The 72,089-nt window shown below is 41.9% G+C and overlaps 1 protein-coding gene, 1 long non-coding RNA gene, 1 other non-coding gene and 1 pseudogene across 3 annotated transcripts; 2 read left to right on the top strand and 2 right to left on the bottom strand.

Annotated features, from left to right (window-relative positions):
- Positions 1-6,900: 6,900 nt before the first annotated feature.
- Positions 6,901-7,504, top strand: LOC110565806 (transaldolase-like; annotated as a pseudogene).
- Positions 7,505-28,367: 20,863 nt separating this feature from the next.
- Positions 28,368-64,439, bottom strand: LOC110565805 (uncharacterized). Its single transcript, XR_009589647.1, has 4 exons — positions 64,098-64,439; positions 63,152-63,273; positions 62,872-62,939; positions 28,368-28,480 (listed from the first exon to the last, which is right to left on the bottom strand). It is a non-coding gene; the product is annotated as an uncharacterized LOC110565805 (long non-coding RNA).
- On the bottom strand, positions 32,225-32,331 carry LOC132652699 (U6 spliceosomal RNA). The gene has a single exon (XR_009590276.1). It is a non-coding gene; the product is annotated as a U6 spliceosomal RNA (small nuclear RNA).
- Positions 64,440-64,839: 400 nt separating the features above from the next.
- LOC110565807 (small ribosomal subunit protein eS6) lies at positions 64,840-65,672 on the top strand. Its single transcript, XM_060377951.1, has one exon. It carries the CDS (start codon positions 64,880-64,882, stop codon positions 65,627-65,629), a length of 750 nt encoding a protein of 249 aa, XP_060233934.1. The 5' UTR covers positions 64,840-64,879; the 3' UTR covers positions 65,630-65,672.
- The last annotated feature ends 6,417 nt before the right edge of the window (positions 65,673-72,089 follow it).

Below are 72,089 nucleotides of genomic sequence, written 5' to 3'. Positions count from 1 at the left end.
AATCAAAACAGTAAGTATACAGAACAACAACAACAAAAAAAAATACTGCAAGGGAAAAAGGCCAAGTAACATATAATAGCAAACCCATTAGAATCACACCCGACTTTTCAACAGAGACTATGAAAGCCAGAAGGGCCTGGATGGATATCATGCAGACCCTAAGAGAACACAGATGTCAGCAAAGATATGAAAGCAAGATATTCAACAACAACAACAACAACAAAAAAAAAAAAAAACAAAAAACAAATTTAAACAATGCCTACCCACAAAAGGATCATTACAGAATACACTAGTAGTCAGGAAAACACAGGAAACAAATAACCCCACTACAGCAAAACTAAAAGTAGCCAAGCACGGACACTACCACAGCCAACAGCAAAATCAAAGCATCTAAAAGCTGCTGGTCATTAATCTCCCTTAACATCAATGGACCGAACTCTCCAATAAAAAGACACAGACTAACAGAATGGATACATAAACAGTATTAAGTGATCCATTGCATACAAGAAACACACCTAAGTCATAAAGACAGACATTACCTGAGAGTAAGGTCTGGAAGAGGGTTTTCCAAGCAAATGGACCCAAAAAGCAAGTAGGAGTAGCCATTCTAATATCTAATAAAATAGATTTTTAACCAAAATTAATCAAAAAAAATGGGGAAGGTCATTTCACACTCATCAAAGGAAAACTCCACCAAGAAGACATCACAATTCTGAACACCTATTCGACAAATACAGGAGTACCCACATTTGTAAAAGAAACATTAATAAAACTTAAACCACACATAGATCCCCTCATATTAATAGTGAGAGACTTCAACACCCCACTATCAAAAGAAGACAGGTCAACAAAACAGAAATTAAACAAAGAAACAATAACTCTGACAGAGGTCATGAATCACATGAACCTAACAGACATCTACAGAACTTTTCACCCAAACACAAAAGAATTTACCTTCTTCTCAGCACTTCATGGAGCCTTCTCCAAAATAGACCATATAGTTGGTCACAAAGCAAGCCTCAACAGATACAAAAAGATTAAAATAATCCCTTGTATCCTATCTGACCACCATGGACTAAAGCTGCATCTCAACAACACAGAAATAGCAAAAAGCCTACACACACATGGAAACTGAACAACTTGCTACTCAATGACAGCTGGGTCAGGGAAGAAATAAAGAAAGAAATTAAAGTCTTCCTAGAAATCAATGAAAATAAAAGCACAACATACCCAAACTTATGGGACACAATGAAAGCAGTTCTAAGAGGAAAGTTCATAGTACTAAGTGCCTTCAAGAAGAATTCGAAACATCTCATTCAAGAAACTTAATGGCTCACCTAAAATCCCTAGGATAAAAAGAAGCAGACTTACCACAGAGGAGTAAATGGCTGGAAATAATCAAACTCAGGGATGAAATCAATAAATTAGAAACAAATAAAACAATTCAAAGAATCCAGGAGCAGGTTTCTTGAGAAAATCAAGATAGAAAAACCCTTAGCCAAACTAACTAAAAGGCAGAGAGACACTATCCAAATCAACAAAATCAGAAATGAAAAGGAGGACATAATGACAGGCACTGAGGAAATCCAAACAACCATTAGTTCTTACTTCAAAAACCTATATGGCACAAAATTTGAAAATATAAATGAAATGGACAATTTTCTTGATTAATTCCACTTACCAAAGCTGAATCAAGAACAAGTAAATCAATTAAACAGTCCTATATCCCCTAAGGGAATAGAAGCGGTCATCAAACCCAAAGCAATGATTACCTACCTTTCTAAACCCCCACTCTTAAGGAATTCTTTCCAATTCTTAATTAGCCTTTCTATACTTTTATTAAAGTGTTCCATATTTTATATTACTTCATTTCAGTTGCTTTCAGCCTTCCCTTACTAAATATAGTCTAAATGCATTGAAATGCATCCTTTCCAGGGGTGTGGGTATATGTAGGTTTGCTTGTATATGGAGGTGAAGTACTGAAATCAGAAGACAATGAGGGGTGGCTTTGCCTCGGTGCTTTTTTTTTTTTTTTTTTTTTTCTCAGTAGCCTGCAGTTTGCCTAGTAGGCTGGTCTGACTGAACACAAAACTCCAAGGATTCACTTGTCTCTATCTCTCTTGCTCCAGAACTACAAATCAGACCATCAGAGAGCTTCAGACAACAAAAATAGCCAAGGAACTCCAACACTAGAATTCTGACTTTTAACTATTACATTTCTGGAGGTAGCGATATGGGACATTGACTACATATCGGTTTCTACTCATCAGACCATTTATTGCTTGTAAGGAACTTATGAAATGAGTTTTAATACAATAATCTTGGGTACCACTGTGGTCTTCATAGGATGAGGAACTGAGGCATACAAAGGCCACAGCTTGCATGTAGCTGCACTGTATTCAAGTAATACAGCCTGTATCAACTAAGCTTAGTAGTTATGACCTTCTTCATGACAACTGTCTCTGAGTAAAGTACCTAGAAATGTATAACATATTAAGCTAAATTAACCACGCACATAGGTAGGGCTGGAAAGATGGCTCCATGGGAAAGGACACTTGCAACAAGCATGAAGACATGAATTCAGATCTCAGCAACCATATAAGCTGGTGTGGGTTACCGCACAACTATAACACTAGCATTGTGGGTAATGAACACAGGAAGACTTGGGGGGCTTACTGGCCATGAGTCCAGGTTCAGTGAAGAAAATATGGTGGAGAGTAATAGAACACCCAATAACCTTCTCTGGCCAGTGTAAGCATGTTCACACAAGTATGCACCCATAAACACACATGTATACATACAATATGAACAAATACACATGTGTGTACACAAACACACAAGCACACACACAGGATTACTATGACTATGCTGGAAGTAATAAGGATGAAATCCATGGACAGAAACTAGACTAGCCTCATGGAGGACTTCAGATCTGTGTTAATTCCTCAAGTCTAGACATAAAGAACAGAGCAAAGATCATGTCTGGTCGAGCAGGGTCAGAATTTTCATCAAGACTATGTGAAGTAAATAATGTTTTTAACATTATTATCTGATCAACACTGCAAATACTGTGGAGCTAAAAAATGGCTTACTCATGGAACATGGAGCATGACCCATCGGCATTATGTTGGCATATAAAGAATGAAATTTGTACAATCTTAACTTCTGCCTCTCAAGATGCTCCTGAAAAATAATTAAGTAGAAAATGTTCATAATATTCACACAGTCCTTTCCTAATCTAAATGATAATACTCAATATCAGAAGCTGTGTCATGTCTAATTGATGACTCCACAGAACACCCTGAAGAGCCAATGAAATGTTCTGATCCTTACCAGGAGCTATCATGGTAATTTTACCACTTGATGAGAAAGAGGATGGTTAATTGTTCAGTGAAAAAATTGGTAATGACCTCTAAGATCCTTTCCACTGACTAGACTCTCTAGCTCCAGATAAAGTATAGTCTGGCCTCATTCATTCGGCTTCCTTCCTTCAAAGCAGCTTACTGCCTTCTGCTGATTTGAGGACCCCCCATTCTGGCTGTTAATGAAAACTTAATGGGGCTGACATAAACAAGATGATCTGAGCCAGCCTCACTCTCTAAATTACTTTTTCTGTTGCCTTCCTGACTGTTGTTGGGTCATTGAACACTGATATCATGCTGGGGTATGAAAAGAAAACTGACAAAGAACAGGAAAGAGAAGTATGTCCCAACTAAAGTCAAACAAACAGGTCTCAGCTTAAGATGAGTCATTGGCTCCACTCTAGGGGTAGGGGTTGGTTCAAGATGAGGAGAGCCAAGCTTAACTATAAAGGAGCACGGAAGGCTGTTTGGAGTTGTGGAAGCATCTTTTACTTCCATTGAATCTTTTACAGAATATTTTACATGCTGGTAGTGCTAGTTGCTAAACATTACAGAGCTTGATAAAACCAAATACGTTACACTCAAGTATATTTTATTATGCGTAAATGATATCTAACTACTAGGATTTTAAAGGAGGGGGGCATCTCATAGGAGAATTTATCCTTCTCAGGGTCTGAGTTACAATGCAAAGCTAAGATGTTCATTAATTAGCTAGCTGGGTAAATGAGGGAAACTAGCAAGTACCTAGTCTTCACTAAGATGCATTTTTGTCCTGAATCCAGTGCAATACTTTGCTCTTTCTGCTTTTTCTAGGTGGAATGGTACAATTCTCAGTGGTGGGCTTTGCAAGAATGTTGATTCATAGTATGTCTCAGGTGGTAAGGTAATTTTGGCTTTGGCCAGTGTGTGAGATAGTTTTTACTCTCTCTTAACTGGGGGTGGCTCCGGTTAAAGGATTTTTATAGAGAAGATATAACATACTATTTTCAAAGGGACCATAGAGTATAGACAGTCAACCAAGCAAGGGGGCACACACCTTTAATCCCAGAAGTCTGGGAGGCAGAGGCAAGAAGACCTCTGTGAGTTCGAGGCCAGTGAGATCCACAAAGTGAGTTCAGGACAGCCAAGGCTACATACACAAAGAAACCTGTCTCAAAAACAAACAAGCAAACACAAACAAAACAAAAAAATCTAGACTGTCAATAAATTGTACCTGCAGGTATTACTTTCCTGACTTAATGTGTCAGGCCTGGAATTATACCATAGACACCCTCATTTTGCAACGAATCAATAAGCTAATGCATATGTAATATGCCAGATGGGTATCCATTGGAGAGGATGCCCAGGAATGATGGAAGATGCCCTTTTATAGGCTGGCTTAGAAGCAGCTGATCTACAAATATATGGCAGAAAAGAAGGAGTGGGATTATACGAGAAGTCACACAGCAGGAAAGGTTCCAGTAGAGGTAGAGCATGGCAAGATCTGATGCAGGGACCACTATGTGTGTCTGGGTATTAACCAGACCTGAGGAGCTGTGTGCATTGCTTTTTGCTTGTTTGTTTGTGAAACAGGGTCTTTCTATGGAACCCAGGCTGTCCTGGAACACTATTTAGACCAGGCTATCCTCGAACTCACAGAACTTTTTAATGGACTTTTTAATCATCTGGGATGATGGCGTTCCCTCCAAGAATCAAAGACCACCTAACAAAAACTCCAATACCTGACATGAAAAAAAGCCCTCTCTTTAGAGTTGTAGGCCAGGGCTGTCTAACACAGTCTGAAACATATAGCCTATTGCTGCTGCCTTCGGTTTCCACCCAGGTGAAATGGAAGGCCCTAGTGCTGAAGACACCACATACTTCAGAAACAGGGCCCAGAAGTTCCTGAGCTAAAACTGACCCAAATGCCCTCTTTCTGACTGTCTTCATGGTGACAGAAGTCTCCCTGCAATCTTGCAAAGGAGTACAACAACTGTCTGACACAGCTCTGATACCCAGGAACCTCATCAATGACCAGCATGGATGTGGCAGCGACACACATATCTTAGGGGTAACCAACAGCTCTCTAATCGGATTTAAAACCCACTCAACAAAAAGAATACCATGCCTGATGCTGAAAAGCTAGCTAACTAATCAGTGCTAACTAAGCTATGATTATTGGAGGAGAATCTATAACCACTAATTTGCTAAACTAGCATAATTCCTAATAATCTAGAAGCATTGTCTTCATACACACACATAGCTATAGCCTTCTTCCCCTCATCAAGGAAACTTCTTTTTGCCAAAGACAGAAAACAACAACCAATCAATATGCAGAGTTGTCAAGCCCAGTCCCAGTGGACACATCTACAAAACACTTCCCTGTCTAAGGCTCGGGGAACTTTGGGAAAGACAGGGAAGAACAATTATAAGAGCCAGAGAATCAGGAAGTTTGCTATGAGATTGTGTCCTCTTCTAACATCAAAAGCTAAAGCCATAAAACATGACCACCCACATGTGATCTGAACAAGGACATCATGAACATGCCAAACTTCACAAGGCAGGAGGTGAGGAACCCACAAGGAGTCAACCCTACACAAACTCCAGGTAAGTGAGTGAAACTGGGAGTGGGAGTGGTGGCCCTCCCTAGAAAGGAGCACACCAATGGTCATCCAGTGCCAAATGTTCAGCCCTAAAACATATGCAAGTAACTATGGAACATACACATGGACTCAACAGGTTATATTTGGGAACATATATGTATATACAATGCAGTAACAGCTGATGAAGAGAGGTCATGAACTTTAAAAACAGGGTATGTGGGAGGGTTTGAGAGAGGAAAGGAAAAGAGAAAGTGCAATTAAAATGCAATCTAAAATAAACAAAAAATTACAGGGAGGGCTGGAGAGATGGCTCAAAGGATAAGAGCATTGATTGCTCTTCCCAAAGGTCCTGAGTTCAATTCCCAGCAACCACACGGTGGCTCACAACCATCTAAACATGAAATCTGGTTCCCTCTTCTGGCGTGCAGGTGTACATGCTAACACACATTGCATAAGTAATAAATAAATAAACCTTTAAAAAAATTACAGGGAAATATATTATAATTTAGGAAAGTTTATTTAGCTCCTTATTAAACTCTTTAACTTAAGAAAAAAAAATCTTATTGTAATTATAATGCTTAGGTCATACCTGTGGAGCCAGAGAGTTGTTCCTCAGTTACATATATCTTATAAATTATAAGCTTTTATTAAAGTAAAAATACCAATACTTGTCAGATCAGTATAAATTCACACACCTAGTGTGATAAAAAGTAACAAAATTCTAAGGTGCCATCTTCCATTGGCTCAGGAAATAATATTTTCTACTGCCATCATATACTAGGAAGGAGAAAAGATCATGGAGACCGAAGTGTGTCCTGTCTCGTGTCGCCCCCCTCTCCCACTCCCGTCCCACTGTGTCTCAATCCATCTGACTTTCTCTCGTGTCTTAAGAATGAAATGTTTGGCATTGTGGGTCACTGCACTCCTGCTCCTGCCTCAGCTGCATATGCCTCACCATGTCAGTACCAGAGGATGTGAACTACCAGAAGATGGAGTCTTCCCTGAACCAACTCAAGCAGTTCATCACCTTGGAGACTAACACAGATGACTTCAGCTTGATGAGTACAAGCCCCAGGATGCAACCTGACTGAAGCACAGATGCTGCCTACCAAGAGCTGCCGGAGGAAGCCATTGCTTACGTCAAGAAGCTTAATGGACCACAAGAGGCTCAGATTTAAAAATGTTATTCATAAACTTTTTGTGCTGTTTGAAGCAAAAATACTAAAAAAAAAAATATTCTAGGCCGTGTATCCACAGAAGTGGACACGAGGCTTTCCTTTGATAAGGATGCAATGGCTGCCCAAGCCAGACGCATCACTGAGCTTTCCAAAAAAGCTGAGATCAACAAAGAAAAGAATGTTAGTTATCCTTGGCCTGGAAGAGAATTCAGGCTGGAATGGAACTGGAGGAGCTCCCTTGCATTGTATCCACTGCAACATGATGCTGTTTTTTTCCTTCGTCCAGGCTGTGGCCTGGGCTGAAACAGATGTGACTCTCATCTCTCCCTTTGTCCAATGTATCCTTGACAGGCATGTAGCAAACACAGACAAGAAATCCTAAGAGCCCCAGGATTTCTCTCTCTGGGCATCTCTCACTCTGGGCATTCTAGTCAACCAAGGTTTAGTTGCAGAGAAGTCTTTATAAGACAAAGACTAAAAAGACTTCCTTAACTTCTGGAACCAGGACAATCCCGCTGAACATTGGAGTACCCCAGTCACAGTCCCTGCCACAGAAGATGATCCCACAAAGCCTCAGGAGTTTTGCCTGGGGACTGTCCAGTCACAGAACATGGTTGAGATGTACAGGCAGATTATTAACTGATATGACTCCTCTACCCCTTTAAAAAAAAATCACAAGAATAGTGTCAGTGAGAAACATGATGGGGTAAGGCAAGTCTGTGAGGCTTCACGCAGAGATCCCTTCAAGAAGTCTTCCTTATTTCATGGGAGGAGTCTTTGGTAAAATTCTTCTTAAAGAGCTGAGAGAGCTCTAATTTAATGGCCACATGCCTTCCAGAGGCTCCTCATGGTTCATCTCATTCACACTGGGTAAGCTTCAATGTTACAACAGCGAACATCAGTTGGGTTACTAAATACTCTGAAGAAAACAGAACTGAGAAAGAATTCAGGGAGGGATATAATTCTTCCGTGGAAGGGTCACTGAGTATTTCGTCAACTCAGCCCACTAGCCTAGACTAAACATTAAATAAACAGCTTGAAGTTTATTTGGCAATTGCTGAACCACACAAACACCAAGCTGAAGTTGAAACTTAATTTTAGGGGACTGAAGATAGGGGACTGCTTTGTTTTTCTGAGGGTCACAGGATGTCACCTACATGTATCCCACATATGGGCCAATCCGTGGTGACTACACACGTTTCATAAGAGATGGCCACCACAGACTGCTGCTGAATCTGTGTCAAGAGGAGAAAAGAATAACCTCAAACCAGAAACTCAGACAGAATAGAACTATCATAGGCTGTTTCCTACCGTCAGTGCTGTTGCCTCTGCATGACACAGATATAAAATATAGAAGGCCTTGAATTTTGAAATTTCAACTTGAAATTTAAAACAGATGTTCATAACAATAACGATTTATAGCAGTAGGTAGTATGGATGGACGTTTATAGGCATTTCACTCATCTCTTACTTAAGATTGCCTGTGTCTGTCAGTGTCTTGGAGTTTTCAACTATTGCCAGAGACAGTCACTCATTGACTCTTCACAAAAATCTTGAAACGTAAATGTCATTACCCTTGGTTACTACCAGCCATTCTCCAGGGCAAATCAAGACTCTCAGACACTGAATTATTCCCCCTAATTTCTACAAGCAAGCATCACTGGGGTTTGAAAAAAGGCCTCTAGCTTCAAAATCCCTTTCAGTTGTCCCCATTCTGACTTTTGTAGAAAAACCTCAAAGGATAATTTAATGTAAATAAAACCAATGAATGAAGACTCTTCCCATGTGCAAAGCAAACTTCAAGATCTTCAAATGCTAAATACAAAGTTACAACTGTTTTGAGAGAGAAAGAACTAAGTGACTTCACTACCCCTACTTTTCAAAACTGCTTTTATATCTTAGACCCTCCTATTGCCATTGTCAACCCCTGCCCCACCCCCAGGAGACCAGGGGACCCTTCAACATTACAAAGTTTTGTGATAAAATATGTTGTAAAATGGGGTGTTTTTGGTCTAACTAGCACATTTCAAGACTGATTTTACTGAAGCAAAGGATACACGGTCGGCATTTTTTAATTAACTTCAAATATACTACTTTTAAATACGTCGTATGTGTAACAAGCTGCCAGCTTCCTGCCATCACATGCATAATAAGTTAAAAGGAACACTGCACTGCCACCGGTACAGAGAAGAACAACCACAATCTGCTCTTACCAGTTGGCAGTTGCCAGCTTAAAAGACCATATAGTAAAGCACTCTGAGACCAAGACCAAAGCAAAGACACGAAGGGGAAAACGAACACTGTCTGCCATGGCTCCGTGAGGAGGGGGAGGGACCTACTTCCCATCTTGAAGTTATTACTTCTTGCCAGACTAAGAAATAAAATATTAAAATGCCTTTCATTAAAAGTCAAATTCATAATTTACATGTCCGTCTATAAAAAAGAATTCCATACTTATTTCTAACTCTCTGGACTTTTTGGATGGGCTCCCACGGATGGTTTTAATCAATGGCCTATTGGATGGGTAATTTTAGAGTCTGAGACAGCCCTGTCTGGTATCGGACTAGGGGGGTTTCAGTGTTTCAGTATGCCAGCGGCAGAGCTGAGATGCTGAGGAGGAGGAAAGGGAAGAGGAAGGGATGGACTTGGAGACTGATAGTTAGAAGTGTGCTAACTGCGGGCATCGTCTCCTGCGGCACTCTGAAGGCTCACTGCATCCAGGGAAAACAAGCATGGAGAGCCGCCTTCTTCTCCCATCTCTGACTGCACCTGTGCTCTCTCCAGCTCACTCATGGGCCTGTGTGAACGGCAGGGGTCCATCACGAAGTTCTGACAATAATATTAGCGTGTAAAACTGTTCAATAAGTGAAAATTACAAATATCGCTCTTTTCTCTCTGCCCTCTTTTTTTCATTAGCTCCGTCTGTTTGGGATTACTTTTGTGTTTGCATATGTACAGGCAGCCTTCAGTTTCATTATTGGTTTGGACAGGCAATTGGTTATTGGTTCATAATGTAACAATTGGATCAACAGAATAACTACAATTTGAACAAATATGTAAGTGCCCCTTTTTATTTACCAAGAAACTACAAAAGCCTCTGCTTCCCCTCATTTATGATTCACCAGTAGAAAATGAATCCTCTTCAGGAATTAGTGTAAAATGGAGTCACTGGACTGTATCTACCCTCAGCACTGTCTCAGAACTCTGTCCTCCTTCGAGCACGCTGGCCATCAAGATCTGCTGCAGACAGTTAAGGAATATTCATCACACAGATACCATCATTCCTGTTCGGGAAGCTTCGGGAGGGAAAACAAGCAACTAAGTCTCCCTGCTATGAATCAAGACTTGAAATATTTGGTCCTTGTGGAGCTCCTGTCCTCTCCAGGTCATACTAACTCCTTCTTCTTTCATATGATTTCCTGCACTCTGCCAAAGGTTTCGTTATGAGTCTCAGTATCTGCTTTGATACACTGCTAGGTAGAGATTTTCAGATATATCTGGGCACAGGGGTCTTTTGTGAGACTATTTCTCCAACCAAGGACAACGTATGGATATAACCTAGAACCCCTGTTCGGATGTAGCACATGGCAGCTCAGTATCCAAGTAGGTAACCTAGTAAGGGGAACAGGGACTATTTCTGACATGAACTCAATCGCTGGCTCTTTGACCTCCCCCCACACACACACCCGAGGGAGGAGCAACCCCACTAGGCCACAGAGGAGGACTTTGCAACCAGGCCTGAAGATACCTGATAAACCAGGGTTAGATGAAAGGGGAAGAGGTCCCCTACCAGTGGACTTGGAAAGGGGTAGGGAGAAGATGAGTGAGAGAGGGTGACATTGGGAGGGAATGAGGGAGTGGGATACAGCTGGGATACAAAGTTAATAAACTGTAACTATTAAAAAAATAAAAATTTAATTAAAAAAAAGACTTGAAATATATTTAACCAATGAAAACATGAGCCACAGAAAACATAGTGGCCAGAGGATGTGTGTCTATCTTGGCTGGAAAGACACTGGGACATTAAATGCCTGGAGTTAAGAGGAAATTTCAGAGCTGTCACCTCTGATTAAATTCCAGCCAAACATTGTCTTTCCTCCTTCCCTCAGCCAGACAAGACTTGGCAGTGATTATTTGGTATTCACAGCCTTCTTCTCTTCTTCATCATACAATCACCTTCAAGAGAGCAGAACTCTGGAGTCTCACCAGAAGGTATAAATAAAACTAAATCTTTCCTTCACAAAGAGATCCCTTCTTGATTCAGAAAATAGTGTTATTCCGTCCCCTCTCAATCCATGTGAGCAGCTTCCCATCATTCTCGGATGATAATCCCTTACCCCCTACTTTCTCGTTCTACTCATCAGCCTCCTCCAATAGAATGTAAACTCCATGGGGACTAAGATGGTATCTGTTCTGTCCAATGTTACCACCCCATCCCCCACCCAAGAGTGGTTCCTTCCATTCAGGAAGCCCTGAGTGAGCATTTACAGGGTAGATGGATGAACAGATGCAGGAGCTGCAGGCAATTTACAAAGGATGGCTGACTCTTGGGTTCTGACTGATTTTTAAGAGGGGAATGAATCCATTTAGCTAGCCAGGAGTAAAGCAAAGATTTGAAACCAGTCCACCCAGAAAACATTTGGACTGTAACATTCTGCCCCGGAATTTCCGTGAGTGAGTGGACTGTTTTTGTCCAATGTGTAGTTTGATTAAAAGTTGGGCTAGTTCTATGCAGGGGTCCTGCTCTTTGATCACCTCCCCCTGAGGGGGGAGCAGCCTTACCAGGCCACAAAGGAAGACAATGCAGCCACTCCTGATGAGACCTAACAGACTAGGATCAGAAGGAAGAAAAAGAAACCCTCCCCTACCAGTGGACTTGGGCAGGGGAGTGTGTGGAGAAGGGAGGGTTTGGGAGGGGAGGAGGGTGAAAACTAGAGGGGGGATACAAAGCAAATAAAGTATAATTAAAAATAAAAAAGTAAAAACAGTTAGGCCAGAAGCTGAGGCCAAGTCCTGGATGTTACTTGATGCTGCAACTTCAAAGAAAGGAAAAACCTTGTCTGAGAAAAAAAAGAAAAAACAGGACAAATTGAAATATTGATGTCTGGGGGATTACACCAAGGTAAAGGAGATGAAGTGATGGAATGAACAACAAGGTAAAGGACTGTGGAAGTAGCTCCTGCCTTAAAATGTCTGCAGCACAAAATTGTGGATCTGAGCTCAGTCACCAGCCTATTTTTTAGTCCATGACCTGGGGAAGCAGAGACAACAACAACAAAAAAACCCTGTCCGGGAAAAGAGAGAAAGACTGCCCCTGATGTGGAGTGAGACCCTAGGTTGACCCTTATCTTCCAAATGTGTACACACACACACACACACACACACACACACACACACGAATATACACGTCTGCCTATCTATACAATGAAAACAAGAAAGGAAAGTATGGATAGAGAGAAGGAGGGATGGCGGGAGGGAGTGAAGGAGGGAGAATTTAACTGGATGATACTGTGATTTGTGTGATGTGTCCCCTTCCTGTGGTATGCCTCCTTTGCTCTCCCATCCCCCACCCCCAGTTATTCTCAGAAAAGTCTACCCAACTTGGGAAATCTTTGGCACTATGTTTAACTTGGGAAAACTTTGGCACTGTGTTCATTTGATAGTGAAACACTAACAAAGTATCTATATAGAAACTTAATGCTAGTTTTAGAGGCTATCAACTCAAGATCAAGGTATTAGAAAGATGGCTCCTCCTGAGTTTGCTGAAGGGAGCATCTATTTGATACCTTCTCTTCTGACTTTTGGTAGTTTTCTGGCAATTTCTGGCATTCTTTGGTGTATAAAAAGCCACTGTCCTCTCTCCTCATCTTCATCTCTCCCTTTGACTGTAACCAAATTTCTCTCTTTTTTGTTAAAGCCAAAGTTGTATTGTATTAGGTGTGATCTCATCTTAACTATTCATCTGAACCAGCCTTATTTCCAAACAAGCGCCTTCTGGGGAACTAGAGGTTAGAGTTTCGCAAATATATTTTTGTGGTACACAATTCAGTCCCCTAAATAGTACGCTTTGGATTTCTGTATAATTCTGTGTAAAGACCACGGTCTTCACCTGAATTGACATGGAAACAGCTATCATGTGGATAACAGGCTGTGTGGAGAAAGTCTGGAGTAGCCTAGAGCTTTTTGACCTTGAAAACCTAGAGTCAAGAGAGGTCAGAAGCAAACCTACACCTGTCTCAAGGGGTGGGAGACTCACGTGATATGATGATAAGAGTGTCCTGAAATGATGTGAATTCAAGGACTCTTGTCAGTCGCTTCCCCTCTACTGTGACCTGAAGACTATCTTGGAATGACTCTCTCGCCCTGTCCTCTCAAAAAAAAAGAAAATATCATCACCTCCTATAAATCTTCAAGTGCATTATAAGAGACAGTATTTTGTCTACATTTTTCATGTTCTTTAATGTCTACACAGGGAAATATCTTACTGAACACTGAGAATCCACAAGGCAATTCAGAATTCCACAAGGCTTGTTAAAAAAAAATGCAATTTAAGGCTACGGCACTGCCATGGATAGGTGACATTTCTCGTGATATCAGAATTAGAGAAAGATAGACACAGGCTGGGAAGATGCCTCAGTAATTCAGAGCATACCCTACTCTTCCAGAGGACCCAAGTTCAATTCCCAGCACCCACATCAGATATTATAAACACCTCTAACTCTAGTTCCAAAGAAAGCTGATAGCTCTGGCCTCTGTGGACACCTGCACTCATATGGACATAGTGACACATACATAGGCATAATTAAACATAATAAAAATAAAAAAAAGAAAGTCAGACAATAACCAAGTTATAATGTCATATAGTTAGTTTTTTTTTTGTTTGTTTGTTTTGTTTTGTTTTGTTTTGTTTTAAGTCCAACTCAGTTACTTTGTAGTTTCATTGACTCTGGACAACCCATTTAATCTTTCTCTGCCTCAGTTCTCACATCTATAAAACTGTATAATAATAGATAATAATAGATTTCATCTTAATGGAGCCTTGTGAAGCATAAATGAGCTGAAGCAAGTGAAACGCCTAGATGTCAGTGCCCGTGCAATGTGTTCTCAATAAATAGCAGCAGGGACAGCTACCGCGGCAACTTCCTTTCACACGGTCAAGGTCTGATGCAATTCGGAACAGTTAGAAGAAATGATCAAATTAGCTGCAGCACTTAAAAGTGAGGAAGGCAGAGGAAATGGCCTGTTTACAAGACTCAGGCTAACCGCTGAGTGAAACTTAATTCAGTCAGGGGCCAAACAATGTTTACCACATACTTCGCTCACCAAATGTCCTTCAGGTAGAAACCTACTGCACCCAGTATCTGTGTCATCAGAGGCTTCATAATCGTCAATAAAAAGGCCTGACCTGACTCAGACCTGTGGTTTAGTTGTCTTTGCTCCATTAGCACCATCAAATGTGCAGCAGGGAGGGTTAAGAAAAATAAACCCTAGGCAAAATTTCAGGGTAGCTGTCATCTGTTTCTCCTTCTCAAAATGTCTTGGAGGTCTAGAGAGACGGCACTCAGATGCAATGTTTGTCGCGGGGACTGGAGTTTGGTTCTCTGAAATCCACAAAGAAGCTGGACAGTCATGGAGGCTCCCCTGTTGTTCTATCCTGTGGAAAGTGGAAGCCGGGCATCCCCAGAGCAAACCAAGGAGCCAGACCAGAGGAAACGGGAAGCGGTGAGCTCCAGGTTCATTGAGAGGCCCTGCCTCAGCGTATAAAGTGGAGTGAGATTACAAAAAACAGCCAGCATTGACTCAAGGCCTCCACAAGTACACACACAGGTCCATTCATGTGCACCCACACACATGAACATGCATAAGCACTTGCACACTACACACTTGTGTACCACACATGCCACGACATGTGTTGGAATTCCGGGACTGTAGCCCCGTCTGGTACAGTATTTTCCTGGCAGATGTGAAGCCCTTGTTCAGTCTTCAGCATGATAATCTCAGCACCTAGGACCAGGAGTTCAAAACTGACCTCCACCTGATAGCACGGAAACAGGAAGCACTATAACAGAAAAATTTTTTCTCAGAGCCGGAAATGATAGCACATGCCTATAACCCCAGCATTTGGGAGGCTGACACAGGATGATTAGAAGTTCAATACCAGACTGAACTATATAACAAGACCATGTCTCAGAAAGTAATGTCTGGGAGGAAAATGAATGAAACTTTATAAACAATAGATGTTGTAAAGTATTAGGGTAAATAAAAAATTGGTGCTGGCTGTTTTCATATTGCTTGATAAAAGCTAAAAGTTGATTTAGTAGCTAAGTTAGGCTTAGATGAAGAATATCCTAACATGTTTTTTCTTGTGACAAAGTGTCCATGCTCTCACTTTCGTGGAATAGCCCACCACAGCTCACTAAAGTACCAGAGGCTCTTCATGAGCAACATGACAAAGTAAAGGGCATTGGTGGAGAAGCCAATGAGTGACTATATATAAAGGTGGAGTAAAAACAGTGAAATGTGCATACGGTGTGTGTTAATATACATATAAAAGGAATTATAATTTCGAAAACACTAGCTACTGTTAAATTTAAAAAATATGAAAAGCTTTGTGATGGATGCAGGAGGATTCCAAGCTAAATGTCTCTGTGAGACAGTGTTTAAAAATTATAACACAAAAATGAATGAACTGAGGAAAGTGTTCAAAAACAGTGACATTACCATATCACACAGTACTTAGTGGAGAATTCTTATACTTGTTGCACCTGTTCCTTCTCATAAACACCTTTGGAAAGGCAGTAGTCATACATGTTATCTATCTGCTAAGAGAGATAACGAAAAACCTTGCCTAATCTCGAGGAAACAAACAGAAAGGTCAAAATCAGAATCAGAACATTTCTTTACCAGTCTCAGATCTTGGCCCCATATTTTATTTTTCTTTTTGGTAAGGAATGCTTACAATCCCCTTCCTTTGTTGAACAAATCTTTTTGTTGGCAGTAAAATAAAAATAATACAAGCCAACTCCCTCCCTTATTTCCAAATAATGGAAGAAATGAAATAGTAGTAGTTACATGACTCTCCTAGGGTAACTGATCTAGCTTGCAGGCAGAACTCCAACTGAAATCATTTAGTGGGCACAGCTCTAAGTGCAGAAGGCTGTCACCCTACCTAGCTGTACTAGCAGAAGAAAGTTTCTGAAATGAAGTGGCTTTATTTGGCACTTACTGCTCCTTGAAAGCCTGTAGGGTATCTGAGAAGTTCAGATAATCAGCTCACTTTGGGCATCAGTGCTTGGAGGTGCATTGAAGGATAGCTACAGACTTTTCTAGCTTGGCTTCCATTTAGACAATGCTCATATTTTTTATCATCTCCAGAAAAATAAAGATTTTTGCTTTTGTTTTTTGTTTTTGTTTTGTTTCTAAGACAGGGTCTCTCTGTGTAGCCCTGACCATCCTGAAACTCACTCTGTAGAACAGACTAGCCTGAAACGCAGAGACCTACCTGCCTCTGCCTCCCAAGTGCTGGGATTAAGAGTGTATGCCACCACTATCTGGATCCCCATCTTGTTCTTATGACAGTATCAGGAGTCTGAGAACTTACAACTGAACATTTTGTTCCATCTGATGCATTCAGTTGGACCCAGCAAGTCATGAAACTAACCCAGAGAGACAGGGACTGAAGGATGAACTACCACCTCTTTGTATAAGCTAAATATTTACATAACAAAAGAGGTGGATGGATAGAGATAGTTGGAGGACTGAACTATCTTGGCAAGCATTCCACCCTAGCTATAATGTGTTATGTCACAAAAAAGGAAAGCCAAGCATATTAACACACACACGTTACACACTGCATTGATTCTGTTGTCACCTTGAAACATGTTAATCAAGTAAGTGGTTCTGTAATAAATTATAATAATTTGCACATCTTCTATTTCCAGCGTTTAAAATTGCATCATACAAATTGTAGGTATTCCATAAAATAATTAATAATGATAAAAGAGCTGGTAGAGGGGAAATTACTGTAGTAGAAGTCAGAAAAGCAGCTGAAGTGCAATTTAATCACTCAAAATTACTTGTGCAACTCCAGCAACTCAACCTCCCTGGAGGTTTTTAAAGAGACTTAGACTGGTTGGTCCCCAAATTTTCTTTCATTTGTTTTAAAATACTAAGGATAGGAAAAGTTGCGAGATTGCAAAGCTCAAGTCAACTCATGATAGAAATAGTAAGACTAAAGCTGGCAAAGTCTTAGAGTCAGTGAGAAACTAGACCTCAGATCCAGTTCAGGCCCATGTATCACTCTAAGGCAGTGGTTCCCAACCTTCCTAATGCCACTACCCTTTAATACACATGAATTGTGAGGTAAATATCTGATATGCAGGATAGCTAATGCGCAACCCCTACCCTGAGGGTTTGCAGCCACAGATTGAGAACCACTGCTCTAAGGTGTTGCTGTCAGTGTATTGCATGTATTGGCTTTACTAGGGGCTTGATGAGTGCAAAACTGTGTCCCAAGCCTACTGCTTCAGTCTGGAGTTTTAACAAGAGCTCCAGGTAGCTCAAATGTGTGCAGAAGTTGGAGCTCTAGAGAGTGGTTAATAAAATGTGTGATATGAAAGTAGAAGGGAAGGATCCTAAGAGTTAAAATTTAAAGGGGATGAAATCAAGGTAACAGGGAAGAGAAAGGATGGATTGAATTAACCAAAAGAAAGTAATTTTTTTTAAACCTTATGGAAACCTCTATTTTGTAAGGTAATTACTTTAAAAATATAGTTTTTGAAAAGAAGGAGTTTGAGCTAAAGAGACAGCTCGGCCATTAAAGGCTAGGCTCACAACCAAAAAACAAGAAAAAAGGGAGTTTGAATGAAGGTTAGCTACAGGAGTGGACAGTGAATGATTCTTCCTAGAAGACACGGGCTGTTAAACAAGAATCCCCGTGTCAGGCATAGGATACCTCCTCCCTGAGAGTTGTTGATCAGGGAGGCTCTACAGGCCCCAAAACAACACAAGCTATTGGTGGTGCTCTTGGTGATTCGCAATAATTAGATGGTAAGACCATTTTGCTGAAATTTCTTCCATGCTGATAGCTTCCATAGTGCCAAAGGATGCCACACTGGCTCCTGAGGGAGAGTTAGCAGCAGCAACCGAACTTAGCTGTGGCCCCTGCTTGCGACACTACCAACCTGAAAGGAAAGATATACCCACTAGTGCAATACTTGCATGACTGTTGCAGGCTTGCATTAGCTAGGGTTCTCTAGAGTCACGGAACATATAGAACGAATATATACAAGGAGATGTTAGTGGGTTGACTGACAGGCTGCAGTCCAGCTAACCCAGCAATGAACAGCTGTGAATAGAAAGTCCAAGAATCTAGTAGTTGCTCAGTCCCACAAGGCTGGGAGTTTCAGCTGGTCTTCTGTCTAAGCTGAAAACCCTACGAAATAGGCTCCAATGGATGGGCTGGCGAAGTGAGTGCAAGCAGGCAAAGAACAAACACTTACTTCTTCCCTTGTCCATGAACAGGCCTCCATCAGAAGGTTTGGCCCAGATTAAAGATGTGTCTCACGATCTGCATCAAAAGCCTATGTCTTCCAGCCTCAAGATCTGGATCAAAGGCGTGTTGTCTTCCTGTCCCAAGATCCGGGTCACAGGTGTGCCCTCCATTTCTAGACTGTACTTCACTCCAGACATAGTCAAGCTGACAACCAAGAATAGCCATCACAGGGTTTAACCAACCATTTTCAGACTGAATTTCACGAGGGTTTGTATCCAGTAGTAGAAAACTGGTCCAAAGCCAATGGCAGGGAAAGTTATAGGCCCAAGGGAGAACATTCTTCTGTTACATAATAAAGGGATATATTATCAACTTTGTCTTCTAAATATGTTTATACTCACAAATTAGTGATGCTCTAACTTCTTTTGGGGTACTGGCTAATGCAGAGATTCCCACCAGCTCACTGTGCTAGAAATAAGCGGCTATTGAAAACTCAGTCCTAAATGAGCTATCTGTGTCAACACCCCTGGCTCCAAGGCTCAGGGAACATTTCAGAAGAGGCAGAAATATATATGCATAGGTTTGTAAGAGGTAGAGAACAGGAAGGTGCTGTAAAATGCTGTCCTCCAGACATCACCCTCCTAGATTCACAGCAGCTGTGACTGCTGGCACAGGCCCAAGCCAGTTAACATTCTAACATAGATGGTGGCCTCATTGGGCCTTCCCCTCACTCAGGATCTACTGGTAGATGGGAGGTACTGAGGGAAGAAGAATCATTTTTCTTCACAGTCATTGTCTATGGTAGGTTGCTCATGCTCAGGTAGATGATGCCATATCCATGTGCATTCAGGCACCACTTAGAGGACTCAGCGGGTAGTAAAAATAAATAAATAAATAAATAAATAAATAAATAAATAAATAAAGGAGGCCATGAATATGGGATTGTGCTGGGGCCTGGCAGGAAGTTAGAGGGAGGAGTTGACATCAAGACACATTACATACATAGATGAAGTTGTCAAGGCATACATTTAAAATATTTTATAAAAACAATAAGTTAGTGTTTTTAAAAGATGCAAATCTAGGCTTTCTACTAAATTCTTAAGGGCCTAAAAACTAGAATAATTGAGCCAGGCATGGTGGTACACACTTGTAATACTATCACACCAGAGAGGCTGATTACAAAGATTACCAATTCCAGGGCAGGCTCAGCCACAGAGTGAGACACTGTCTCAAACAAACTAAAACCTCTGCCTCCTTGAAGTAACATTCCTCCCATCTCTTAAAACTGATACCCTGTTTCTTATCACTAATTCAATTAGCAAGTGTGTCTCCTGTGCTCATTTCACACAAGGTACCTCAGGAAGACAAACAGCAGAGCTTCACTCCTGCAATCACAGGTCAGGAGGAGCCAAGGCCTTGTTGTACTTCCTCATGTCCTCCTCGACACTTTGTGCCTCCTCTTTGCCCTTTTTAACTCAGCCTGCTTCCTGCCCTATGTCAGTCACTCAGTGGCTAACAGTCCGTTCCTGTTGGTTTGGGAGCAAAGCATTTTATTCATTTGACATTCCACTTACAGCAGTGATTTAAAAGGTTGGAGAAATTTTTGAGTTAGCTCTCTTCCAAGTGGCCTACATGATAATATCAGCATGACCTCAACGCTGCATAAAGATGATGAACATATTTGGAACACTTCGTAGGAAATTCTGTATAAACGTCGCATGGCTTTGTTATGTTTTTCACTTCTTCCTGGTGCAATGTTTTCTCAAAGAAGATGTAAGGTTGGAAAACTGAAATAGTGAAACAAAAATAGAAAGTGATTCTATTTTTTTCTTAAATATTCCGAGGCAGAACATTCATAAGTTTAATTGCACTGAGAAAGGACTTCTTTCTTCAATAACAAATTAATTGCTTTCCAGAACTTGGTGTAAGACAGAACAATAAAATGGAAATCTGAAAAAATATTTTCTGATGAGTGGTCCAGGGCAGACTCTGTGGTTCTGGGGTATCACGCAGTCACTCTGGGGCTCATGCACCTCCTATTTTATACGCTGATATTTGAGAATGCCATCTTCTTTTTTTTTTCTTTTTCTTTTTCACACTCCATCGTAGTTCTGAGAGGCTTTGAGCTCATTTCATTCTTCTTTTCTCCCTTCAAAGATATTTCACGATGATTCTGCCTTTCAAAATCAAGACTGCTTCAAGTTCAGCTGAGAGTAATGAAATTTCAATCTCCCACACAATAGCAGCTGCATCCTCTTTTCTCCACTCCTGGCATGGTCGGAAGAGCGACTGCCCAGCAGGAACAATAGGACTCCTTTTCAGTTCTGAGACACTGGCTGCTGCACAGACTGCATGAAAATAATCCTTGACAATCCCTTGGGTGACATTTCTTACCCCTTATCACCCATGCCTCATATAGCCAGAACTTGATAAGACACTCAGGAAGAAGATAATGCCTGCTATCAAGCCGTCTAGGTAGAAATAATAATAATCATCTGTTTATAGGAAAGCAGCTGCCCCATTGTTTGGGATTCATGAAATCTCAGACAGTTATTCTCTCTCATTCAGGCCTATTTCCTTTCTTCATGTCTATTCAATCACTTCGGGATCTTAATGATGGGCATTTGGCCCATGCCCTTTTGAAACAACGAACAGAGTTACATGCAAATATTCCAGAATCATATGCAGTCTCAGGATATACTTTAAAAGCCGAGGAAGAGGTAGTTTGTTAAATCATGTAGAGGCTGAGCAGACTCCATTATAAATATAAGAGAGTTCGGTATTATTCCTTAAAATATTCACAAAACCCAGAATTATTGCCACTAGACCAAGAATATTTTCAGTCTGAGATCCTAAACCCTCAAGAATCAAATCTTAGTTTGTCGGGGCAAAATTCCAAAGAACTGAGGTAGGGTGGCTGTCTAATATCCAGGTCACACCCATGTGCACTGCTTTTCATATGGCCAGAACAGAAGAGCAAGGCTTAGAAGCAGCCTGGTCGGAAGATCACTGTTATCTTACCTTTGAGCCAGAGCCTCCCCTGGCTACAAAAGGGTTCGATACTCTGAGGACACTGCATTGACCAACATTAGTAGAGAGTGACCCCTTCCTTGGAATGGGCTGAGGCAGTGGTTCTCAACCTTTCTAATTCTGTAAGTCTTTAATGCGTGAACCTCATGCTGTGATGAGCCCCAACCATAAAATTGTTTTGTTGCTACTTCATAACTGTAGTGTTGTTACTGTTCTGAGTCATAATGCATAATGCATAGGAGATCTGATATGTGACTCCCCCAAAAGGGGCTGAGACCCACAGGTTGAGAACTGCTGAGGTGAGGGGTGCTACATTTCTTTCCGATATGTCTGTCTATGTGTGGAGGGACACACTAAGCAAGGTGAAACAAACAAGTGAGGGAAACAATGGCATGGATTCCTTTTGGCCCTCCACCCAATGTGCCTTTTCACTTCCAGAGAACAGATGAACTTCTCATCTCTCAAACAGTGGACCCATAGGATCTTATCATTTCAATGAACAGGAAGTTCAGGTTATCTGCAGTGAATTCTCTAGACGTCATTATTTCTTCTAGTTAAGCTGACATTACCATCTTTTTTAGGTTTCCTTTTTGCACAGCATGGCAGTGACCCAAAGAGTATCAACATAAAGATAAGGTAAACGGAGACAGCCTTAACGAATCACCCACCTACTCGTTCCTCCCATCCTGTGTAATAGAACTATGCCTGAGTCAGAAATGCCTCTGATAACCAGCTCTTTACACAACAAACACACACCCAGCAGAAGACCTTCTCCTCTGTCACTGTTTCATGAACTCCCATGTCAGGAGGCACAGGTCAGGCACTGCATTGTGTCCACACTCTCCCATCTTCTTTTCATTCTGTATGGTATGCACGTCTCTCTAATCAGAATATAAATTTCCAAGAAAGGACGGTTATGTCTTTTTACATTTTTGCTCATCTTTAGGAAGGAAACTTAGTAGCTGTGCCTTGTATCTGACATGCTTGGTCATGGATCCTAACCCTGATGCTGGCAACCTGTGGTCTCCTAACCTTCTGAGAGCTGAATTTCTTAGGCATGGGCTGTATCACTTAATCACACTGGGGATGAACTTGCTAAAAGGCAAATGTGGCCATTTTATAAAGATTTTTTAAGGATCAAATGACGTATGGGCAGGTAAAGAATTTGCCGTGATTTATCTCTCAACAAATGGTAGGCTTAATGATCATAATTTACTTGATATGTCCAGCCACTCCACAGCATATATATGTATATGTACATATATAAATAAATATATATATGAAAATAAGGAAGAACAAGAGAAACACCACACAGATACACAGCGTACAGGCACATACTAGATAGTCTGCTCGTATATCCTATCACCCTCTCACTGGGTACTGCATTGTTGTGCTCTCCTTATCTGAGACCTGAGTCTGTTGACCTGCAAAGGATGCATGGGGAAAAGAAAGAGACGCATCACAAGAGTTTGTTTCTTTTTGTTTTTTTCTCTCCAGCAGCCTTACTATAAGAGGCTGACCTTAAGGAACCCACAGAGTTTCCTCTATGATTACAGAATTTGACTCTTCCTGCTGACCCAGAAAGGACACCACATGTAGGGGAGGTAGCAAGGGGTAGGTACTCACACATCATCAGACAAACCCACAAAGAGAAGGGCAGAGGCAAAGAGGTCTATCCAGTCTTGGAAGAATGGGTCTCAACAGCACCCAGGGGAGGGGTGATGCTGCCTTCAACTTGCACGTCCCTCTCTCAGTACTCACTATAAAAACACAAGCTCTCGCACCGTCTGTGTCTGTAGATTTGTGGAAATGTCTGGATTCCGACTCAGTCTTTCTTCCCTACGACATGCCAGGGGTTAACGTCTGGGCAGTAATCAGAGTCTGGCAGTGCCCACCCCACACATAATAGGCATTGTTGTTCTTGAGAGCTTGTCTGTTTTTTCTGGCAGGCTTGACTACTTGGAACAGATTCTGAAACAGGAAAGCAAAAAGTCAGTCTGCTTTTTTTTTTTTCTCATTCTTTTGTTTTCAGCGTGCACATTCAACAAAAAACGTGAAGATGGTCAGAGAAATGTTATTTTCCTGTATCTCCAAGAAAGTTGGTGGAGATGACGACTTATTGATTTAAAATATATACACCTGAAAAGGGAGTTGATTCGGGTGTGTGCATGAGGTGTGTGTATCATCTGAAAACATCTGGAAACAGTTGCCATCGAAGGCCTAGTTCATAATTTGGTTTATGGACTTCTCTCAGATATGAAACAACACATTACAATCTATTAACTGACGAGGGAACAATGTCTGGCCCATTCATCTGCACAGAAAGTCCATTAGCATGACATTATTAATGTGCTTCTTCATCAACCTTCCCAGGTCACTTGCAATCTCAGGACATGTTTGTCACTCACACCTGATAGGTTTCCAGATGTTTCCATCTGCAAGCACATGAACACGTCTTAGTAAGTTATCAGGACAGCAAAAATCCAATTACAAAACATTAGCATCCAATGGGGATGACTATGCTTTATGATTATTTTTGATTACTTTTTGATTATTGTTTTTGTTTTATACTTCCAGCCTATCATGAAAGAATGTTTTCTTTTCTTTTTTTTTTTTTTTTTTGTCCATAAACCAAATTATGAGGTTGGCAGATATTTACAGATATTTCCAAATGTTTAATCTTTGTTTCTGGACTTTCCTTGCCACAAACCAGCTTGGGGATCAACCTGGCCCCTGGGACATGCTTCACTGGGCCCTAAGCTAAAGGCCAGGAGAGTTATTTACAGGCTTTGCAAGTCTCCCGGTCTCGTACAACTGCTGGCTTCTGAGCTGTGTCCAGTAAAACGTTAGTATACGTATAAAAGCGTGCCACCAGCTGGACCCAGCCCTCCAGCAGTGGTTCGCCAACACCAGGCCGCTGCCACTGAAAGTGGTTAATTGCAATGAGAGCTAGCACTGACGGGCGAGCTGCACTGTCAGCCCTTCCTGGTCGCCCACTGTATTCGTAGATTGGCTGGCATTGATTGAATTTTACAGATTACAAAAGATGCAATGTAAGAAAATTAAGAATTTATTTTTATTCAAATTAAAACTTGAAAGATAATCCTAAATCAAAACCACCCTTTCTGGAATCAAATTAGATGGTGTGTGTGTGTGTGTGTGTGTGTGTGTGTGTGTGTATGTCGTATTGTACCACGCTTGCGTGGCACACGCTTTCTGACTGAGCCATCTTCCAGCCCTCCTTACTTTATTTTTCCAGTTAGGTTCCTCTGATTACATAGGAGAGCACTGAAGGACGACTAGTTCTTCTTTACACGCTACAGACATTTATTGAGTGCCACCCCTCTCCCAGGCCAGTGTTCCACAGAGAGGAAAACACAGAGATACTCACACTCACAGACAGTGAGGATGGCCATGGACTTCAGAGTCGCTGTGAAAAATAATAAACATAAATACAGCAGAGAAAAGACAGGTGTGACAGCTCACGGAGTTGGGGGGAGGTGACAGTGTGTGAGAGAAGAGAGCAGGCTGTCATTTAAAGTAGCAGAGTAGTGCTCACCATCAGCAAAATGTGACCACAGCACCCGCTACCTGAATAGCAAACCCTGGCTTCTGGTTCACTTGTTACTACAAGGAGCATTTCATCCATGAAAGGAAACACAGGATGTCTTCTGTCGGGTGTTCTATTTAAGTGCATAGAAAGAACTGTTATTCTTTCAAAGCCATTTTGCCCTTCCCTTTCCCTTGCTGGGTGAAAATACTGAAGGCTTGGCAGCTGGAACAATGCAGGGATAGGAGAGGGGAAAGAAAGGAGACACAGCTTCATGGGGAGGCTGTTTGAACAGGGGTAAAGCTTCAGCCCTGCCCTTTTGGGGTCTCTGGGCAGCCCCACCCTCCTGGGTCCCTGGGCAACCTGCTGAAGCAAGGAAGAGGAGAGGCTGGCTGCCAGAAACTGCCTTCCCCCACAAGAGTGGAGTTTACTTTTCTCAAGAGCTAATGATGTGCTACTATAGATTTGAATTTCACTCAGATTCAAAAGGAGAAGAAAGTGAAATTTCACATTTCTTCAAAAGCGAAATATTTCTAGACTTTTAGAAAAATGCCATATACAGAAAGACTAACCTCTCTTTTACATATAAACCTGACGTCCTTCCTAGGTGTTCCAGAAACAATGTGATAAAACAAAGCATTACTACAAAGGTTTCCTGTGAACATTAGTTGTTCTTGAGAGATTTTTTTTTTATAAGATACTCTTGAGCAACAAGTTCTCTCAAAACATTATGTACCCCTTAGTGTTAGGAAGACTAATAAAAACAATCCTACCTAAGACGGAAAGAGGTTCAAAGTCAAGTATGCTTGCCTGGAAAGGATAGTAAGTGGTTCCCACATTCTGCTCTGAGAAGCAATGACACAATTCTCTTGGATGAGTCATGTTACTAGCTACTGTGAACTGCTTTTCCAGAAAGTACCTGAGCAAACCTTTGCCATATGGAAGAGAGATTATCCTGATTCAATAGATGAGAAGAATTATCAGATGTGAAGTGATTTATGCAGCAACAAGTCAGTATGGTTTCGATTTGAAACCATGTCTACAGTCCTATCCTCAGCACTTTCCCCCTTGCTTTTCCTGTGTGTTCCTTTCCTCATATTTTCTTCAAGGAGTATGTACTTCTCTTATACTAGAGTAATGCTTTTGAAGAATATGAATGTTGTATATTTACCATGCTTAACCAATTCCCTAAGCAACTTACTCTGTAAGTCTCAGAATGAAGTCCTCTGGGGCACTATGAGGCAATCTGAGTCCTGTTGCGGGAGGGGGGTCTGTGCTACCTTCCTTGTATAAACTAGGCTGGAGGGCACCCGTTAGTCAAGCAGTACATAGCAACTAAACCTCGCCTTTAATCTGCCTCATATCCACTGTTAGAAGAATCCTTTGAACCATATATATAAAAAAAAAAAGTTAAAACAACAAAGACAAAAACCAATACTTGTAGACTCTGGGAAATTAGGGATGAGAATTTATCAACCTCCCTCATTCTATTTTAACTTTGATATTCCTTTGGAAAAACAGAGGGGAGAAAAGTTAGAGTTTGGAAAAAGTGTTTTCCTCCAAATTTGGATATTTTCCACTTATGTATGCATTTGGATGTTTAAATGTGTTTTTATTATACTTAATCATACCAGTGAGCATCTAGAGTAACAAGACAAATCTGGGAGAAGAAAGATCAATTATTTGCTTTATTAAAAGGTTTTTTTCCTCTTAAAATATCTATCTGTACTGTATTCCTTTGCAAAAATAACTTGCCTGAAACTGTGGGATGGCAATTTTTCTGTCCAACCCAGAAAAGACAAGTAGACAGGGAAACCACATACAGAGCACACAGGGTGAGAACAGGCCAAGCATTTTGATCAAGTCCTCCCAAAACCTCTTTCCAAAAATACCGTATCCTTTTATACAAATTAAACTTTTTAAAAGATACCCATGCTATTGACTTTTCCGTTGATGGGATAAAAACTCCATGACCAAAGGCAAGTTCTAGAAGAGTTTATTTTCTAATTAGAGTTCCAGAGTAGGATTCCACAACGGTAGGGAGGGCACGGCAGCAGGCGGCGGAGCAGGAAGCTGTCTGGTCACATTTTCATCCACACATAGGAAACACAGCAAGAACTGGAAAGATGGTAAAAGCTACAAACTCTGAGAGCCTGTCCCCAGTATTGTACTTTCTCCAGCAAAGCCACACCTCCCAAAGGACCCAGAACCTCTCTGGCCTGGGGACCAAGTATTCAAATACACGAGCCTATGGGGAACATATCTCAAGCCACTCCATGCACCATGTACCAGAGATCTTCCCAGGTGGTAAACTTGAACATCTGTGTCCGTGGGAAGCTCGCTCGTAGTGGGTGTCCTTCAAAATTCATCAGAAATACTTGGAGACGTTCTCAACCTGTGTACTTTGGACACCACTACTAGAAACTCCCACTCAGCATCTAGCAGAAATTCCCAGCATCTAAATTTTAATAAATCCTCTTCATATCCTGCAAGGTCACATGCTTATATGTACATGATTATTGAACATACCTAACTCTGAAAACCCCTGGACTGTTCAGTGGAAAATGATGGTTTCGTCAAGCTGAAGGAGACAAGGAAAATACTTGCCAGCACAACTTCAACACCATAGACTCACTCCGGGATTTTCTAAAGATGCAAACTGGGAAGGCGCAGCCAGCCTTCTACAGATCAACTGTAGCATTTTAATATATGTGGCTTGCAAGATGCATTAAGGTTGAGTAGTTTCCATCCCTTGGAAACATCTTTCATATAATGTTGGCCCTGGGGTCTAGCACTATCTCCTCCCAGCATCCTCCTTGTTTCCTCAACCACAGTTTCTGAAACATAATTCCAGATGGAGATTGGTGACTGGCAGGTGTCTAGTGCTCCTATTAGCCTGCTTTCCATTGATGTAACAAAACAGCCAGTGCTGGGGACTTCATCGAAAGAAGTCCACTTAGGGGCTGGAGAGGTGGCTCAGAGGTTAAGAGCACTGGCTGCTCTTCCAAAGGTCCTGAGTTCAATTCCTAGCAACCACATGGAGGCTCACATCTATCTGTAATGAAATCTTGTGCCCTCTTCTGGTTTGTAGGTGTACATGCAGACAGAACATTTATAAATGTTAAACATAATAAATCTTTAAAAAAAAAAAAAAAAAAAAAAAAAAAAAAAAAGAAGTCCACTTAGCTCACACTTTTGATTCTGAAAGCTGCAGACAGAATAGCCTCATCCTTTCCTCCTTTGGCGAGCCTCTCCTGAAGATGGTGTCACGTGGCAGATGGTACCTGGAAAAGATAACATGGTAAACAACCTTGTGCAGACTCATGCAAGCCCTTTGCTTGCTTCCTCAGTGTCTGTGAGGCCACGAGAGCCCTGCTTAGTTGATTTGGTGGGCCATGTTCTTCTGCGTGTCTTCCATCCCCTCTGATTACTTTGAGATTCTGTCTTCCCATGGTCAGAATGTCTGAGATCAATAGCGCAAGTGACAGCTAATGCTGCTGCAATGTGGAGCAAGAGGAACCCTCCTCCATTGCTGGTGAGAGTGAAAACTTGTACATCCACTATGGCAATCATTATGGTGTTTCCTTAGGAGATTAGGAATCAGTCTACCTCGAGACCTAGCTATAGCACTCTTGGATATATGACCAAACGACTCTCCATCCTACCATGAGGACACTTATTCAACTGTGTTTGTAGCAGCTTTATTCACAATATCCTGAAACTGGAAACAACCTAGCTGTCTTGGAGGCCAGGCTTGCTCATTTCGTTACAACCTACTCTTGTAAGAATTAACTCAGTCTATAAATCAGTGTTGATTTTGCAATGCCCTCGCCAAACAAACGAGCCGGCCCTTGGGCCATATCTCTTAAAGCACTCGTCACCTCAGTACTGTCACATTGAAGACTAAACTCACACCGTACCTAAAGCCTAGCCTACACTGGCAGAGCTGCACCATCCCCCTCCCCCAAGAACAAAATGTTATGACTGGATTGCTTTACAGCAGACATTTATTTTCTATTGTGTTTGAAGCTAGACAATCCTTTATTAAGATGCCAACCAATTCAGTTCCTCAGTAAGAATTTTCCTCAACGGAAGACAACTTCCTTCTCATTGTGTACTCACAAGGTGAAAATGGAGAGGAAGTAATGAGGTAAGGGGGGAAGGAGAAGAAAAGAGGAGAAGACAATAGAGGGATCTTCACATTGGTGGAGAGTATTGCTTTTCCTCTTGTAAATATACCAGTCCCATCTCATCATGCGGGAGTGTACCCACATGAGCTGACCTATATCTCATTAATTCCAAGTTTCAAAATATCACAGTGGGGCTAGGACTTCAACATGTTGCTGGAGAGGGACAGACATGAGTGTTCAGTCTGCAACCTGCACAATTCTCACAGAAGAGGCCGGGAATATCTCCCTACAGAGCAATCCTAGGTCATCGTTTCCGTCAGATGGATCACTGGGAGGGAGAAAGTCAATGCATTTGAGAGGAGGTGAGTCAATATTTTATAAGAAGCCGAAGATGTCATTTTGCCATTTATCAATATTCAAGAAATTTGTAGGGACATAAAACAAAGACTAAACCCCAAGAATCTAACATGAAATTTATTATTTTACTTGATAGAGACAGCTTGGTCAGTGATATCAGCTGTCCAAAATAAAATAGGAAAGAAAATGAAGTCATCCATCCACCTCTTAATTCCAGGATTCTATCCATGAATTGTCCATTTTATGTCATATAACTGTCATTGGAAGATATGCAATCTTTTCTACTTTGTTTCTGTCTCTTGGTTCAGACAGGCTACCCTCTGTATTTTATAGAAGTGCAATACTAGCTAGTTAAGTCTGAAAGATATTTCTATTTATATCTGACAAGGATGAGGAGGTTTCCTCTTTCTCTGTTATTTCCATTAATATTTTAAAGGACTGGTTAACCGGTGTATGCTCCATCCTTTCCTTATCTGCTGGCCCCGGCAGCCATCACCGGGAAGATCCCGAGCAGACATGTTATCAGATCTGTACCCCTGGAAATAAGGAGTTTGTGCCGTGAATAGCAGTTACATTCTAATTATATTAATTCAGACTGCAATTTCATTGAAATATAAAGGACCTGCTGTCGGGGTGGTGTGGACAATGGAGGCTGAACATGTCAAAGACATGACAAATTCCTCGTGCAGAGCGCCAGATGTATTGTTGCCTGGGATCCTTTTCTGAGAGGAAATTTAGCAAGCACTATCAGTGTGAACCCTGGAGTAAGGAGTCGGCTCATTTGTTATCTTTCCAAGTTGCAGGTACATGTGCCAGAAGAGTCTGCCAACAGATGAATTGGTAATTAAAATCATTTCCGTGCTTGGAGGGAGCGATTCAGAAATGCTTCCCCTTTTATTCCTTCTTTTATCCGTGTAGGGGAAAGAATTCGTCTCTGCATACTGATAAGGCTCTGCTGTGGACAGTGTTAGAGCGGTGGGCTCACGGAGGCCTCACCGTTCACTTCAACTGCAGGACGCCTCTGTGGGGACTATAAGCTTTTCTTACAGACAAAGTTCTGCTCTTTGCTCACATCATATCTTCATTTGTTTCATACCTGTTCTTGACAGCAAAACCCAATAAGGGTCAAACAGATGCTTGACCATGCCACTTATTTTCCAAGGGTTGAATGCCCTTCTACCCTTAGCCAGCCGGTGCACCAGAATAAATAATATATCCTGGTGATGGCTGTTCTTCCTTTTACTTCAGACAACTGAGAAGTAAGGAGTGAACAAGGTATCTCTTTCCTGAACTATCCCTGCCAATAAATGATAAAAGAAATCATTGCTTGTTCCACACCATTTTGCCTTTGTCAAGACCCACAGAATTCATACCTCTAAGACTGAGCCTGATGAAATGACGCACATATGGTGATAATTATGTGGCAACAGAAGGTCATCAGTGTGACAAACAAATATACTGCTTTAGGGATGAACGTCTATGGTGAGGGAAAACATTGGCTGAGGTTAGGCATGGAACATATATCAGAATGTCAGCTAATTTTCATTGAATTTTGCTATTAGCCTACAGCTGACCTAAAAATAGCATGCTTGTAAAAAAAAATAAATTACAAAATCAATATATCATCACTTTGAAATAATTTATGAATTAACAGATCCAGGCAAAAATCTTTAATAGTTGGATTCTTCACACACACACACACACACACACATGCACCCCTACTTATGGAAATGTTACTACTTTACATACGGGGAGTTGATGTTGCCAAAAAGCAGGAAAGTAGAATCTTTTTTTTCTTTTTAAGTGCCAGCTCTAACTGAATTTACAAAAACTACAAAGGACAAGATGATGAAAATGCCTGAAATGCTCAGGGAATGTTTTAAAGAAAAAAAAAATCCAGATTATTAGAAAGCATTCAGGGGAAAAAAATCCTCTCATTTCTTCAACCAAAGATTTTAAGAAGGCATCGACAGTGAAGAAGAAGCATAAATTGGAGGAAACCCTAGACACACATCAAGGAATCAAACACAGCTTTTTTAAATAGCAAGTCATAAGGCACATGGGAATGCTGGCCAACTGGGTGCCTGGTTTTCAATACAGGAAATTACTGGTGATGTTTGTTAGGTTTGGTAAAAATTTGGTGGTTATGTTATTTTAAAGAATCATGGTGTCAAGAGACGTATTGAAGAGAAAGTTATGAAATAAAATAATACTTGTGTTTGCTTCTAACTGATGGGGAGAAGCAAGTTTTGATGGACAAGACTGGCCCTGAATAAGGAAAGTAACTTAGATGGCTCATTACACTTTTTATTTCCTTTCAGATTCATTTGAAATGTTTATAACAAAAGCTGATTCAACTTGGGTATTTACTAAACCCTCCCAAGCTTCTGTATTCTCATTTGTAAAACAGAAATAGCAGTATCTACAGTAGAGATAAAATCAACTTACAGGTTTGGGGGAACATTTCAATAGAGTATTTAATGTATCAGGCACAAAGTAAATATTAGGTGTTCTTAATTATTTTAACTTTTTGTGTATTTTAAAAATAAGGAATGCTTCACGGATTTGCATGTCATTTTTATACAGGGGCCATGCTAATCTTCTCTGTGTCATTCCGATTTTAGTGTATGTGCTGCCGAAGCAGGCACTTAATGATTCATTTAAAATACATATATTTACTTATTTATTTAAATAAACATATAGATGCTTTGCCTGCATTATAATTGTGTACCGTATACATACCTGGTGCCACAGAGGCCACAAAGGGCACTGGATACCCTGAAACTGGAGTTACTATCATTTGGGAGGTACCATGTCAATGCTGGGAATCAAATTCGGTTTGTCTAGGAGAGAAGCCAGTGCTCTTTAACGGCTGAGCCATCTCTCCACCTCAACATGAGCTAGTGTTCAGGGACCAGTTTGAGCCACTTACCACTGAACAGACTGGTCTGAGCCTGGTGTTTCTGTACATTCCCTGGTGGTTAACAAGACTGTGGAGGCCAAGGCATGGGAGGATGATAGCCTAAGTCTTCAAGAGGCACCACATACAGGCATCACTGCGATGCTAGTTAGAGAGAATTCTTTTCATCTGGCTCTTGTGCCACATTACTATTTTAAGATTTGCTCATCCTGAGATGTAGTGTAGGCACCCTGGTTTTGTTACATAGTTATTCAATCCCAGGCAGCTCCAGGTGCAGAGAGAAAAGTGTAAACAAACCATATCTCTTAGAGCCAGTGACTCCAGCCACATCCCCAATCCCAGGGTTTTTTGCTTTTCTTCTTCTCCTCCTCCTCCTTCTGCAATATCAAGACTATCAGATTATCTGCAAATCTAAATAATTCTATGCCCACCCATCAATCACTCCAACTTCCCCAACCATTCTCTCTCTCTCTCTCTCTCTCTCTCTCTCTCTCTCTCTCTCTCTCTCTCTCTCTCTCTCTCTCCTGTTTTTCTTCTTTGCTCCTCAACCTGTTCTACTTCACAAACCTCTGTTTAAGTTTAAAGGGGAAAAAGCCATGTTAAGTAAAGCATTGGCAGAAAAGATTAGATATTGCAGAAGCACAGGCCTCTCTAGGAAGCAACAAGGCTCAGCCCAGAAGGAACTGTTTGCTTGGCTTCTCAGTAGCTGAACTAGTTTGGAGCTCCTGAGTCCTGCTGCAGACTCCAGTTTGTGGCGAGCTAAGCCTGGGTCCCTGCCAGCTCCTGCCTGCATGTCAATTTGTCTTATTTCTAATAAAGCCAATTCTTTTTTTTTTTTTTTTCTAACTTGCTTCCAATTCTCAAATGTAGCTCCAAAGCAAACAGAAAGTAATTAAAATGTCAACACTTCCCTGAGAAAGAACATAAACTCTCTTTGGATTTTCTTTCCACTAGAAATGTTGATTTTCTCCATGGTCCTATGCATGGCAGCTGGGAGTCAGCCTCAAAAGAGCTGGCCCATCAGGTGATGCCACAAATCCCCTGGCCTTTACCTTGCTTGCACTTTTTCCCTTCCTTAACATTTTCCAAATGGAGAGATTCCATAAGAGAAGTACTTGAAGCTGTCTCTTCTAATAGAGTAATGTGGCCTCTATTGTAATATGTCCAGATTTTATGCAATGTGAAATAAGCTTCGGCAGCAACAAAAGTAATGTGGAAGCTAGCAGTTATTATCCAGTTCTGTGTGATAAATTAACGACACTATTTTGCATAATGAGGGCCTGATTATTCCCTTCTCTTCATTTAGGTTGGTTTGGATGGATTATGACTCTCCTGAGTTAATCAGATGTGAGTGAAACAACTTTTGTTTTTAATGTCTTACATTAAAGAATGGATAAAGGGAGAGACAACACATTCTACTCTTTTGTGATTTGTGCTCGGAAGGTTAGCTCTTCTGAAGGTAATTCTTTAGGAAGGAAAAAAAATATAATGACCATTGATCAGGAATTGTCGAACAAAAATGTTCCTGATTCTCCAGTCCCCCAATTCTTCTCATTAATTCTCAGCATCTCCTTTATCTGATTTTACAAAGTACAGACTTTTTTAGGATGCCAAAGAGGCTGGTTGCAGTTCCTGGCTCAGGTCCTCATGTAAAATGGCTTAGAATTCATATCTTAACCTCTGCAGCTGACCCATAAACCCGACTCTAACATAAGTGCTACATAGATAGCTGCTGAGTGGCCCTGTTGTGTCAAGACAAGAAAAGATCTGTGTGTGCAGTACCAACGCAGTTTTTCTTGCAACATGTTTGACCTGTGGTTGGTTGTGCCCCACAGCTGTAGAACCTGCGAGTAAGTACCAGTGGTGAGCAGTATTTTCAGGGAAACTCTCAATTCTTTTCTTCCAGCATTTCCCCTATCATGGCAGCACCCTTTTCCTACCCAGTTCTTTGACTCTGTACTGGACACATCATTCTAACAGGCACCATGGGTCAACACCTACCAAGGCAGGTGCATCATTGCTCTCCAAGATCCACCAAGATACATGCCAACAGCAGCAACGGGCGCAACTACAGAAGTCGCTTTGGAGTTCAGAGAAAGACCTGGACATCAGCACTCTGATTTTGCAAGTGGAAACCAAGTCTGATCAATGATGTCTCACTGGATTTACACATAAGTGCATGGGTTGGCTCAAAATAACTTCAAAACCCATGCAACAAGTTACATGAGCTGCTGGATTAAAAAAAAAAAAAACTGCTAGTAAAATCATCACTTTCTGATTCTGCATTCCTGTCAAGGGAAAAATCAATGAAAACCGCTGCTCTGTCAGAAGTACAGGTGCATATGATCATGCTAATGGAGTCAATTTTCACAGTGCTCAAGGGGTAAACATGTGATGCGTCTACATTTGCCAGAGAACTTCTCAGTTTCTTTGTGGATTATAAACTGCCTGCAGCCAGGACACTTACTTCTGTGTAACTGGATATCAGTAAAATGTAGTTTCAGAGCAATAAAAGCAAAGCTTCCCACTTAACTCGATTCTGCTTAACACAAATATACTCCAGAGAGCTATGAGGGATTAGATGAAGTAAATTATATAAACAAATTATATAAACAAACTTAATCTTTTCTTTCTTTCCCCTTCTCCTCTCCCTCACTCCCTCACTTTCTTCCTGTTCTAGTATCTGACATCCATTTTCTTCCTGTATGAAACTATAAGATAAATGCCACACAGACAAAAGTGTTGTGAAAAAAGAGACCTTGACTGAAATCCACCTTGAACTGTGGTCCCTTAAAACTGACTATGCATTGTCATTCATTGACCCATTTCTTCAAAATATACTTATAAATGATGATTTCTGTTCTAAAACCTCTAAAACGAAGAGGATCAGCATTTTTCACTGGCTCTTTCTTGGGGCCTCATCTCTTTTCTTCAGGTTGTAACTGTAACCGCTGCCAGTAATTAAAGGAAGATTTGGATCAAGATCAAAGGGACTGATTGCAAACTGTCTCTCCTGACTCTTCTCATGTAAAATTTTGAGAGGTGAGGTAAAAAAGCAAAATGTAGGTATTAAGATTTTTGATTTAAGGAGAAGAGAAAAGCATAAATTCTAAAGCAAAGCCTTGGAAGATTTGGAAGATTAATAGGGAGGGATGACATTTTCTTTTAAAGGGGCTACATTTTAGGATACCTAAGCAAGATGCTTGATAACAAAAATATTATACATAACTTTTAACAGCAGGAGTTTAATTCAGTGATTATTTTCTATATCCTCCCTGCAGAGAATACGAAATACATTGCACATTTTCTTGAGTTAGAATTAGACAGAATTTGGGTTGATAAAATGGCAGATCAAAATGATTAAGCAAAATAGCACAGTCGTTCAGCAATTAGCACAAGACGAATTAATATTTGAAACTAAGAAAGTGGAGAAAATATTAAAAAAAAAACTGCCCCATCTCCCACGCAACTCTTTTCCTAGGGACAGGAACTTGCACTTGAGTGTCCCTTGTCTTACCTAAAGTGATGCAGGGTCTAACAGGATGTGGGAGGTAGTTTGGTGTGTGTGAGACCATGAGATGTAACTTCTCGTAGAAATCTGATCATACAAATGATACTCAAGCACTGGATCAGTACAAGAGACACATGTGTGTGTCTCTAAGACATCATACTGTATTCCATAGATTTGTAGATTCACTATGCATCGAGTCAAGAAGAAGGAGAAGAAGACGAGGAGGAGGAGAGAAGGAAGGAAGGAAGGAAGGAAGGAAGGAAGGAAGGAAGGAAGGAAGGAAGGAAGGGGAGGAAGGAAGGAAGAGCAGTTTCAGAACAGGAAAGATTTCACAAAGCCAGCTCCATAGAGTAAGAGCACAGGCAGAAGGCAGTCCCTACAAACGGTAAAGAGTGAGATGGAGATGGGCTTTGCAGAAACTAGATCGAGTTCCCATTTTGCACCAGACACTGTGACAAAGAATAAACTGTCCCTTACACAAGCGCTGCACCCCTCTAAGATGCAGCAAACAGCGAGAAATGGCTCCACTTTAATACATAAGTGAAACCTTGTGCTTCCTGGTGGATATTCGATTCCTCCTTCCCAGTTTTACTTTTTCCCTTGGTATGTAAAACCTCCTAGGATGCTCAGCATTTTGGTTCTTTGTTGCCTGTTACTCCTACCTTGAATGAAAAGCATACATAAGTAAGAATTTTTATCCAGTTTTATCCACTACTGCATCCTCAGTACTGCAATGCCCAGTACATAGTCACTTCTCAATGAATAACTATTGGCTAACTAATGAATTAATGATTAACATGCTACAAAGCAGCTTCTCAACTTCAGCACTGTTGATATCTGGGGACATTGTCTGAAAGGCCATCAAGCCAGCTGTGGTGGTGAACATCCTATCTATACACTTCCACACATCCCAGTGAGGGACAAAAATCCTCCTGGCTGGAGAACCTTAGCCACAGAAAAAGTGCCAAAGTGGTAGGTTTTACCTGGACATTAGGGATCACACTATAATCCCAACAGGCAATACAGTCTGAGACAGAAGGATTGTCATGAGTTAGGACTGTCACAACCCATGTCAGCCGATATGAAAAAAAAAATAATAAGGTAGTTTTTACTGTTACTTTGACAATGAAAGAATGCAAAACTAAAGTAGTATTTGGTCACTAAGTTCTCGCACAAGCTACTTAATTTGCAATAGAAAAAATATTGTCTAAGGTCAATGTTAGTTTAAAAACAAACTAATGTTTTCTTATTATTTTACCAATAAACTTATTTAAAAACAAACAGCTTATAAACCAAATAAGTGGCTGCCCCCTCCTTCTGTGGTGGTTGAATGTGAGATGCCACGTCCCTTGTCACCTCCCTGGACAAACAATAACAGCAAGAACAATGGACTCTGTCTATGGTTCCTTGTTTCATCAGAGCTGGAAAATGTGCATTAAGTCATCCAAGGGCTGACGCCCTGATGACAGCGTTGTTTCTGCCTCTATCTTTACTTAGTAAAGGATTGTACGGAGCCACGAGTACCACTGAGGGCCTTCAAGCTCAGCTTCCATTTGATCCTGTTCTTACCGCTTTCTTCCTTTGCTTTGTGTTTAGATGGCTAACATTGACCTGAGAAATGTGAAGACCTTGTAAATGAAAAATGTTTGAGAAATTGTTTTGGAAAACATGGCGGGGGAGGGAAGCCATTAAAAAAAAAATCCAGAACTGCATTGATCCTTAAGCTCAAACAGCACCAACTAGTAAATGACCTTCCGGCCAATAGAAAGTTCCTGGTTAGGACAGCCATACAGACAGAATATTGCCCAACATATTTCCGGTTGAAATGTGATGTCCCTGTCTCCTAACTGACAGCAGTCCCTTTTCATCTTGTAGTTTCCAGATGTGGGTGATAAATACGTGGTCACCTTACTGAGGACTCCTTAGCACCAAAATGGCTGCACAAAAGCAAGGAGGATGCAAAGGATCTGTAATGAACCATTTCTCTCCCTTCGCAGCTCTGAGCCACGAGCACAGCTCAGATGTTTCTTGAGCCTCTGAGGTAAAGGCAGCTGCAGGGATGCTCCTAGCTGTAGCATCAGCACGGAGACAAACTATCAGCAAGTCAATAAATAAATCCATCTTGCACCTAGCGTATTGACTGTTCTGTCATTTCTCTCGCCACTCCCAAGAAAAGTGAATGATAATTAGGTTGTCATATCGCAGAATCAGGATTGGTTGGGTTTTCAGGAAGCACTGAGATTCCCAGAGGCCGATGGTATGAAAATTGGCTCTCAGTACCTCGGAGCTGGCAGCTACAACGTGCTGACCAGAAGAAAAAAAAAAAAAAAACTTTGATAAAAAGTTCCCGTGTCTTGTAGCCCAACATCCCTCAGATTAGTTTAGAAGCAACAGAGACAGCCAGCTGACCAAGAATGGCCTTCCCTGTTACTAGTGAGATAAGCCTTTCTTTTTTAGAACCAAAAATACAGCTCAAGAGATTACACGGAATCATGGGTGAGCTACCTAACCATCTGCCCACTCTTATCAGGAACCAAGGGGGTCTGCAACATAGCAGAGCTTTTGTTCCCAATCAAGAGACAGAGGTTTCACTGATCCCTAAAATGGAGGGTGAGATTATACATACAGCCTGTGGTAACCGGCCCTGCCCACCCCAGCCCAGCCCAGCACCAGCCTAAATGCTCACCATTTGCCTCTTCCCATGTCAGAATGCGCTGCCTTTGCTGCCTTCTTTCCATGTCATAGCCCACCCAGCACCTCAGCACCTTAACTTACTTATTGGGCACACACTGCACTTTAACCGGCACTTACTAGCCCCTAGTTCTCAGCGTGAATGAATGTGGCATGGGTTTCTAGGAAGCAGCCCTTGGCCTTCTCTAAGTTAGAGCATAGGGTCCCTTCCTTAAATGTCAGGTCTGCTGTAAAGAGATTTGCCACGCTTGGTGGTGATGGGGTTTATTTACAACAACCTCTACCAACTTGTAACCCATTCAAAGCGCACAATGGCGTCAGGGTCTTTGCTCTTAATCTCCCCCCACCCCAGTAATATGCAGATACCTGGTGGTGTGTTGTCCACTGTTCACCTTTAAAAATACATATTTAGCTTAGTGTGGTGGTGCACACCTTTAATCACAGCCCTCAGGGATACAGGCAGATTGCTGTGAGATCGAAGCCAGCCTGGTCTACAAAGTGAGTCCAGGACAGCCAAAGCTACACAGAGAAACTCTGTCTCACAAAAAAAAAAAAAAAAGAAAAGAAAAGAAAATACATGTATTTGCTACTTCATAACTGCTGTTTGATAGTACCATATTAATCAAACTTTATTGCAGCTACGGGATATGAATATTTTTATCTGTCACTTCACGGCTATGAGAAGTGGAGCCTCAGAGGCATTTAAAATAAGGTGGAAGAACATGGTGAAGAGAAGAGTCTAGCTAATAAGTGTCTGATTCTACAAAGCAAAGCTCTTTCCCTACAGCACCCTGATTCCCTGAAAGGAATAGAACAGAATGAGGAACTCAGGGAGGGAGGGGACAGAAAGCAGGAGGAAATTAGCAAGGAAGGAGAGTTGAGATTGCTGTGTTTCTCCCCACCTGAATCCCTGTAAAATTCTTTAAGCAAGTGTTGCCTAGCTTGCCCTACAGCACCCTTCTAAGTTCACCTGTTGAAAGGTATAATCAGTTTTTAGGCAGTCTCACAGTCTAATTCAATGAAGCTGCCCCCTCTCTCAGACTTGATATACCAGAACATGGAATGACTGCAGCTCTGTCCACACTCTCCCTTCCTACACAGTGACTTCTATGGCCAACATCCACTGGTTTAATCTGGATTCTGAACTTGCCTTGAATCCAGCCTCATTCTGACTTCTGGGGAGTAGCACCCTGTCCTCATGGCATAGGAAGAGCTAAAACATCTGGCAAGTAATCTCCAATGTTGAAGTTGAGGATCATCAATATGGAGTCCCAGACATTTGCATAGAAGACGCAGAAGAAGGACCAGGTAGCCACTGGACCTCGTGAGCTTATAACAGGTAACTGCGAAGTATGTAATACCGGTGTCTGAAGGTCATCATGCCAGATCAATGTCACCTTCTTCTCCCTCCAGTAAGGAAAAATCTAATTCTGAAAATGTGTTTTTTCTATCTGCAACACAAGCCAGGGAACTCAGGGAGACTCCGTGTAAGCCACCGATTTTCTTTAGGGAAATTACTTGGATGATCCTGAGATGGTATCTGGTCTCCGCTGCACAGGCATCCTAGCCGGCCAGCTCCTCTAGATTTCTTCCATTGCTGAACAGATACCAGACAAAAGTCTGCACGCTAAAGTCTAGGACCACGTTGTGACAGAAAGGAATGATCCTTGAGCCCTCAAAATGAAATAAACACAGAAACACATGGATGGAGAGAAACTAAAATATTCCTCTTGGAATATGTATACGTGGTACGCTGCTTTTGGTAAAGAAACGTCATTTAAATTTTGGCTATAATAACCAAAACTATTGCCAATGATTCCCAGAATGATAGAACTTGCTATGATAATGAAGAGGAACCTAGTTCTCAAAAACTTCAAGGTCCTCAAGACAAGCTACCATCACATGTGCTTATTTCAGAGAAGAAGACAGTGTTGTCACTCAGATGGAAATGGACAGCCGCTAAGCATCCTGCTGTGAGGACTGGTGAAGTGGCTGCACTCATTTCATTTGAAAGAACTGTGAAACTTTAGGATTGGGGTGTAATGAAGTCTTATTCTCTCATTTTTCAACGAGGAAAGTGAGACAGATGGCTCACACGACATCACACTAATTCTCACAGAAAAAGCTGGGAGGGGGACTCATGCTTCCCAGCTCAATACTTCCTCTAAAACAAGTTGCAATGAGCACAGACTGGATGTATTCTTAAGGATGTAACAGTTCCTAAAGGGAAAGGGAGTTTTTTGTTTCCATATGTATTAAAGCCATGGCCTTGTGCATCTCAGACAAACACTAGCACTGTGTGAAATTCCCAGCTCTGTGTGTGCGTGTGTGTGTGTGTGTGTGTGTGTGTGTCACACACATATGTATATAAAAAGAATATACAGAGCTTAATACATAGACAGAGCTACATTATGAAAACTGTTGTTAGCAAATTGTGTCATGACCCTCATGGACTGCACAGCGCATGACAGAGTTGACATCGGTAAAATACAATGTACAGAACGAGCATGAAAGATGCAGTCCAAGTCTGAGAAACACATCATGGAGAGACACTCGACTATGCACAGCAATCTAGCTTCTGTGGCTGTACTACAGAGCAAAAAATTAAAAATTAAATATTCATAAAACCAAAATCTGTTCGTGGTCAATTCAACCCCCACCAAAAATCTTTCGGAAAATGCCTGGCAGGGTTACTCAAGTAACTTTGCCTGTACTCATGAAATTGTTAGATTTTATACAGAAAACAGTCCAGCATTTAAACAAAAAGTGTGGGTTGGGCAGTCCAGAACTCTTTCAAGGGCTCAAAAGTAAATATTGTATTATTATATTTAGTCTTTGGCAAGAACCATTTTTCTAAGGTGCCATTCAAATTCTTTCCATACTGTGGTCCCACGGGGCTTCCCTGAGGACAGTACTTTATCTTAGACACCGATGAAGTATATGCACACTTAAAGTGGACGGAGAAAAATGGACAACTAGAAAAAAATAAAACGTAAGTATAAACTCCTTCCAAAAGTAAGGCAGAAATCTGATACACATTATTTGCCATCTGGAGCCAAGAACATGTTTAGATCTCTGAGGTTTGGCGTAGTCTCAGCCTGAATCATCTGACTGGAAGCAGTGACAAGAATTATCTGTGAGGCCTTCTCCTCCCACCCATGACACACACCCTTTACGCTGCTCTGTGTTGGAGCTAATCAGCTGTGAGAATGTAACTAATCATTTCCTTTTCTGCACCTAGTTCTCTTGCGTAAATGATGAAAAGCTTGGCATGAACTGTCTAGTACATTCCTTGCAGGGGCAAAATACCCTGGGCCATTTTATTGCTCCATTTTTGTTTGCCTTCCAAACAAAACAAGAGCCAGCACACGTCTCAGGGACAAAGAGATCTGACATAATGATACTGCACACAGCAAAGGACACTCTGAGTCAAATATAAAGATATGCAAAAATAGCACATGCATGTACACAAATCATGGGTGTTGGAGCAAGAGAAAACAAGCTCACTGACAGATCTTGAGAAGCTAGACGAAGCATCCTCCCCATGAACAGTGTGCAAGCTGCCAGAAATATTAGCATGTAATGATCTTTCTCTTTAGCAAAATATTGTTTATGTCTTGCCCACTTCTGCATAAGCAATGAAATTATAACTGGAAACTCAAGAGATGAGTTTGAACAAAGCATGTCACCAATTCTTTAGGCTATGAACACAACATTAACCAGGAAAACCATGCAGCATGGCATGTATTTTACTACAAACTACACAATGATGCTAAATCTAACCTTGACTTACTGTACAGAAGGACAGAAATGAAACTTCATAGATCAAGCTGTGTTCTTAGACTTTTACATTATGATTTCAAAAGCAGAAGTCCACAGTAAAAAATTCAATAGTTCTCACCAACAGGTAAAAATGGTTTTACCCTAAAGAATTCAGAAATAGCCAGGTCTAATAGCACACACTTGTAATGTCAGAACTCAAGAGGCTGAGACAGAAAGATCAACAGTTTGAAATCAACCTGAGCTACACAGTAAGAAGTTCCTGACTCACAAAATATAATGAATGCATGCAGGAGCCCTCCTTTAAATAGTACGTTTGATAGAAAACATGTATTTTGGCCAGGCATAGTGACACATAATTCCAACACCCAGGAAGAGAAGGCAGGAGCAAACTTGGGCTACATTAAAAGATTTCATCAGAGAACTTCCTAATACAATATTGATGAATCTCTGTACTTATTAAAATGTCAAGAAATTCAGTAAGATATTCCAGAAAATTGTGTGGCTGTCAATTAAAAGTATGAGAAAATATTTACCTCCCTAAAGAAGCGTGTAAAGCTCTTTTGAGGTGAGTACATTTAAAGAAACTTGTTCTGGACAATGCCACTTTCATAGCGGCTGTCTTTCATACAACCATGTCTTTTCAGAAGCCACCAGCATTGATGTAATTTTTCCTGCTGATGCTAGAGAGATCCTGGTGCAGCATTCTTTGACACTGAATGGAGTACACAGAGAAATTGAACATAAGAGTTAGAATTTTACTGTTGATTTTCTTTTTCTTTTTTAAATTTTAGCTTACCTTAAAAGAGCCTTCAGGATAGATTTAATAAATGAAGAGAGATAAAGACTTAAAAAAAATACAAGCTGGGTGATCTCTAACTCCAGTCCTCAAAAGGCTGAAGTAAGAGGGTCGCAAGTTTGCAACCTGTTCTCAAAATCCTGTCTCGAAAGAATGTGAGGGATGGAGTTAAGAAGGCAAGGGAAGGACAAGACCAAAGAAAAGAAAATGAAAATGTAATAATTTTTTCCACAAGAAACAATTTTTGACAAGTTGGTAAGTGAAGATATTATGATTGTGTGTGTGTGTGTGTGTGTGTGTGTGTGTGTGTGTTTGGGTGTGTGTGTGTCTGTCTGTCTGTCCAGAAAGGAGGAAAATGCAATCTGAATAAACATTCTTAGCTATCTCAATTACACTGATATAATCAAATAAATACACACATTCATAACAGTAATGGAAATAAAAAGAATAGTGTCAACAACACAGATATTGAAAAAAGTCCTGGAAAGGATCATCCTGAGTGAGCTGTCCCAGAAACAGAAAGACACACACAGTATATACTCACTCATATAGACATATAATATAGGATAAACCTACTAAAATCTGTACATCTAAAGAAACTAATCAAGAGAGAGGACCCTGACTAAAACGCTCAATCCCCATCCCGAAAGGCAAAGAGGATGGACACCAGAAGAAGACAAAAACAGGAAACAAGATAGGAACCTGCTACAGAGGGCCTCTAAAAGGCTCTGCCCTGCAGACGCTGAGACTTATGGACAACTGTTGGGCAGAGTGAAGGGAATCTTACGTAAGAAGTGGGAAATAGTAAGATCTGGAGAGGACAGGAACCCCACAAGGAGAGCAACAGAACCAGAAAATTTGAACACAGGGGTCTTTCCAGAGACTCATACTCCAACCAAGTACCATGCATGGAGATAACCTAGAACCCCTGCACAGATGTAGCCCATGGCAGTTCAGTGTCCAAGTGGGTTCCATAGTAATGGGAAGAGGGACTGCCTCTGACATAATCTGATTGACCTGTTCTTTGATCACCTCCTCCTGAGGGGGGAGCAGCCTTACCAGGCCACAGTAGAGGACAATGCAGCCACTCCTGATGTGATCTCACAGACTAAGATCAGAAGGAAGGAGAGGAGGACCTCCCTATCAGTGGACCTGGGGAGGGGCATGCATGAAGAAGGGGGAGAGAGGGTGGGATTGGGAAGGAAGGAGGGAGGGGCTTATGAGGAGATACAAAGTGAATAAAGTATAATTAATAAAAGTTAAAAAAAAAAAAGAAAAAAGTCATGAAATAAACTGAGAAGGCAGGATTGTGAAACACTGGGTCCAGTGCAGAGATACACTGGCAAGTAGCTTGGAGTGGGCAGTGACGAGAGCTTCAGGCAGAAAGGGGTCACAAATCCTTTATGGCACTGATAGGCAGTGTTCATTTAGAATGAGTGTGCTGGTCTACCAAACAGCCACTCCAAGTACTAAGCTGAGTGAGAAAATAGCAATTAGCCCAAGGACTAAAGCAGTCAAATGTAACTCAGACTAAACAGACATGATCTGCAACAAGTACCCAGTGCCACTCTTGAGGCCATCCAGAACTTAGACATCCTCCTAGTAGGGTCTGTCTTGTCCCCAACCTCACTGCAGACGAGCTCTTAAAATCTGCATCAGCGTGTGTTGAAATAAATATCTCAATAAAAGTAAAAAACCAAGAGAATATATTCCATATAAGAAAAAGTTAAAAGCGTAGTTCAGTTTAAATCATTTTAAATCACTGATGCATAATATAAAGTTATTATTTTATTATAGCTTGGAATTAAAATTTCAAATGATGCCAAATTTGTAGTTGGTGAAGCATAAGAAAATGAAAGTACCTTTCATTCTGTTTTCTAGAAACCTATAAATGCTCATAAATTCTGTAGTCAAAACTAATTATGTTTAAAAACCTATGAGGCTAAGACTAAAACTTCCAGTTAAACAGAATAGATTAAATTTGCTGTTTACTTTGTTTCCTTTTAAGATACTGCTTAAAAAATTAAATGGAAATTAAACAGGCACAGAAGAGAATAGGACAGAGGAGTAGAGAAACCTACTGAATCAGTAGGAGTCAGAACAAAGAGTACTAAGGCCTGAAGTGACAGCAAATGAGATTTGTAACGTGAAAGGAAAAGAGCAGAGACCCACTGGGAAAGTGACCATTGATTCAACAGATCAGAAAAGTTCACCACTATCTCATGTCAACAGAATGACACTTTGTACGACGGAAAGGTAAAATGATGCAGTCAACCAGAAGTTCCCCTCTCAAAGTTCAGGTGACGGTTGGAGCTGAAGATGTTTTCAGAGAGGCGTCTGAATCAGATAGTAGGTATCGGAAACCTGGAAGTCCTCTCCCTAGAGATTCTAGTTGACCTGAAGAGGACAGGATGGCAGCAATTGTGCAACATCAAATTTGAAAACTTCTATATTCCTGGAGCATGAAGCACAATGGTTAGATCAAATGAAATCTACCTACAGAGGTTTGTGGAGCCCTCCCAACCTCTTTGTTTTTCTTCTACAATAGGACTTCGTTGGTATTTCCCCACCTCAGTTTATTTTTATATGAAATAACTATTAGTGTCTTTGAGTTTAGTTTTTAGTTTCTTCCTTCTGATATCTTTTTTTATTTCTTTATCATTTTCATCTATTTGTGTGTGTGTGTGTGTGTGTGTGTATGTTTGAGACCAAGATAGGGTTTCTCCGGGACAGACATTGGAAGAGGGAGAAAACAGGGAACAGGACAGGAGCCTACGACAGAGGGCCTCTGAAAGATTCTACCCAGTAGTATATCAAAACATATGTTGAGACTCATAGCCAAACTCTGGGCAGAGTGCAGGGAATCTTATGAAAGAAGGGGGAGTTAGGAGAATTGGAGAGGACTGGAGCTCCACAAGGAGAGCAACAGAACCAAAATATCGGGCACAGGGGTCTTTTTTGTGACTGATACTCCATCCAAGGACCATGCATGGAAATGATTTAGAACCCCTGCACAGAAGTAGCCCATGTGAGCTCAGTGTCCAAGAGGGTTCCCCAATAACAGGAAAAGGGACTGTCTCTGACATGAACTCATGGGCTGGCTCTTTGATCACCTCCACCTGATGGGGCAGCAGCCTTACCAGTTCACAGAGGAGGACAATGCAACCAGTCCAGATGAGACCTGATAGACTAGGGTCAGATAGGAGGGGAGGAGGACCTCCCCTATCATTGGACTGGGGGAGGGGCATAAGAGAAGAAGAGGGAGGAAGTGTGAGATTGGGAGGTGATGGGCGGAAGGGGCTACAGCTGGGATCCAAAGTGAATAAACTGTAATTAATATAAAAAATAAAAATTAAAAAATAGAAATAAAGTTCTTATCTTCTTCAAAAAAAGGGGGGGAGGGGGGCTCTGTGTAGCTCTGGCTGTGCTGGAACTGGCTTTGTTAACGTGCCTGGCCTCAAACTCACAGAGATCCACTTGCTTTTGCTGGGATTAAAGTCATGCACCACCATGCCCCGTGACAACAGGACTCTTTTTTTTTCTTTTTAAAAAAGACATCTATTTATTTATATATATTTATATTAATTACAGTTTATTCACTTTGTATTGACTCAAAAAAATCCTTAGCCCTCCTACATACAAAAGACAAAAGGGCCGAGAAAGAAATTAGGGAAACAACACCCTTCACAGTAGCCACAAAAGTCATAAAGTACCTTGGTGTAACCCTAACCAAGAAAGTCAAAGACTTGTATGAAAAGAGTTTCAAATCTCTGAAGAAAGAATTAGATGGAAAGATCTCCCATGCTCAAGGTTTGGCAGGATTAACATAGTAAAAATGGCCATTCTGCCAAAAGCAATCTACAGATTCAACGCAATTCCCAACAAACTACCAAGACAATTCTTTACAGACCTTGAAAGAAAAATTCTCAGCTTCATATGGAATAACAAGAAACCCAGAATCGACAACAGGATTCTTAATCCACTCATCCGAAGCAAGAGATTGGAGAAGTGCTCTCTGAGACGGCACTACCATCCACAAGAACCAAGACAAAGCTGAGTACAGCCGGAAAGCACCGCGCTGTTAAGAGAATCCTTTATCATTAATGCATTCTGATGGTCTGGGTACCTGCTCTGACTTAGTTATACCGACGACAGAACAACTGGGTTGTATTTCTAACACTGCCCTTAGAAGCCTCCAATAAATACTTTCTCCCTAGGAAACTGGACAGTCAGTAAGAACTGGCCTCATGCTCAGGAGGTTGAGGCAAGAGGATCTCAGCAAGTCTGAGGCTAGACCTGTGCTAAAGAGTAAAACCCTGCCTCAAAGATAATCTTTTTTCATCCTCTACACACAATGTGCAGTCAGCTATTTAGAGAATCCCCCGGGTCACCAGATATTAAAAGGAAGCTTCTAACAGAGAAAGCAAACAGAAAAATAATAAATAAAACAAGCTGTCAATGAAAGCGACAACATAGCAGAAGAGAACCGTTTTATTTTTACAGTTGTGGGTCTAGTTTGGTGGTAACGAGCCTGCCTAATAAGCCAAGGGCACTTACCTCCTGTCTCTAGCACTGTGAGAAGAGGAGAAAGCTGCACTTAACACTGTGATGCAGCATTAAGTATCGATAGAATAAGAAGAAGATGCTTTTAAAAAACCGGTACAAACATGAGAAGGAATTCTTTCTGTAGAAGGAGAACCCTTTACAACAATCACAAGCTGTGGAGACTACATGAGTTACATGAGAGACTAGGGAGACAGCTCCATCACTAAAAACGCTTACTGCCTAAGCATGGACCCGAGTTCTGACTTCCAGCACACACGTAAAAAACTGGGATCTGTACCCCAGTTTGAGGGAAGAAGAAACAAAAGGATACCTAGAGCTAGTTTGGTAGAATTGGTGAGCTCTGGGTTCAATGAGGGACTCTGTCTCAAAAAATAGAGATGATAGCAGAAGATACCTGATATCAACCTTTGACCTACACACACAAACACAAACACACAAACATATACACATAAACACACACACACACACAAACACAAATACACACACAAACACAAAGAAACACACTCACAAATACACACACATACTCACACACAAGCACACACTCAGAAACACACAAAACATACACACACACACACAAAAGCATACACTGAACACCCCCAATACACAAACACATACAAACTAAATGAAAACGATGACAAAATCACAAAGATATCAGAAGGAAGAATAAAAGAAAGACTAAACTCAAGAGACCAAAGACACAAATTGTTTCATATAAAAACAAACTGAGGTACATAAATACCAATGAAGTTGTATAAAAATGCATCCCAAATGAAAGATTAGATGGAATAAAACCTTCAGAACAACTACAAATATCCTTGGAGTAACTCCATGCAATTTGCTGAAACTGAGTTTTGTTGCTAAAGAAATTACAAATGCTTACATGAATAAAGTTAGTCACGAATCGAAAGGCTTTATCACGAGCTCGATGCTAATTCACTAGCAGCCAGTCTTCCTGCTGTGGGCTACTGTAGTCAGTCACAAGACCTCACCGCACCCTCCCTGAGCAGCTGAATGAGAGGTGTTGTTTCTGATAATTCTTCCTTCTAGAAGAGGAGAGCAACAGAGCCGAGGCTATTCTAAAGCTCCAGACACCAGATGTCGGAAGGCTCATGCCTGGCAAAATGCTACCCGCTCGGGGCTCCGACACTGTGAAGAACTCATGTCTCCCTCTGTCCAGTGTTCATCCAGGACAAACATTTTGAATAGTTCTAGAGAGGCACTGCCCACAACAGCAGCAGACTTGTTTCTAAGCATGTGTTGAGAGCATCTCCGTGAGCACACAAAGGCAGTGGAAAACAGGACTGTTAGATTACAGGGCAGAAAAAAAGACTGACTGGATGACCTACAACATTTCTAAATGAAATTTTTAAAAAATGCACGGAGAGAGAATAACAACATAAATGCCATTGATGAGACTTAGTAATTAAAAGTCCCAGATTAATTCTGTTTCATTTTCATTGCTATCTAGTTCTCCTGCCCTCCACATAACTAGATTATACTGAAGTTACACAAGGACTTTGCATCATTATAAAATACACAGTCAGATGTGTACATACACATGCATATGCAAATACACTCATGAAAGGGACGAGTTTTCTTTTGACCACAATTCATTGTCAAAACAAAACATAATTAACAGTAAGACAAAGCATGGATAACTGTTTAGTCCCCTAATAGGTTTTTTCCTCCCCTAATCACCTACATTCACTTTAATTTTGAGGAAGATATTTGCTATCTGGTTACCCTTCATGTCACGTGTGGAAAGAGAATACGTATGGTATCTTTCCCCCTTCATTTCTGGATTTTAAACTTGTGAGTCGCTCAATTGTGTCTAAAACCAGCAACAGACAGGTCTTGAAGGGTCGTGTTGGCTGTGAGCATGTGCGTGTTTTAATATCTATCTAAACGTTTTTGACATATTTCAGCTCCTCGCCATTATTATATTATGGCATATCGGATGTCCGGTCTACCCAAAGTCAGACTTTCCTGGTCAGCTCTATATAACCCACATGTCATTCATCACTTCTCTGCCCTTGCTCTGATGGATGATTCCAGGTTCCAGTTACATGATTTCAGCCCCAATGTGTGTGAACAGTCCCCTCCCAAGCAAGCCTGGTCCCTTTGAATGGGGAATACGATGGAGAGATTCCAGTCAGCGCAGGGTTCTGACCCTACTGAAAGAACAAACACTATGAGCTCTCATCTCAACTGCCTGTTGTTATTTCAAAGTCTCCTGTGTGGAGAGGCCTGGGGAATCCATACTTTTCCAATTTAAGATCTGTCACAATTATACTTCATAAGTACTACTACAGTACAAATTCCAAACTGCAGGATTTTGCTAAAGTTCTTTGGTCTTAAATCTTCTATGCCAAAAATCCTTCTTCATCTGCTTTATCTAGTAGCATGCCAGCAGTCAGAGAGAGTGTGAGACAGAGAGGCAGAGATAGTAAGGAGAGGAGAGAGGAAGAAGGAAGGAAGGAAAGGAGGGAGGGAGGCCAACATAGTAAAATATTTTCAACAATGAGATTAGAAAGATCTATTTAACTCTGTTTTAATAAGAACAAATGACTAAATGTGTTTATGGTGTGGCTTGTGATCAACTCAGAATAAGCAGCACACCAAGCACCCCCCAAATTTAAATTTTCTGGTGATGAGTACATTCAAATCTCCCTCTTCTAAAAGAAAAACCAGCTGGGAGGGGGAGGGGAGTGGCTGAGAACACAGTGTGAGGGTGCATATGTATGAGGGTGCTTCCATGAAACCCAGCGCTTGTGTGCTGACCCAAAATTAATTAAAAAATAAAATAAAACAAATTTCCTTCTTCTAGATTTTTTTTTCAGGATATGCTGTAATTTATTGTGGTCTCTGGTAACCACACTGGGCTACAGAACACTTCAACTTATTCTGTTTATGCAGCTGTAATTTTTGTGCCATTAATCTCTTCCTTTGCTCTTCCAGCCCTGATTACCACAATTCAACTCCACTCAATTCACTTAATCAGTTCAGTGAATCAAAATCTGTGAATCAAAACTTCCCTATGAGTGAGACCATGGAACTTTTGTCTTTCTGTGCCCAGCGTATTTTGCTTAAGGTAAGGTCCTTCAGGCTCATCTACATAACCACAAATGGCAGGACTTTGTCCTTTTTAAGGTTGAGAATATACCACTGTGTGTGAATATCTTCTTTATTACTGTGATGGACAATTAGTTGACTCCAATTGTTGATATTGTGAATGGTAGGGGAGTCTATTTGATATACTAATCTTCTTGGGTATGAGACAGTCATGAGTACAAGAGCCATGATTGTTGGGCCTAATGCTGTTTCTCCTTGTAGTGTTGTGAGGACCCGTCAAGCTCTTCTTTATATCAGTTATACTAATTCACATTCCCATAACAGGTAATAGTATTTTTCCTTGGGTTATGTCTATAAATTACATCATTGCAGTAACTCCATTCTGTGATAGTGACACCAATTTGAGTTTCAATTTCCTCTGAGTCTTTCGGCTTTCAACTTTTTAAAGATGGTTTTGTTTTATACTTAATTTTTTATAATCACATTAAACATTTACAGGCTTTTGAATTCAGAATGAAAACAAAATATAGTCAGACTCTAGTCTCTAATTCTGTCTCTCCCAGCCCATTTCCTCACTCTCCCATAAATAAACTTTCCCTACAATGTTTTTACTTAAAACATTTATATTCAGGTTACTTTTTTTCTTAAATGAATATTGACATATCAGATATATTTTCCCCACCGTATCTATTTTTAGCTAAACGAAAAATCCCTACATTTTTGCATACACTTACTATTCTTTTTCTTACTAGCCCCAATGAGAATCTTTGGCTATAAAATAGGACCATCAGCAGGCAGCTGCTGGGGGGAAAGAGAAAGATTAAATCAAATTTTTGGTGGTGGTGGTGATGATGTTTTCTCTCTCTCTCTCTTTTTTTTTTTTTTTTTTTTTTGTCTTTTTTATCTCTTTTGAGCAGATTGGAACTTTGTAGTAAACCTTAAAATGACTCACCAAGTTCACAGCCTCCCAGCCTCGCGCTGGGAAAGCTTCGAGTAGGTGGCTGCACAGGGAAGGGTACGCGCCGTGTACGATTTCACCAGGCAAAATCCGTAGCTATTACAGCTTTCCTTTGCTTTGTCTTTTCGAAAATAATGTTCCTTTCCTATTTTAGCCGCGCCATTTGCATTCCTATTATTCGCACTGAGCTGTTATTTCCATTTTTATCTTCCCTTTGTTACTTGTTTGCATTTCTCCTCTAAGTCTTTGCCTTGCCTTTATCTTGTCTTTAAACCTCGTGCTACGGGAACCGTGCCACGGACTTTCTAAGCCATCCTGCCAGGCCTGGTACTGATGTAATGATAGAAGTTCCCTTGAACCGTGGCCAGCAAAGCGAGGCCATCCCACACACATTTGCTATGGAAACACCTTCATGACTAATGGGCTCCCAAAAGAAGGCGTTTTAAAACTGAAGCTAGAAGTCGTTTTCTTTCTTTTTTTTTTCTTTTTCTTTTCATTTTTTTAAGTATATCCTGCAGCGAAGGAAAAAAATAGAACAATTCCCTCAAAACTGCAAGTTGCTATATTATTCTAGAGGGCTTGTTCGGAAAGTGGAGTCCTACAGCCTGAAACTCAGGACCCGCGTCACAAAAGCCTGCTTGCTCATTCACTGGTGCTTTAATGCCATGTTCTCTGCTGTTGTGTGATTCTGAGTTCAGGCTTTCAGGCTGTGTCAAGTTCTTTTCCTCTAAACAAAAGGTAAAACATTTACTTATTTTCTCTTCGTTTTTGAGACAGGGTCCCGTGTAGCTCAGGGTACTCTCGGAATCACTAAGCAGCTGAGGATGGCTTTGAATGTCTCATCCTCTTGTTTGAACCTCCTAATGCTGGCATTCCAAAGGTACATCTCTATCCCCAAAAGCAGAGACATGTAAGATCAGACCATGAATTCACACCACACCACTTCTCCCTTTACCTTGATACTAGTGAATCACAAACGGGTCCAGCCGCACCAAGCCAGAGTGTGCCGTGGTTCAAGCTACTGTCCTACACCACAAAGACATCCACACCGCCATACCCCTTGCACCTTCTCTGGGAAGATTTCCTGGCATCTCGTCTATCCGTAGAGAGAGGTGGTCATTTCCTCCCTGGGATGTTTACGAAGCCAAGACCATCTCCAGGGCAAATAATGTATTCTGGCTATTTGTTCCATGACACCTGGCACCATGCCTAACAAGCACATGCTTATTAATTAAATGACTAAGAGTGAATAGGCACAGAGCATGCATAGCAGGTGGAAAGAGGAGACTGTGCTACCTGCAGGCATGGTGTGCTTGACTATCTACGTTTTCCTCCTTTCTGTTTCATCACTGACAGCGACGATAGGCTTTTACAGAGCTCTGATTCTTTACCACTAAAACATACATATGGAGGGTGCCTACAGACAGAGATTTGCTTTTTTTAAGACGAAGGAGCTAAAGCGGGCTCTGCAATTCTCTTCTTTTAACAACCCGGTCTTCGAGACTGAGACAAACATCCCTGGAATCCTCTTTGGCATCTGCTAGGCCTTAGTGCAGACGCCTGAGTGTTGCTCACAACCACCCAGACTTCTTTCCATCATGTGCTTCTAATCTCCACTTTCCACCTTTCCACCCGTGGGTGAACCTGCCCTGGAGACATGCCCACACACCCTAATAGCCAACGTTGCTCATCTCATTGATGTATCTATTCGGTGGAGGGAAGACTAGAGCAGTCATCTCCCTGGATAGCTATAAGGGTGCTGGGAATCATGCTCTGGTCCTCTGCAAGAGCAGTGAGTGACATTAACTGCTGAACCACTTCTCCACTCACTCTTAAGCACTCTCTTAGGGTGTTGAAACACTCTTTGGAGTGCAATGAGAAACAAAACCGTGAGACATGCATTATGTTTTCTAAAAGGCAACAAATCAAGCCAGGTGGTAGTGGCCTGATCCCAGCACTCAGGAGGCAGAGGTAGGCAGAGCTCTGTGAGCTTGAGGCCAGCTGGTTTACAAGAGTCCAGGACAGCCAGGGTATTACACAAAGAAACACTGTCTCAAAAAAACAAAAATAAGTAAATAAGTATAACTAAAAATAAAAGTCAACATCAAAAACATCCCTCTCTGTGGCACTCAGCTCCTAGATGGCAAAACAAGGGGGACTTTACAACTCGGTGAGGAAAACAGAAAGGAATTGCTTTCTTCTTGTGGGACCCAGCAGAAGTCATTCTCATTCTACATATGCATTCCAGAGCTCAGACGAAATGAATTAATATCAGGTTGGCTGCTGGGTATAGGAGCAAGATTTTATTCCTTATCAGATTTATATATTTGGAAGAGCTATATTTTGTAGACAGAGTTCATTGATCTTTTTGACTGGTTTTCCCCCAGAGATGAGAACCTAATCCATCGCCTTGCGCTTGCTAGGGGAGCACCCTACCACTGAGCTAAATCCCAAGCCCTGACAGAGTTCGTTGAAAAGCTAATAAATGTATTGCCTAAAAGCCATTTCCAAGCTGCTCTCCTCTGGCCTTTTGAAGAGGAAGGTCAGCTCTCGGAAATCTCGGTGTGTAGGAGGCTGCTTGTTTCTCTTACACCTACTACTTTTAGGTGCTGCATTGTTTGCACGCCTGGCCGAAATCTCTTTACCTAACCCTGTAGGTCCACAAGGCAGCTTCCTCTTATGCAAAGCGGTCGACTTTCTTTTTGTCTGTTTTTGAAGACTTTCGATTCACAAATACTTTCGGGACTCCTGAGTAAAACCTTACCCTGTCAAAATATTTCCCGAGGACTTAAAGAAGAGACCTTCGAGAATGACAAAGAAGGAGGGGTGGTGGCCCATTTCCAGGGTCTCACGGAGTGAGCTGCACCTTCTTGGGAGGAGCTCAGCCCCGGCAGGCAGTGGGAGCTCTTATCTACCACATCACAGCCTTCTGTGAAGAACGGGGTGTCATGGGTTCACTGCTGACCTCCCAGCCGGAGTCAGAACCACAGGCCCCAGGCTAGTGTTCACCGCACCTTCTTCCACTCTCAAGGCAGAACTCTGTGCCCTATAAAACATAAACACACCCAGAGAGGGGAGCGGTATCAAAGCAATGCCTCCTTGTTTTCACTTTATCACAAAAACAGAGCTCCTCACTCAACCCACTCTTCTGTGGCCCGGACAAGATTAACAACTGATGCTGAAGGTGGGGTTTCCTCCTCTGTAGGTTATATGTAAGCTGAGGACGCAGAAACCACTGAGGATTATTCTTCTGTTTCAAACGGCCTGCTACTCTGAATGAAGACCAGAACAAGGGGAAAAGGCCCTGATGGCAACATAAGGACAAACAGTGCTCAGCCCCTCATACTGATTATGCTTACTAATAAATCATAGTTGGCACATTAACTGCTGTTGAAAACTGAGAAGAGAGAGAAAGTCAGCTTTCTCTCAGAGGGTAGCCCCTGGTAAAGTGGTCCACGCTGCAGTGGCTGCTCTGCAGACATCCAAAAAATTGTGGACAGCACAAAGATGGATTTTTAAAAACAAACAAGAAGTTCAGTGGGAGGGGAACAGGGGATAGATCTGGAAAGAGATGTGCGAGGAGAGGAATGTGATCAAAACACATTTTACAAAACCTTCAAAGAATTGATTTTAAATATTTTTCAATGCACCTTGAAGCTCAGCAAATTGTCGGCTGCTACTGAACAACCTTGCCTGGTAGACTCACGCGGGCTGGGCCAGAGTTTTAGAATTAAACACACATGAGTTTGAGAATAGATCTGCCACTTCTTATACAAGGAACTTTTATGCACGTGCCTGCATCTTTCTGACTCTGTTGCTTTCTTTAAAAGAAGTTCTGTGATAATTATAGGAGAAGGTAGCATATTATTCAGAGTATTAATCAGGATGTGAGGGGCTGTCAATGAAACGGACCCAACTTTACAGGCTGCGGTGAAGAAATGACCACTACACTTTAGATGAGCACACCAGAAGCAAGCTGAATTCAGTCACACATGGATCTAGAACTTTTACATGAAGCCTCAGGCCCTGGTGCTCTCCAAACCTCTCTTTGGATATAGCTATCAATATGAACGAATAAGAGCTGGGTAGTGAGAGAGCAAGAGACAGAAAAATGGAGAGCCATCCTGGGCTAGAGTTCCAGTAAAGCCACAGAAAGTGGGACACGAGCACTTCCCACAGGACAGTGGTGATACCCTTATACCCTTTTATTTGTTTGTTTGTTTGTTTGTTTAGACAGTGGGCATCTGTCTGAACCGATATCCCTGCAATCCAATATTATTTTGTCTTTCTTAATAGATGCTTTAAAAGGGGAAGAGTATGTGAAAACTTCCCTTCACAATTAGGCAACAAGTGTGCAAAGACGAGGAGCCTTTTCCCAGTCCTCCTTAAAGTAAAAACAGCAATGTCCAAACCATAGAGCCTGGTACACTGAGTTTTAAAAGGAACTTTCATGATAGACTCAATGAAATGCTGTTATTCTTCAGGTCATTCTAAAGACTCCCTAGCTCTTCTTGTTTGCATGTGTGGTTTTGACAGATATGAACTTGTACTGATTTCTGTGAATTGTTTAGGTGTGTTGTTTCTGCTAGACACGCTGAAGTCTACTGTGGTGTGAAAACACGGGGTTTATGTGTATGTTTCCAGGGAGATGTGATAGGTGTTGTGAAGTTCTCTGAGAGCTTCTTCCAGCTGAAATTTAAAAGGCCACAATTTACACCTTCATTGTAAATGATAGAATAGATAAATCTGGAAAGGCATTCGGGTACACAACACAATTTATTCCATTACATTCTTCTGGTGGGTACTGAGGTCCATTCCGAAGTTGAGCTAGTAAAAGAAAAAAAAAAAAAGCACTGTGGACCCGCATTTCAAGCCTTGACCACATAGCTGTTTCCCTATGATACTGGCAGAAATGACATTGGGGGAAGTTGTTAGAGGGAGGAATACCACAGACTTACAAATTGCCATAGCTCAGAACAGAAAGATTTTCTTTACAACCCGAAGACCCCTCCTGTTTTGATTTTCCCGTCATAAAACTCTGGAAGCAGGCTGTGGGAGAACCCAGAGATTGCAAGCACAGCAACCTGAAGGGAAGGAGCACATTTCTGGGTGTGCCCTAGGGTTTTGTCACTCTCCCCAAGCCCTGCCCTCGCCATGGGCCGGAGTTGAAGTGCTTGTGTTTGCATTAGTGCCAAGCTGCTGGGACAGGCCCAGGCAGAGCTAAGCGGCCGCCTCCATCACACGCCGAGCAGAGAAGGAGTCTCTTTGGGGAAACAGTGATTCTGAGTGTTGGGGTGCTGCCAGTGGGAAACTCACATACATGAAGGAACCAGTTCCTGCTCCTCATTTGAAACAAGGAGAGAGGGAGAGGAGGGAACAAAGGAAGTCAGAAGCAGGAAAAGCCCAGCTCCCCGGTTTCCCTCAGGTGGATGAAAAAAATTGAACTGGGGTTTGAGAATGAAGGAAGTTAAGTGAGCAAATCCATTCGCTGTCACAGGTACGTTTGCATCAGAGGTCTAGGATAGGTTTCTGTCATCCCCTAATAAACTCTTGATAGTTTCCAGGAGTATTTCATGCCACCTCGGGGAGAGCTGGAGCTGTCTGGACCGTGACAGGACAAAGCCAGGGTGTGCCAACCTCTGCACACGAAGGAGGACTGGCTGTGTGCCTTCCGGTGCTTGCTTGATGGTTGCAGACAACAGCTTATAAGCCAAGTTCAACACAAGGCCGACCTGAGCAACCAAGGGAGACTGGGCCATCCGTGTTCTGAAGCACAGTACGGAGAACTTGTCCCATTTGTTCCGTGCCTTGCTTGCCACGTTCGGCCCATTTCTGATTGGTTTTGGTAGTCCAGGCTGGCCTTGCGCTGGTAAAGATGAACTTCTTGATCCGCCTGCCTCCTCCTCCTGAGTGTAGGAATTAAAGGCACGCAGGACCACACCAGGTATGACGCTTTGCTGGGAAGCCCACCCAGGCCTTCCTGCACGCTAAGCTAAGCAGGGGCTCTACCAATTGAGCTACATTCCTCAGCTTCACAACCGCAAAGTCTTGGGCTGAAAAAAAGCAGTCCTCACAAGCCACCAGGACAGTCACCTGCGAACTTGTGAAAAAGCAGGAACGTGTTTCCCTCATACCCTCTCGCCATGGAGACCACCTATAGTCTTTCTAGCAAACTTTTCTTTCAGAAAAGCCCCACGTGACACGCCTCCCATATCCTGCCCAATAGCGTTTCACTCAGAAACCTTCTGTGCATATCCATGCTTTCACACACGGAAAAGCTAAACCCAAAAGCATCACATGCTTCTCTCAGCTGACCAAGTAAATCGCCCACCGAACATGTGACCTCTGACTACTTAGGACACACGTGAATGCTCCTGCTGATACCCTCCTCCTGCGAGCTCTGCGGAAACAAACGAAGGAAATTCTTCACTGGCCACAAGGTTACTGCCAGACCCCACCCCCACCCCACTCCCACCCCACCCCTACCCCATCCCACTCCTCACCCTGCCTCCGGAGCTGTGGTAAAGTTACTTTTAAAACTCACTAAATCTGGCCTGACAGAGTCTTCATTGGATCTCACAGCCCTGCCCTTTGCAGCCCTGTGAGTCCTAATTGCTAACAACTCCATACAATGGTCATCTCAGAATCAGGAAAACTGTAGATAACGCGCTGGCAGACAAGCATCCCCCAGTGTGAGACACCGGCGAAACCACACAGTGTCGCAGGTCTATCCTGTCCAGAGAAGTACCCTTTCTCACGGACCAGAAGGAGAACAAAAAAAACTAAGTCACTTAAACTGGGAAAAACAAAAATGTCTCGGGCTGCAGTGAAAGCCTCTTCTTTAGACAATGGATTCCGGTGCAGTTAAATTCCCATTTCATAGATTTTATGTTTTTTTAAAAAAAAAAGAAAATTCATCTCACCATAGACAAACTTTCTCTCTCTCTTCACAATGGAATCAAATTCTGTCACTTTTTTCAAAGGTGGTGCCAGCCAGAGCAGCCGATCAGATAAGTAGTCAATGACCATTGAACTAATGAGAGCTGAGAAGGGCCAAAAAGCCTGCTTGCCAAGGTGCCAGGACTCCACCATTAAACTCACTCGGATGAATGGGGCATCACATTTCCAAAAATGCTCCAGTCACAAATACTAATGGAGACCCAGCCCAGGACCCAGGCCATCACAGCCACTCAGTGTTTATGGAACAAATGAAAGAATGATTGTTGCCTCAAAGGATAATAAGCTGTGATTATATTGGTGAGAGCTGATGCCAAAAGTCTGAGTATCTGGACCACATTAACTCGTTTACTCCTGCTACACATGATCATGAAGTAAGTTCTCAGCTGGCCATCTGCCAGGGAACCTCGGCCAGCTCTTAAGAAACAGAATGTGGGAAACAGAGCTGGACAGAGGCAATGGGATACGAGAGCCAGGGTCCAGAAAGATCCTGAGGTTTTGCAGAAGCAGAAGAAACCCAGTAAGCTCACTCAGTCCTTGGCAACCAACATAGCATGGGATCCACACCATTCTCCAGAGGCCAGGAGGAGGAGTCTCCCACGAGCAGGCCCTGCTGACTAGTGTTCATCAGCCAAATTCAGGAGTTCAAATCCCTGCTCTCCCACTTTCTTGTTGCATGACTTATTGAGCAGTGTTTTATGAATGCTACTGCCGTGAAATAAACGTAATAATGACTCTTTGGGGACTTTAGTAGTGATTTTAAAAGATAACATGGATGTTCTTTAACTTAACTGGGCTTGTTCCCTGATTTGAAAATCTCAAAAATATTACAGACCAAATTACTTCTAATAAATCTAACTGGCTGAAACCCACAGCTCAGCCTTGCCCACTTGAAACATGCTAATAAAACTTACAGTAGTCAACAGCTAGGCACAGTCATCCAAAACAAAGCCTATTTTATACCAAAGTATGAAAATGTCACGTGAATCATCGATTATCAATATCCAGCAAACACTGGCAACTTTGTACACTGAACATCATTGACTTGGAATCATGTGACTTGGGGTCACATGGCTAACTGAGCTATGTATGTACCTCACTGCCACCAGCATTACTAGAGAGGATCATGCCACATGATCCAAAATCCAAAGCTTGGGGATGGAGATGAAGTCCAAATGGCAGAATGCTTGTCCTGAGTTGAGTCCCCAGCACTGCAGAGAGTAAGCCTGGTGATCCAAGCCTGTATCCCCATTACTCAGGAAGTAGAGGCAGGAGAATCAGAAGTTCACAGCTGAGATGGATTAGAGATAATGATGGTTAGATGGAGTAGCCATTATGAGCACATCCTGCTCTTCCAGAGGACCCAATTCACAACTCCCTGCAACTCCAGCTCCAGGATATCTGGCACCCTCATCTGTCCTCGAGAGGCACCTGCACACTCAGGTACAGGTATACACACACACACACACACACACACACACGGTAAAAAAATAAATATTTTAAAAATAAAGTTCAGAGTTATCCTTGGCCACACCATGACATTAAGGTCAGCCTCACCAACTTGACATGATACCTAAAAAAGGAAAAATTGAAGAATGACATATGTATGCTGAGTGCCTATCACTCTGACACGACTATAAAGTAAAAAGCACAGAACTGACACTAGTTATTGTTATCAATATCTGTAGAGCAATTTCTCTCTTACCCTCATCACCTCCATAGATACACAATAGAGAACTATCTTTGGTTAATGTCCTGCATCTCCAAGAGGCTTTGTGCCTTCTGCATTTGAACTCCAGTCACCAAACCTCTCCCTGCCTGGGTAGTGCAATAGAAAATCTGGGTAATAATAGTTCATGTCTCGGGCTAGGAATGTAGGGCAATAGTAAAGCACTTGTCTGGCATACATAAGTTCTGGGTTCTGTCCCCTGAACCGCATAAACCAGGTGAGGTGGCTCATGTCCGTCATCCCAGTACTCAAGAGGTGGAGGCAGCAAGATCAGAAGTTCAAGGTTATCCTCAGCTACAAAGGGAGTTTGAAGGCCAGCCTGAGCTAAAATCTCTGTCTTTCCCCTTCCCCCAAAAGCTTCCCCAAAAAAGCTGTGTCTCATTGTACAGTTAGAGAAGAGTTAGATGACTCTGAGGGAGATTCTAGGACAGTCCCGAGGGAGACCAAGCTTGTTTGCTTTGTTGTTTTTCTAAAGATGAATATGACTTCAATAACTTTCAGTTTTTTTACTTAATGGAAAGAAAAATCTGGAAGGCATGGAGTTTTCCCAAAATGGCTTTTCCACAGTCCATTGTTCAACTGAGACCCATGGCATTCACATTCTCACCAAACTGCTGGAAATGGTAAGAGCCTGTGCAAGCCATGGCTCCTGTGACGGAGTTGCCAAGACATGCTGTCACCAAGGTTGAGGTCAGCTGAGGAGAAGATGACAGGAGCTGTGTTAAGCTTGTGAAAGTGAGATGGTGATCACTAAATTAGTTGGCTTGCTTTCTGTGTGAGTCTGTGCATCAGCCTAGAGCCCCACAGCTCCACACTCACTGCCTGCTCTTCGGCTGGTACCTGAGGGAAAGGGTACATGCCATTCATTTCAAGTCGGTAGACAGACCTGCTATTCCCAACAGTAGAAAAAAATAAAAATAAGAAAACACCAGTAGAAAAGCAGCCACATCACAGGCAACAAGTAGGGGATGCTTTTTAAAATCTAAGTTCCCCATGAAGACAATGCTAATTAAAAAATAAAATCTGTCTCATGCATTACACACAACTTCAGAAACTCAAGAGTGAGTCTTCATAGCCTACTTTTACCAGTGAGGGCTGTGAATTCACAGCCTGACTTCAGATCCTCAGCAAACATGCAAAAGGTGGGCACTTTCTCTGTGTATAACCCCAGCACTGGAAGATGGAGAAATTATTCTAGGGGCTTGCTGGCAAGCTAGTGTGGCCAAAAGGGCAGGAGCTCCAGCGTCAGTGAGAGACCTTGGAGCAAATAAAAAAGAAAAAGAAAAGACACTGAAGATAGGAAACAATAGAGGAAGACAGCCTCCACACATGCTTGGGTGCGTATACCTGCCCATCCGTGCACGCAGCGCATGCGCATGCGCACACACATAGTAAAGAAATAGTGCAACTGCCTCAGCCACAGCCACCTGTGCTTGGGAGATGTGTGGGAATGAATACATGAGACACGTAGTTCCCATTTTAACACTGCGCAGTTCCCAAGTTAGGGACATGGCAGCCTGTGTACTATCCAGAGTGATATGCAAATGACAAAAGCAGCGTTCTGCTCTGTTTAAAGAATCCCATGACTGCTCCAACCACAAGCAGGTTATTAAAGGAAAACAAGGCGATTTTGTCCCTGGTGAAAAGCAATGGCCTTGTCCAGTGAGTGGCACGTTCTGGGCTATTTACATTCCAACCAACAACTGACAATAAGTCAAAATAAATACTCCTTCAGATGCATTTTTGTCTTTGGAGAGCAACAGCTGTTCACAATCACAGGATCACGTGAGGATCAGAATCAGACAGAGGTAATTTTTAAAATCTAGCCTCCCATCAATTCAGCTCAGTGTGTCATTGGATCAGTGAGAAGGAAAGCCCTAAGAACAGTGATTCTCAACCTGTGGGTTGGGAGTCCCCTACGGTCCAAGGACCCTTTCACAGGGCTTGCATATCATATATTCTACATATTAGATATTACATATTAGATATATCTGTAGATGTATTTAAGAGAAACCTTACCCCGCAAGCCTAGACACAGAGATGCAGCCATGATGCAGTAGCCGATAGCTGCACGCAGCGTTACCCGTCATGTCTCTGCTATTTACTATGTGATGGAAGTAAGGTGATCGAGGTAGGTGTGTCACGTGTGGCCCATCATTTAACAGCCACATGTAACATTATTGTGTAACATACTTACTAACATACCGAAGACTGGAGAGGTGGATCAACCAGATAAAGGTCCTTGTTGCTGAGCGTGATTTGGTTGTGGGGACCTACATGGTGGGAGAGAACAGACCTCTGTAAGCCATCCCCTGTGCTTCACATTTGTGCTGTGGCATACACACTCACAGCTACGCAAATACACATATGGATGGATGGATGGATGGATGGATGGATGGATGAATAAATGAATGAATGATAAATGAATGTTTTTTAAATAAAAATATGTTGTTGAGAAAGGCAAAGAACATCCTTTAATACTCACAAAAGCCCCATGAAACAGACAGTATTGTAATCCTCACTTTAGAGAAAGGCATTACAGGTGGAACTTGAGAAACTTGACCCAAGCCAGAAGGACCCAGAGGACCGCTTCTTCTCCAGCATTGCCTGCAATGCAATGGCGCTTTTAATCATCACACACAAACCCTTTCCACAGAGATTCAATGGCAGAGACAGTATATCTACATCCTGGAGTTTCAGGATGCTTTGCTCAAGTTGGATTAACTATAAACTCCTGTAGTCCAATCTCTTAGACCTTTTTTTTTTGTATTTTTTTTTTACAATTTATTCATTGTATATCCCGACTGCAGCTCCCTCCCTCAACTCCTCCACTCCCACCCTTCCTCCCTCCCTCTTCCCCCTATCCTCTAGTCCACTGAAAGGGGGAATTCTCCTTCCCTGCCATCTGCCCATAGTTTATCAAGTCTCACCAGGACTGCCTGAATCCTCTTACTCTGTGGCCTGGAAAGGCCGCATCACCAGGTGCAAGTGATCAAAGAGCTGGCAATAGAGCTCATGACAGAGGCAGCCCCTGCTCCCCTTACTCAGGGACTAAGTTACCTGTCAGCTACATTGAGCAGGGGGTCTAGGTCCTCTCCATGCATGGTCCTTGGTTGTTGCATCAGTCTCTGCAGGACCCCCTCGGCTCATTTTTTTTTTTTTTTTTTTTTTTTAGTTTTGTTGGTCTCCTTGTGAGGAGACCTCTCTTGTCCTTTCTGTGTCCTTCTATCCCTCCCCCCTCTTCTTCCATAAGACTCCCTGCACTCTGCCCAAAGTTTGGCTATGAGACATTTTTAACTCTTATCTAAAAATCACTGTTTAAAAAGCAAGCTATCACTTGCTGAGAACCAAATGTCCTCCTCCATTGGAAAAGCCCTCTATGGGCTGTAAGCCTCTTGGACTCTTCCTCTTAGATTTGGGCTTTCATTTACCTTCCAGTCCTCATAAAAGATGATGAGAGCCACCGTAGACCCTCACTGCTGAGTGGCGGGGAGAGTCAGCGCCCCTGTCACTGCTCCTCTGTGATTTTAGAGGACAGTCTCTAGACTGTCAGCGTAGCATTCTGCTCCTGGTGGAGCTGGAAGCGGATGGACTCCAGCAGAGAAGCTAGATCTTAGAAGGAGCGCTTCTTTGAGGCCAGAGGCCAGACCAGCACTTGGAGGAAGCCCGAGTGGACACGGAGGATCTGCATTGGTTGCCCAAGGCTGTACGTAGCAGTGGCCTTCGTGGTGCATGCTCTAAGTCCTTATGGAGCATTGTGCAGGGCCGTTGTTTTCCTGGGATGAGAAGTAGAGTTTAGCTCAGACCAACCCATAGGAGAACCTTTGTCAGGTTGTATTGGCAGTATTGAAATACGTTTAGAAAGGTTCCTGACTGCATCGGTTATAGAATTTAATGTCTTTTGCAATTTACTACACTGTTTTTATTGATTATAGTATTGTCTGACTTTTCCTCTCTGGTATGATTTCTTCAGCAGACAAGTTACTCCTGCACATATACTGAAGTGGCTTTTCAGTCACATCCTCCTTAGGGTAGAGACTATTTACCAAATGTGAATTCTTTTAAGAAAGTGTAAAGTTATGTAGAAATTGACTGTGAAATGTCAGAGAAAAAAAAATAAAAGTCACTTACTTGAAAACTAAAAAAAAAAAAAAAAAAAAAAAAAAAAAAGCCTCTTTTCCGTGGCGCCTCCTGGGCCGTCGGCTGTGTCAAGATGAAGCTGAACATCTCCTTCCCTGCCACCGGCTGTCAGAAACTCATTGAAGTGGACGATGAGCGCAAGCTTCGTACGTTCTATGAGAAGCGCATGGCCACTGAAGTAGCCGCCGATGCCCTGGGTGAAGAGTGGAAGGGTTATGTGGTCCGGATCAGTGGTGGGAATGACAAACAAGGCTTTCCCATGAAGCAGGGCGTTCTGACCCATGGCAGGGTGCGCCTGCTGCTGAGTAAGGGGCATTCTTGTTATAGACCAAGGAGAACTGGAGAGAGAAAGCGCAAATCTGTTCGTGGATGCATTGTGGATGCCAATCTGAGTGTTCTCAACTTGGTTATTGTGAAAAAAGGAGAGAAGGATATTCCTGGACTGACAGACACTACTGTGCCTCGTCGGCTGGGGCCTAAAAGAGCTAGTAGAATCCGAAAACTCTTTAATCTCTCTAAAGAAGATGACGTCCGCCAGTATGTTGTCAGAAAGCCCTTAAACAAAGAAGGTAAGAAGCCCAGGACCAAAGCACCCAAGATTCAGCGTCTTGTCACACCACGTGTCCTGCAACATAAACGCCGACGTATTGCTCTGAAGAAACAGCGTACTAAGAAGAACAAGGAGGAAGCTGCAGAATACGCTAAACTTTTGGCCAAGAGAATGAAGGAAGCCAAAGAAAAGCGCCAAGAACAGATTGCCAAGAGACGTAGGCTGTCCTCGCTGAGAGCTTCTACTTCGAAGTCTGAGTCCAGTCAAAAATAAGTCTTTAAGAATGAACAAATAAATGATCATACCTTGAATCCCCCCCCCAAAAAAAAAAAAACAAAAAACAAACAAACAAAAAAAAAAAAAAGCTATCAGCTGGACATGATAAATAGCTATTATTGTATCACTCAGGAAGTAGAGGCAGGGCAACCAGAAGTAGTTCAAGGTCATTCTTGGATACATAGTAAGAAGTTTGAGATCAGGCTGTACACAAAATCTTGCCTCAAAAAGGAAGGAAGGAAGGAAGGAAGGAACGAACGAACGAACGAACGAAAAGAAACAAAGAAAGGAAGGAAGGAGAGAGGAGAAAGAAGGGAGGAAGGAAGGAAGAAAAAGGAAGGAAAGAAACAAAGAAGAAAAGAGGGGAAGGGAGAGAGGAAGAAAAGGAAGGAAAGAAAGAAGGAAGGAAGAAACAAAGGAAAGAAGGAAGGAAGGATGGTTGAAAGGAAGGAAGGCCTACACTACCTATAATAGTTATTTGTAATATGCTCTGCCATTCGTTAACTTTTGCACTCAGTCTCTGTTTGTTGAACAGTTCACATGTGAGGAACATGGCAGAACTTTGTTTTAAAGCGTTGAGCCAGGTATTTGTGTCCCACCTTCACTTATGCTTTCCCTCAGGGAGAGGGAAATTAAAAAGAATCATTCACTACAATTGTGATGGGGAGAAAAGAAAATCCTCAATGCAAGAAAGCCAGAAGGAAGGCCCAACCTCATCTGGGAAGTCAGTAAGACACCTCTCAGAGGAAACTATGTTTAGGAAAATTGGAGAATGGGTAAGGTGCAGCCAGGCTTATGAAGAGCAAGAACAGTATATAAGATGCTTCAAATCATCTTCAAAGTATAGAAAATGCTGAGCTCCAACAGCTGAAAATATAGTTTGATCAAGCATCTGGCTTTGTTTTTAAGAGCTTCAAATTGTCTTTCCAAATTATATATAGAACTTTTGCCTCTGTGCTTCTATAGTAAAATATATCCACCAACAGTCACAGCTCACTCATGGCTGCAAGGAGAATGGGAGACATGTTTTAATGCTGACTAAGTCAAACCCAAGGCAGACCTCATAACCATTAAATGCCTGAAGCAACTATCATGGTCAAAAAAAAGGTGGCTCTGTGTCCCTTTAGACTGTAGAGTGCATCCCTTCCATGTAAGCCATGCGGCTGCTAAGCACAGGTGGGATGTGTAAATAGGAGACAGCCACACAGCACTCTTAGGTCAGAGGCAAGGCTACTCTGAAATAGGAGAAAAAGCTGTGAAAACCCCCAGGAAGTAATGTTAGATGTTTGGGGATCTAATGCACATCCAGTGTGGAAAACAGAAAATGAGGAAAACAGCATGAGGCTCGCCACACTCTCAAAATAGAAGCAGGCAGATTTGGGCTGGATCCTGACGGTTCTGTTAGAATGGGGTATTGCACTTTTACCCAGGCCCCCAACACAGGCTGCATTTAAACCAGAATTGTGCAAAAAGGCAGCCTGGGTCATCATTAAGAAGCACTCTAAGCAACTGGAAAATGGCAATGACTTTCACACCCACAAGCCTGTGTGAGAGATCCCAGCTATCTTATAAGATAGCAGACCGCCACACACCTGCTGCAGCTGACTCAGAGAGGCAGGGAGAGGCATCTACATCAAGCCACTGGATGAGGAAGAAGAGATTATTATATTCCTCGGGTCTCAGCCCAAGATTATAGGGGTAGACCCCAACAGTGAGGTAATGCCACGGCTTCTTGTGTCTGTACCCTGCTGCTCACTCCGCCTACAGTGGAATGAATGTCTAAACACCACATGGAGCTGTTTGAATCTTTTCTGCTTTTTGGTAATATGTTCAGCAAACCTGTGATAACAACAAAAGGTAGGGTGTTATTATTGAGGCTAATGAAGAGCTTCTGTCATATAGACAAAACACATTCACATATAGAAAACCAAATTGATAAATATGTGTGTGTGTCCACAAAAGAATATTTTTGAAAATTATTTATTCAGTTGTAAATATGTTTTGTGGTGCTTTGATTGAAAATAGCCTCCATAGGCTCATAGAGGTGTGGTCTTTCTGAAGGAGGTGTGGCCTTGTTGGAGGAAGTGTCACTGGGGTTGGAGATTTATGATCTCAGATGCTCAAGCCAGACCCAGTGTGCTGCCTGCTGCCTGCTGATCTGGATGTAGAACTCTTGGCTACTTTTCCAGCAACATGTCTGCCTGTGTGCCTCCATTCTTCCCACGATGAGGATAATAAACTAAACCTCTGAAAATGGAAGCCAGTCCCTAATTACATGTTTTCCTTTACAAGAGTTTCTATGGTCATAGTGTCTCTTCACAGCAATAGAAACCCCAACTAAGACATGATTGCATTTTAGAAGAGGGTCTCAGAAACTAGCAGGCAGCTTAACAAATTTGTTTTTCATTACATGTACTTTTTATTTGTTTTTTTCTAGTAATAGGCATGTACTTTTAATAATAAAAATAAATAAATTAATTAAGAGATTATTTATTTCCTTTTGGGAAGAAAGATTGAGGTGGGAGAGAGGACAAGGAGACTAGTTAGGCTTCTGACGTTAGGCAGGAGATGGTGTTGGGAAGGCTGTGAATGGAATTGTTAGGAGGGCTGAGCCCAGGTCGTCTGAGCAGCAGCATCTTCGCTTCACCACCATATCCTGTGGCTAAGCTTGTGTTTCTAGACAGGCTTGTAAATGTGGGGCAAGATCTAATGCAAAACTAACATGTTTGCTTCATTTTCTTATTTAGCATGTAAAGCCTTGTGTATTTGCCACACCCAACATGATGGTTTGAGGCACATGCACACAGCACAGAAGGATTAGTCTATCCATTGCACTGGCTTTTTGTGAAAGGGACACAGCAGCCACTCCACAGTGTTTAAGAACACAACAGACTATCATTATCTGCCTTCAGTGTACCAGACCACACACCTACTAGGTCTCATTAACTTATCTCCTCCTGCCTAATTACAGTAACATACCCTATCACCAACACCTCTCCACTGATGTTTCATCTAAACTTTAATATTTACCATTCTGGTTTTTTTCCTCTTCCATGAAATCAATTTGTTTAGATCCCATATATGTATGAGATCATTTTGATATTTGTCTTCCTGTGTCTGATTTATTTCACTGAGCATAGTGCCCTCCTGGTTTACTCACGCAGATAAAATAAATAAGACTAAAACTGTTTAAAAAGCATCACCTTCTTTGTAATGGTTGAATACCATTCTCTTATGTGCATGTCACATTTAGCCAGTCCTCTGTGTGAGAACACTTAGACAGATCTCATACCTGTCTGTTGTGAACAATGCAGCAATAACTAATGTTCTGTGAAAAGCTTTGACAGACCGAGTCCATCAGTAGCTCTGGATGCCTACCATTTTATAAACAATAGGCAGAGTGGTGAGGAGGTCTGAGAAAGAGCCCGAAGCCCAAGAGGATGACCTTGGGAAGAGAGAGCAAGCTTTCGTTTGTGGAGAGCTGCAAACGCAGTTCACCTACCTGTGCCGCTGAGATCCCCAGCTTCAGGGTTATGCAACAGTACCACATCTGGAAATGAGATTCTGTGTCTGACTGAACTCCTGAGATTCAGGAGCACCAGGTAACCCTGGAGCTCTGGAAGCCCTTTGTCCAGCTACCCGCACCCAGCAGGAAGGTGGGAAGTTACAGAAGACTTCCCTGTGGACAGCTTCATGAGCTCAGTTTGCTCTGGGTAAAAGCCAACTAAGTAACTTGTGCTATGTCTCCAGTGAGTGACGAAATGATATTACAGGAATGAATAATGTCTGGGACAATTTTGACAACTACAGGCAATCAGCAAAATCAAAAACTGTTTCCAGTTAGTTACAAGTAAACAGAGCTAGTTACTTACCACTAATCTTAATCCTCCCAGGCGTAATTCACTTCCACTGAAAAATCCTATTCGTAGGTGTCACCTTGGATATACTCCATCTATGAGCCTCTTTTCAGCTCATCATTACTTCCTTGTCTTGTTCGTGGGTTCAATAAAGTACCTAGTAATAACTTGTGTTAGTTAATTTTCCTTTGCTGTGATAAAACAGCATGACTAAGGCAACTTATAGAGGGAAGAGTTTATTCTGGCTTATGTTTCAGAAAGTTAGAATCCATAATAATGGAAAGAGCATGGTGACAAGAGGCAGACATGGAAGCAGGAGCAGGAATGTGAGACTGTGTACGTGTGTACACACACCCACACAGACATATATACATATGTACATAACAGGCATCCGGAACCACCGACAGACTCAGTATGTAAAAGATATCTATAAAACCATGATTATTTCTGCCAATATATATGCATATATGCACATGTGTGCTGCAATTACACCTCAACTTGTGTATGTGTGGACACAAAGTTGAGAGAGTATATGGAGGAGATTTAGGAGGAGTGAGAGGAGGAGCGGGGGTAAACATTATCAAAATGTATATTTGTATGATATTCTCAAAGAATAAAAAGATTACCTTAAGCAGGGCATGATGGCACACACCTGTAATCCCAGCACTCAGGGAGACAGAGGCAGGCAGATCTCTGTGAGTTTGAGGCCAGGCTGTTCTACAAAGCAAGTCCAGGACAGCCAAGGCTACACAGAGAAACCCTGTATCAAAAAATCAATACTAATAATTAATTAATTAAAATTAAAAACAAAGACCAAAAAAGAAAGAAAAATATTACCTTAAAAAAATAAGAACATATTATTTCACTAATTAAGTGGGTTAAGGATCTGGTTGATGTTCCCCACAAGGCTGTAACTAAGCTGTCCACCAAGGTGGCAGTCATCTCAAGGCTTACCTGGGGAAATGACCCACACCGGGGCTCACTTGTGTGAGTGTGGACAGGCCCCAGGTACTCAAGGGATCCCACCTTGACTGCTCGGTTCTCCTCCATAGAGCAGTCAGATCACTGCTGCAGCTTCCCAAGGAGCAAACAAATGGAAGGGGAAAGGCAGACGTCACTGCCTTTCCGTAGCATAATCTCAGCAATGACAGCCTATCGCTTTTACTGCAGTCTGTCAGGTCAGTCAATATTCTCAGCCCACGCTCAAGAGGATGGGATGATACAGGAGCATGAGCAGCAGAAAGTGTGGCCTTCGGAGCCCATCTCCGAGGCCCCCACCTGTTCAGAGAAAGGAGTTGGGTAAGCACGCATTTATAAATGATGATATCATCACTGATAACCCCTCCGGTTCTAAAAGGCTGCCTGTGGCAGGGACTGGATGTTGGGATCTGCCCCAGAGAAACAATATTGAAAAGAAACGTTCATTTGGGTACTCATTTAATAAGCACGGACCGACTCCAGTTTTACACTGTAAAGACTTAAAGATGCTGAGATTCAGATTTAAAGTGAGGGCTAGATAGGCCCTATCCCAATGTGCCCACTAAACAAATGAAGCAGAGTTGAGCTGTCCCAAGTCACAGGCTCACAAAGCTAGCGCTCGCTGGTATGTCCTGATTTGAGTCTCCCTCCCTCCCCGATGGAAATGTAGGCTGTCTGTCTCACTTTGCCCTGCAACTAAACCTCATATCTATTTTATGAATTAAACCATAGAGGGAAAACTGAAGCACTAGACACCCAGTCTCTTTAAGTGTCTGTGATTTTACAAAATCTTTTTTTAAAACAAGTCTGGCTATTTGTGTTAGAACACCCATTAAGTGAAAAGAAAGTATAATCCCTCAAGTTTTCGCACTCCTAATGGATTTTTCTCTGGTTCTGTTTTTGCCTGTCTCCCCTGGTATTGCTTATGCTGGTGTTTCATCTCGGCTTCTACACATCACTTGAAAGACATCCGATGTTAGACATTTCTTGCACTGAACAACCCCACAGAGAGCAGATGCCTTTCTGCTGGAGACACGGCTTCCCAGCAAACCATCCAAGCCATCATGTGTTAGTTTTGGTTTTAGTTTGTTTGTTTCTTCCCTGTTGTTTCTTTGTCATTTTGTTTTACTAAACTTCTACCAAAAAGCTTTATGCCACTTTACCCTCCTGGAAAAAGATCAAATAACCCCTGCCCTCTTCATACCTGGAAATGGAGTGCACTTCAAGAGGCAAATACAAGAATTTCATGAGATATAAATAGACTCCATCCATTCAAGGAGTGGGTGTGGAAAGGGAAACCTTGACAGGTAATTATCAAAAGCCCCTTAGAAAAGCAAGTTTCTGTGATGATAACCACAATTTATTATTATTATTGTTGCTAGCCTCCCTGATGGTCTCCATTTATGATTCCAGTAATCTTGTCTCTTTTGATGAATCTACCTTTTGTTTTTCATTAAAGTGTCAATGCGTTAGACAAAGGGCCTGCTGAGTACAACAAAACCAGGCTGCCTTACAGAGAGAAAGCAGAACTTCGCACTTGTAAGCCAAAAGGCAATTGTCCTTGCTGGATGAAACACACACATGCAAAAAAGAAAGTGTATAATATATGCATTCTCTCTCTT

This window comes from Meriones unguiculatus, chromosome 2 (genome assembly GCF_030254825.1).
Source record: "Meriones unguiculatus strain TT.TT164.6M chromosome 2, Bangor_MerUng_6.1, whole genome shotgun sequence".
Taxonomy (NCBI): Eukaryota; Metazoa; Chordata; class Mammalia; order Rodentia; family Muridae; genus Meriones; species Meriones unguiculatus.
The sequence above is the reverse complement of the archived record's forward strand: the minus strand, read 5'-3'. Positions and strand labels throughout refer to the sequence as shown.

What these genes read in the sequence shown, in the direction of transcription:
- LOC110565807 (XM_060377951.1), top strand. Translation starts at nt 64,880, where the DNA reads ATGAAGCTGAACATCTCCTTCCCTGCCACCGGCTGTCAGAAACTCATT.